General features: G+C 41.6%; 1 long non-coding RNA gene across 1 annotated transcript; it reads right to left on the bottom strand.

Moving 5' to 3' along the window:
- Window positions 1-57,838: 57,838 nt before the first annotated feature.
- LOC133272429 (uncharacterized) lies at window positions 57,839-63,605 on the bottom strand. The gene is made up of 3 exons (XR_009744415.1): window positions 63,487-63,605; window positions 58,638-58,727; window positions 57,839-57,934 (listed from the first exon to the last, which is right to left on the bottom strand). It is a non-coding gene; the product is annotated as an uncharacterized LOC133272429 (long non-coding RNA).
- Window positions 63,606-72,089: the final 8,484 nt, after the last annotated feature.

Raw genomic sequence — 72,089 nt, 5'->3', positions numbered from 1 at the left:
CTTCATTCTCTTTCTCTCCATTTCTCTTGCTCTCTCATTCTGGTGCTATAGAGGGTGGTGTTGGCTGTTACTAAACAACTTCATTAGACATTTACATGTGGATTGCAGCCTGCCATGGCAAGTACCTGATGTTTCAAGATGAAACATTTTATTTATTCTTTTCTTAGAGCATTATAACTAAATTAGGGGTCAAAGTTAGGGCCTTGTAATCAGGCTTTGAGCTTTTCATGGCTTGCATTTTTAATGAAAACAGACATTTCCATTGTAGTTGTTTCTCTGGGAAGTGCTCAGAAATCAAACCTCCCAAGCCTTTCCCTCCAGCTCAGGGAAGCTCAGAACTCACACATTTCTTCCTAATTTTACCAGTGTGACATTTGCACTCTCATTTATAAAAATACATCTCCTGCATTTCATTTGTAAGTTACCTGAGGGTTTTTTCCTGTGTTTATTATTATCATTATTTAGGTTCCTGGAGGGAGAGGGAGGAAACAAGAAGTAGCAGAGGAAAATGAAATAAACCAGATCTTTCCCCCTTCACTGTGCTCCTGCATATAGCAATGATTATCATCAAGCAACAAAGAAAAACAAACATTTCCTTTAAAGAGTTGCCACTAGCCAGGAGAAAACTTTCAATAAAGGATACTTATTCCAGACCAACCCAGATGATGTGGCAGAGCATTTTGCATTTTTCCTCCCTCTGCCTTTATTTCAGTTATCATTAACATAAAAACAAGGGCTCTGTTTCTTGGAGAGCTACTAACGCCTTATGGAAACTCCTGCGAAACGTACCATTTAAAGGTAATTTTCCTGATATAGCTTATAGATATTTTCCCCTTTCCCTTCTAAATGTTTTATAAATGGAGAGATTTCATTGAAAGAGGAGCTCTGTTCTCCAGGAGCTCTTTGAATCCTGTTGCTTATGTTTAACCTGGAGTCATGATAATCCCTTTCATTTTCCTTTAATTTGTCATTTCAGCTTTTTATATTAATAAAATCAGAGGAACGCACAGCATGCTCCACGGTGCATCCAAGTTAATGCAATAAGCAATTATAAAGCCTATAGTGGCTTGAAGCTCAACTTTTACATATTCAGCTAGCAGAAGCCCCAGCTTGGCATGCAATGTTTTGAGCTCAGGCTGAGAAAGCTGTTGGAACTCACACGCAACAAAATGCTCCTTCCAGTCATGTGTGTCACAGGCCCCTGCTGCTACTAACATACCATAGGTGGCTGCTGGGGCAAGGCATCACAGGACAAAACCAAATCAGTGAGACCAAAGGGCTTCCAAGAAACCTAATAATTCTCCCTAACAGCAGGATGAAGGCTGCTTTGCCTATGAGGGAGTGTTATCAGAAGATTGAGTCCACTTTATGTCCATATTCCTGCTACCATACTCACAAATAAGGTGCTTTTAGATCCTATTCTTTTCAATCAGAGCTCAAGTATAACCACAACCCAGAGATCCCCTTCCAATTGTCCACATGCCCTCACACAACCACAGCAGCATCACTTAGTCCCAGTTCTGCAATGAACTCCTTATGTAGAAACATCTGCTAAGGAGCTCTTTTACCAACACAAATGAACTTTCAGTGTCAAAAGCTGGACAATAACAACATAAACACAAAACCCCAACCCAAATCATACATACCATTTCCAGTATAATTTGCATACAGTAATAGTCATCAGGATCATGAAACCAAGCACCTGTTCATTTTACTGCAAAACAAAGCCAGAGAAATGTATTACTCACTGGGACCAGCTGAAGGGAGTTAATGTAGCCAAAAAGCCTATAAATAAGAGACAAGTGAAATTAGCTTGCTTTCTAGGGTAGATTTAGCTGAGGGTGAAGGTGCATTTCAGAGCACTCAGAAAGGCTGTCTGGGAAGGTTGGGGGATTTGTATTTGGGGCTGTGTCTAGACTGTGATTTCCCAATTAGAATTTTACTTGCAGAAGCCCCTTTGTTGCTTTATTTGTGTGAGCTGCAAATTTAGTAGTCTTTTTCTGTCTTTAGTGCTTGGTTTCTGTCTACAAAATGTAGGTTAAGATGAGGTTCTCAAATGCTCTGAGCACAAGTTATTCAGACAATAGCTCTGGGTCATTGGCAGTCTTTGAAGGGAGACTTATGCCTGTCAGAGCTTGTATTTTGGTTCAATTGTTGGGTCTTTTTAATCACTGCAGTTTCTATGCTGTCCAACAGGCACTCTTCCAGTCTAGATGAGAATGCAAATAATACAAAGCAGCTTCTTACCACAAGCTTTAAAGCCGAAGAGAAGAAAACATCTTTCAAAGACTTCACTGGAATATCAGTAGCTTGCAGTATGTAAGTATTAAATTGGGCCAAATGTCTGAAGTTAATCATAATGCTTGCGGTAATGCTATGTAGTTATCCCCTGATGTCCTCATGACCATTGCACTGCAGCTCTCATTTTAATTACATTTTTGACAATGAGAGCTCTGCAATTCTGATCCTAAAGTGCTGAGTTGTGATGTTAGTGTATCGGAGAATGAAACCCCTTTCTGCTTACGCACAGAAAATGGACTTCTACAAGCAGAAAAATATTTAGCACTAAAATACGTACAACAAAAAACAAACCCACAAAAACAAAAACACCACCCATCCTATCCCCCACAATGCTTTCACCTGCAGACAATGAAAAATAGCAGGTTTTGTATTTTACATAGTGTGGGGGAAATAAACGTGCTATTTTCAGCATGAAAGACTGCATACTGGAGCAAAAAGCTGACATTTCACCCCACATTAATGAATAGAAATACCATTGTAACATAAAACGTCTATAACAATGAACCAAAAGATATTTCTGTTTAGTGTTACGTGTATCAAAACACCAAAAGCAACCTAAAGCAGTAGAGTTTATTTAGAGCAGAAAGAGGTGAGAAATTGCAAGCAGATATAGGACCTGTGGTTTTGCTATGGTGGTAAAGCTCACACAAACCCTCTCTCCACCATGGCTCAGGTTTCTGTGCCCAAAGTCATGCTTCCCAGAGCCTTGGGTCACCAGTTCCTATTGACATATTGTGTAATCATTTTCTTTATGCTGTCTCTGTGTGAAATCAGTTTACCAGTTCTCATGCACATCATTTCAGCTGGTACTTGGGCACGTTGACACAATTCCAGGTGGCTGAATAGAGAATATCTGATTCTTTCCAAAGACCTAGAGCTTGCTGCCCCATGTTATGAGGAAAAATGTCTTCTCCTGCATATTGTCTCCCTCTGCTGATGCTCTCAAACAAAAGACTTCCTCTCAGAGGTGTAGAAACTGTGATCCAGTAGAAACAAACCTATCTCAAATATACCAAAATGAGCAAGTTCTGGGTATCATTTAATCAGAAAGAGAACATCATAATTCCGGGTTAGAAAAATAATGTATATGATTAAACTACTTGCAAATAGTCTGTGAAGCATAGAAAATAAGTGCTGTAGTATTGGAAATCCATTTACAAACATTGCCTAGGGTCAGGGTTGGTGAGTGCTGACAAAAAATTGGTGCTGCCTCAATAGGTAGAAGAAAAGAATGAGATGAAAGAATGCAGGTGGATCTCTGAAATAAATTAGGAGAAAGGCAAAAAAAGGCATTACATGAGCTCTTGCTCATGTGACTTATTTCATAAATCAAACATGCAATGGTTGTTTTACGTGTGAAGAGTAACAGTGTTGAAAATGCTTTTTTGGAAATCCACAGTCTGCTTTGGGCAACCTCATGTCTAGGAAGAAATAAAACTGAAAGCACCAAAGTGAGGGCAACCAGGCTGATTTCAGTTCAGAAGAATGCTCCCATTTACTTGGTTTCCAAAGCATACAAAAAGTCAGGAGGAGAGAGGGACGCTCACTCAAATAACACAGATGAGGTTCCCCCCCCGCCGCCTCAGTTTCTCAGCTCTATATTTCCTTCCCATCTGAGCTGCCTCTCTCTTGCTCTCTTGCTCTTTCCCAGAGCTGTCAAGATCCGAGCATCTCCTCTCCGTCTTCTTTTTCTGGCTTCCCTCCCTCTCTCAGCGCACAGGGAGCACAGTAAACCGAAAGGAAGCCAGACTCAAAATTCCTGAAGAGAAGCACTACTTCCTTTGCTTAAAGCTCAAATAACTTGTACAAGATACCCCTGAGGCCAGAGATCACAACAGGATGAGACATACGGATTGTAGATAGCAAAAACAAGGGAAGATTTGAATGTTTAGAGCTTCCAGGTGCAGGGCAACATTTGCTCATAAATTCACTGGTAAAAGTTCTTAGCTGGTTTTTATGAATTTTCTGCATATTTTTCTGTTGTCTCTTGGTGGGGCTTTTAAATCTCTTTTGGAAATGGGTAGAACCTCATCCCAGGCAGGGGCTAAGAAAGCTCTCAGGCAAGTCCTGTCTTTCCCTCCTAAATTATAGTGTCTTTTAGGGGACCTCACTTCTCTTCCTGAGTGTAAAGTCAGGAGGATAAAGATAAGCACAGCATTCACCATGGGTTTGAGGCAAATTCAGAATGCATGAACTATAAAGGAAAAAAAAAGTAATGCTAAGGCAGATAACACTGACAAGATGTGAGCTAATTCCTCTGCAAAGTTTCAGTCCAGGACAATAACTTGGGCAGTGAGTGTCTGTGAGCCACCAACATCACTTGAAATTATACAGGCTGAGATAAAATAATTCCTTTGTGATGCAAATTCATCTTGAACAGAGATAGTGCAGCTGGTGTATTAATACCAGTAGAGGAAATTAATCAGACGAGTTCGTTGAGACAAGAGAGTTGCATCCTGTGTTTCTATCTTGACTGATCAGCGTGGTGCAGCATGAGCCTGTGAATAACATCACGCACTGGCTCTTAACGTAAGCCTCTTAAATGTAGAGTTCCCCACACCAAAAATGTCAAAATACACTGGAAGATCCTTTTCTTCCCTTACATATCAATAAAAAAGAAAAAAAAAAATCAGTGGATTAATTCTATGATCTGTATTGCTGCTGAGGTACATGAAAGCCTCATCAAACCTATAGCTGTTGAGTATCAGCATTAGACTTCAAATAATGGAAAACAGCAATATAGACTTTCTTTTCTTAACAGCTTTCTGACCTTCTGACTGCAATTCCCACTGTGAGTAACTGCAGCTCAGGCAAATCGTGAGCTCTGAAGAGCCTGGTGGCAGCAGAGAATCTCATCAATTTTAATCTCTGAAAGGTTCACGGGGTTTGAGCTTGACAACAAAACATAGCCCAACATGGCTGAGCAGAGCAGATCTGGTCCCTCCTTATGTTAGTAATGGAGCTCAGCACCTCTCTGCCCCACGTGGCCTTTGCCTCTGGAGTCTGAGACAGGAGCAAGAGAACAATTTGTCTGAATGCAGAGATGCCCTGTGTAAAGATAGGTATCAGATATGAAATATCAAGTAGCATCTCCCAGGATGGAAGGGACAGAGCTCTGCTCTCTTTAAATGAAGGTGTAGCACTAAAAAGAATGGACTTCTGAATCTAATCCATCTCAGCAGAGAGAAGAGTAAGGCAGGGACTGACATGTTATTTTTTTCCTTTATATCCATGTATTTTTGTGGCAGTCACCCTGATGGAACGGAAACCCAGTTCTTATGCAGCTCCCCAGCGTTTTGAGGCAAAACAAAGTCCAGCCACCTGCCATTCCCTGAATGAAATGGAGTGTGGGAATGAAATGCCATCGGTAAGAAACCAAAGTCGCCTGCTTGCAAACAAGCTCAGCTTCCTCATCCACATGCATGCAAAAATCTTAGTAAAACCTGCAAGCCTTGGTACACTATGTGTGTACCCAGGAAATTTCCTCTGGCTTGTCAAGCAGTAGATCCAAGAAATAGTGAGCTCAATTAGAGTCCACCATTCACAGCTTGTTAGCAGAGTTTGGTTTTCAGCTGTGAGAACTCAAATCCTTCTTGCTTGCAAGCTTTCTTCTTGGTCCTGAGCAGATCCAGTGAGGACCAGAATCAAATTTAAAAGTGTCTCTTTTGAGCAGCCTCTTGAATCCATGCTGATAGTACAACATTTTACTTTCTCATGCTCCATAAGATTATTTTTCACACCCAAAAAATGTGAGTTAATTATATTTAAGTAGAGAGAACATGCTGTCACAAGTAAGAATAACGCACAGTACACAAATGCGCAGTACAATTCTACATCTCTATAAGCATATTCCATTCATACTTCTCCAAAACTTGCTGAAAATATTTGGCTGCACAGGGAAGACAGATTTTCTTTTGCTACTCTGACCCACAGCATTTAACACCATTTAAACCAAAACCAAATGTTTTCTGTCCTCTCTCAATAGGGATGTCACATGTTGGTCCAGGCATCCCAGTGTCCAGTACAGGATGGACAACAGTAAAGTGCCAGGTTCTGCACTCCTGCTGCCTCAAAAATCCCAGCACACGCTAAAGAGGTGCTTTATTGTGCTAGCGTCTGCTCAAAGCCAGGCTGCCTACTCCATGTTCTTGCTTCATAGCAGAGAAGCACCTGCACAGCTGCAACAGCTCTCTATTTACACCTCCACCTCTTTGCACATCACTGGAGACATCAGCATTGTCCTGAGCCAACAGTTCTTTAAAAGCTTGTGGAAGCAGCCAGATCTGTCAATTAAGAGAATCACCAAGTCCTCATTCACATCCCACAAGTAAATAAGCAAAAGTACATTGCTAAATCTTTGCTTTTATTATAGCTAGAAACAACTAAGGGAAAACAGCTGTGTGGAGAAATATTAAGCCGTGAGTAGCAACACGAGTGAGCAGGAGGAAGCCATAGATAACAGAACGGGTAATAGCCCTCCAGCAGGCTGTAGGGTAACATAGTTAGGTTGAGATATTTGCTCATATAGTAGCAGAAATTCAGATTTTATTTACTTTGTGAACCACAGGTCTCTCTTCTTTACCCAGATCACACTAGGTGGGTATAATTTAGTACACCTGCATCCTCCATTTGAATTGGCACAGTGTAGATATAACTAGCAGAGCATATTTTCTGGTGGAGAAACATTCTTCTTACCCTTCTTTAGGCAAGGCTTTCACCTTGAGTGATAAATTTTATACGCATCGCAAACATGTTGATGTCAAAGATCAGTGGCTGCAAATTTGTCCTGTGTTCTCTCGCACAATATTTTTCTGACTGAACTCTCAGAAAGTATTTTTTAAATTATAACATAGCTCCTTTATATCTCCTAAAGATGTAGTCCTTCTTCCCCAAGGAATCCCCTTTGGACAGGAGTTCAGTGGCACACATAATACATCAGATGGGAAGCCTGATGTATATCAGCAGCAGACCTAAGTGGCTACGACCATGGATCCATCAGTAAGAAACATAACATGAAATTACTTGTACATGCTGTTCCTCTACTTGCTGGAAAAGCTCTGTTCTTGTGACATGCAGGGGATTAAGCTGATGAGTGTGCTATGCAACCAGGAACTAATACTGCTTAAAACAGCCTTTCTTCAACTTTTAGTTTTTAATTCTTTTTCCCCCAGGCTGGTTACCTCTCAGGCAAAGTTCAAGCTCTTGCTGCCTCTTTAAATGTAATGTGAAAACCCAAATAACACATGTATCAGCCTGCTTCATCATGAAGAGTCATGTCTTATGGAATGGGAGAAGTAATGAGGGGGCTAATTGTTTCCAGGCTGATAAACAACAGTTGTCAAACCTCTTCTCTTACTTCTCGCTTTTCATTATTCCTGGAGACTGGCATCTTGTCTGAGCAAAGCAGGAGCAGCGATCTGGGTCTCAGACTCAAGGTTCTTCTTTGGTGTCCTTGGTCATTTCTATGATTTCTATGATTCTATGATTTCCCCTGTGGTTTCTGTTGGGACTGCTCAGAACCATCTTTCTCCAGTCCCCAGTCAAGCAAACCAAAATAAAACAAGGCCTCTTGGGGAAAAATGTTATCATTGGGTTTTTTTGGATGACTAAGTTGTCCTCAGATGAACATTCCCAGCACATCAGCTGATAATACAGCTTTGGATTGGGTCACCTACATAAAATTGTCATAGTGAAAACTGGATTTTTACCATAGTCACAAAAGATAAAAGCTTAACCTTAGATGTTCTGCTGTGTAGGCAGTGAGCACAGTTACTTTTGAAACTTCTCACAATGAACTTTTATGAGCTCCTAAAACAAAAATTCCTGGTTCTGGAACAACTACTTCTCAGAAAAAATGATCCCTACACTTGTGAATGTGCTGTATAAGGCATTCGGCATACTTATGGTTCTACAACGGGAGAGTTGAATTACTCCAGAAAGAGCATTTCTGTTGCATTGGATCAGGGACAACTGGCAGCTCCCTGAGAACTATTGATTCTGGGTTCTAGGCAGCAGCTGGCAGGTTCCCTCTGCCACCTTCCTGGCCAAACATTGAAGACCTCATCTGTAGAAGATGCCAGCCTGCCTGATTGCAACTTGTCCAGGGATTTTAAAAGTGGCAGAGGATAGGCACCCTGCAACAGGAGTAGCCTGCTTGAGCTCTGCCAGCTGGACTGGTGACCTTCCAACTTTGGAGCTGTGATTTCTGCCGCGCGCAGAAGGTACACGTGAGTCCCAGACCGCTCTTAACACTGATCTGCACAGTGCTTCTCAGTAGGATGCAGAAAACTGAATTCTGCCCCTAGAGAAAGAAATGCCTAGCAGCCAGCCGTTTCTTCTGCCACGATTTAGGGTAGGTTTGAGTTGAGCTGGGTACCCATTACTTGGCATGGAGATGCTTGGAGAGTCAGATTGCTGTTTCTATAGGTAGGTGCGAGCATAATGACTGCAACCGTTGTGTTTTCTCTGCCCGCATTTCCCCAAAACAATCACAATTTTCTTAGTCTCTTGGACAGAGAAGAGCAAGAAGCAGGTCCTTGCTGTTGTGCCACCCCTGAAGCCAGCTGCCTCACCCCCCAGCTGGCTTTGACTGAATGGGACATGTCCTTTCTTTTGCTAGTCTCAGAAAGGAAGCTTCTGAACTCTAAATACTGTGAGAGTCAGTTGTTTTTCCCCATCAAATTGCCATTTTATGGATAGTCTGAAACTTAAATACAATGAACTTTATTGCCAATCTGACATTTATTTGCAATGTGTATTTACTGCCTGGAAAGCAACGGTGAGCAGTATGTTTTCTCCTCTGTCAAACAAGGGGAAGAATACAGCAGGATTCTCCCCATTACCTCCACTAAAAAGAATCAGATTTATTTACTTTGACTTGAGAGAGTCATTCTCACTGGATATCTCTGTACTTTTACAAGCTGAGTGAGATCTACCTTGTTCTTAATAAGGTATAAATACATCCTGTCTCTTTGACTGTAATAGCTTGATATGGAGAGGAAGCGCTGAAAGAAGAGGATATTTGTTCTTTTACAAGGTTTTTACAATACCAGCCTAATGAGATAATGTATTTATTTATTATAACAATAAACACAGCTGTAAAATGGACCATAAAAAATAATAGATGACTCACAGATTTCTATACCCAACATGTCAGCTGTAATTGGGGAATAAATTAAATGATCCATCTGCTTGCCATCTACACTATTTTTCCTAGTATCCCCAATATTTAAATACAGTCAGCATTATTTATATTAATTACTCACCAACAACAGCAACAATAAAAACTCTGCAAGGAAATTGATTGGCCTCGTAATATAACTCCCCAGCCACATCACACACACACTATATTCTTTCCCTTATACTTAAATCTAATGAGTATGATGGACTTGCTTTTCTTTATTAATAGTTTTCACTTTATCATGCCAATACTATTGAGCCTTCTCTTTATTACTGTTTTGGAGACAGCACTAGCAATGATATATCATATAAAAGCTTGAGAGACAGTTCAATCCATTAAGCTGGGAAAGAAAGCTTCCTCTCCTTTCCAAGAGAAGCAGCAGCAGCTTCTGGAACACAGAACTCTGACACAGTCCTAAAACTGGAATAATATCATCTCAAGACCCAAGCAAAGGTGAAGTTTTTTGGGTAATAGACATTATACAAGCAGATCTGAAGAAATATCTCATTTCTCAAGTGTGTTTAAGTTTAGTCATATAAATACTGGCATTTATATAAACAAGACAAGAGAGAGAAATTGATACACAGCAGGATACTGACTTGGAGACAAAGAACCCAAATTTAGCCCTTGTCCTTGTCCAATGTCCTATCTGGTGCAGAAGTCCCTACCTTCATAATCCAATCTGTGTGTAAGAATTAGTTTATTTTTTTAAGTAGGAAAATTTCAGTATATTGAAAAATCCTGAAATTGTGGGATTCATTGTCCTAGGAAATATAACATTAAAAGTTTCTTAATGATCTATAGAAGCTGTGGATTAGAAAATATTAAATAGCAAAGAATACTTAACAGGATGATGGGTTTTTCCACTAGTCTAGCCATTAACTAGAGAATCCTAATCTGGATCCTGCCAGTCTGGTCTCTGGATTGTTTTTTTATTGTGAGTGCAATAATGATACAATATAATACAGAAATCATTCAAAATCATGCCATTAATCAAATGAGTACATGAATATGTTTACAAATAAAACTTATGTCAGTAATTTTTGTATATACAATCATATTCCTGCAATTTATTTCACATTTTGTCATTTCTACCTCTCTCAAGGCGGATTACAGAATACCTGTAAGATTAAGATTTCATATACCCAATAGTCAGTAAGGACATCCAGTTAGAATTGCACAGTTGTCCACTGACATAAATTCAGGGTCTTTTGAACCATTCACATTTTTTTCCTCCAACTCCCAAATACTTCCAGTTCATACCTTCTGTAGGTAAAAAGTGAATGTTGCCTGCCAGGTGTAATGGACCCTTTTGAAATGCATTCCCCATCGTTGCTCTTCATCAGACCTTTGTGTCTTCTGACAAGCTGTATTCTTCTATACAGCTGGAAGCTAAATAGTGGATGCCTGAGGTATTTTGGGGATAGGGATTTTTTTCCTTGGTGGGTAATTTGGATTCTTTGGCAGAAAATCTCTCAGACAAATAAGAGAGCAAAAGGCTTCAGCTTTCACTGAAAGTGTATGAAATGCAACACACAGAAGGTGCATCTGCAGTGAGCAGTTCTTTAACTGGCAAAAATAAAGTCTGTGATGGGAATTGTGCTTACAAGCTGTTTTGTCTAAACAAAAGAAAATAGTCAGACATATATATTTTAAAACCAGTCAACAGATTTTCCTTCTACTTTCAATTTACATTCTTCTCTAATCCTTCTCTTCCAGAGTACATGAAGTAAACTTCTGTAGACACCCTGCATGAGTATTCACAAGGACAAAGCTATTTCTTCTTGTTAGCAATTAAAAAGGTTTGAGCACCTGTGGTGGCTGGTTATAGAGGTTATTGCTAGTTAGTGCTATTATGGGATTCCACTTTCTCTATTTTCTATTTTAGTCCATTTTCTATTATTATTCCAAAGAGTTCAATAATAAAACACCACTCAGGATGAGACAGGAAATCTGAATAACACACATTATCCTATTTTCTGAAAAAGAAAAAGCAATATGGCTTATAGAAGGAGCTTAGTATGCCATTTTTATAAAAAATAATGGAAGGATGCCTGTTTCTGTTCTGTGTCCGTCATTTCACCAGTTGTAGTAATAACCCATACTTGGAGTGTTTTACTTTGGGATTAGCACGTTGCTAAACTCCCTCTCCCTCTCCTCTCCTCTCCTCTCCTCCCCTCTCCTCTCTCTCTCTCATTTCAATATTAGTAAATCTAGATATTATATTGTTTATTGGGTGTGATAGAAAGGATTTTCTAAATATATCACTGTTATCAGTGAAGGAAAACATCAGCAACTGGATAAATGCTTAACCACTAACTTGAAAGGTAATCATGTTAAGTCAAAATTCCCACGGCTCTTGGAAAACTTTACTCAAGAAGCAAATAATACAGCCATTCCAGAGAAGTTCAGCATCCAAGATTCATCAGGCAAATAAACTGGCTTATGAAAATTAAGCTAAATGAAGAACAAAAGCAACCCATGAAAGCAAGCATCACTGAGAGGGATTTACTGCAACTGTGGTTGTATCTAACTTCACATTTATCAAAGAGAGTTGTTGGTAGTCATTATAATATCCCATGTGCAAACAATCTCTTTATTGTGTATCTCTTTCACCATAAATGGAACATATTGGAGCAATAGGATGCGGGATTGACCTTGGACAGTGAGTGTCTACAACTTTCCCTTGTAAATATTCATCATGGGGAATTTTTGTACCCATTTTTCTGTCATGTAAAAATAATAAGTGAGGACATTTCTCCTTTTAGTTAAATTGGGGTTAACCAAACAGCACCCTGAAGATGTTATGCCTGCTGCTGCTTTTTGTTGTTAATTTCTTATACATGAGTTTTTAATTTTTATTGTTAGGCTTCTTAGACCTCTTTGAATTCAAAACTAGAACACCTGCTGAGTTACCATGCCAATCTGACTTTCAGAGAGGGCTGAATGTCAACATATGATGAGCTTTAGTTTATAGCCTGATGGCACTCTAGCTCCAGAGACAATATCAGTTGAATCTTACATTCAGACCTGAAACCCCGTACTGTGCTAATAAATGAAGCAATCACAATGGCTAAAAGTAGAGGGAAGAAGCATCTGAATATCAGTTTATCAGGGCTGAGTGTAGTAAAGGCAAAGAAAGCACATGGAAAGTCAGCTTCAAAACCAGTAAAATCAGTCCATCAATGGCCTAATATCATCTGGTTTTGGCCATTTTGACAGACCATAGTTTTAGGGCAACTTTTGAAGTCCACAAAATTACTTTGCCACCAGCTCCTCAGTAATCCCAATGGCTGACAGTAATGGTTCTCCAAAATGGGAAGAGAAACCCAGGAAAACTTAGGAGAAAGTGAGAATTTGAGAGACAATGAGAAGATATGTTCCTGAAAATATAAAAATAAGTCATAATGGAGGCAGTAGCAGGCAGAAAAATGTCAGATACTACGCCATGGAAGTGACTCATGCCTATTGAGTAAATGGCAAAAAGCCAGTGATGCCTGGGAATGATGGTACAGTTACAATACATGAGTTAGTCACTCTAAAACAAATGTGTTGAACAAAACTACATCTTTTGAAGGACTTAGAAAAAAGACCTCAAAAACTGAGGTGCCAGATCAGAAGAGTTTTAACCAGTAAAAGGCTATTGTTAGACACTTTAAAGTGTTTCACTCTGACAAATGGTAGGCAATACTATTAACTTGCATTTCAGACTTAGAAATAGGATTAGGAATTAATTTCAGCCTGCTAACTGGACTGAAGTCCATCTATTAAATAATTAGTCGAATGATTTGGGCCATATAATCACTTAGAAATTATGTAGTGGTGGATCAAAACCCCAGAGCAATATTTACAAGGGCCCCAGGACTGTTCTGTACATGCCTTTCATTATTTTTAGTGAGGATCCTCACCTTCCCCACACCCCAAATATTCTCCAGTGTCAGAAAGAATAGCATGATTAAGGCTTAGGAGACTCTCTAGGTTCATTTGTGTGTTTATTCACACTAGAAAAGTATCACAATACATTTTCTGAGTCATAATTGTCACTGTTGCTGTACCAGCATCTCCACAAGCACAAACCATAAGGGTTGTCTCTCCCCAGAGAAAATTGTTTTGTCAGCACATCTTGACTAGAGTTCACTGGAGTCAGCATAGATGAAAATCCAAAGGAGGTACCAGCTTCTATCTCAGCATGAGCCACACATCCTAATCCACCACAAGAGGAGAAAGGAAGGCCTAGATTACTACTGATTTATTTGTGTGGTTGCCATTTATCAAGGCCCTACTCAGATGATGACTTAACCTCCATTGCAATTAGGTTAAGAACACGGCTCCGAAATTATCATGCTGATTTTTCTTTGACGAACTGCTCACTCAGTGATTCAAACTGTCTCTGCTCACATAAGGACACTCTACCTTGCACGACATTAATAAATCTTTCATCAGTACATTTCAGATTCATTGCAGTTACAAGCAAAGTTGTTTGAACTCATGTTGTGCTGTTTGATGTATCTTTTAAGGATGCTCACAGCAGAGAGGGGCCAGAACTGGGACAGCCTCCTTAAAGATGCAGATACAAACCCTAGTTTTGTACTATCTGCTGAATCTTTGAGGATGTTGATTAGGCTGGAAGCAGAATATCAGTTCTAACATTCCTCCGCAGAATTCAGATCCAACCCCCAACTTTCCAGCATGGTTTGTTTGACTGTCTGGGGTTAGGAAAAAACCCAGAGATATAAGATATTAACATACTCAGAATTTGATGTCAGCTATATAATGAAGAAAAAGTATCTAGAAGTTGTGTAGCATTTCATCTGATTGATATCTTCTCGTGATACTGAAAAATGTCTTTTATTAGGTGATAGCTATTTTAAATTTTGTCTTTAAATGTGAACGTAAAGTGATCTAAAATGAATGACAGATTAGGTCTTCAACAATTAACAGGATGCTGACCACTCTCGAGAATCAGATTTGCTAAGCGTGATTAGGCACAACCTTCATGTCCCTGAGAAAAGCAAAGCAATCTTCCCCTGTTCAGGACTCCTTACTGACAAAAATATACAAAGAAACTGCCCTCCTACAACCCATGCTGAGAAAAAAAAGCTGTGCTGCAAATAATTCTGCTGTCATCACAGACATGGGGTCAAGTCCACAGCTTGAGACAGCTAGAAGTGTTTGTTTTCCTGTATTTAGTTAAAATTAACTGAGGAGACCATCAGAAAGAGAGCACAAATTGTAATGTCATTTTGATCTAGATGAAGGCTTTCTGCAACACCAGTCTCATCACAAACACCAATGATCCACTCCTTTATCCATTTGATTCATATTCAAGGTAATTTTAGCATCAACCAGAATTGAGAGTCTGAAGTTCTGATTAGATGTGCCCTTTATGGTGTGCTTACATCTCTCTGCTTCAGCATGGGTGTACGACATATTTATCTTGGATAAGTGCCCTGCTTTTCTTCTTTTTATGAAGTCTTTTTTCAGTTATCAATCTCTGATTTCTTTTCTATGCTGTACACCTCATGTTATCAAGATAAAACCAAAATCCTCTTTTACCTGTCAGCAAGGACCCATTGTTGAGAGATGAAGAGCTAGCTCTATTTTCTGGGAGCAGAATGCATCTCAGTGGTGACTAGAGTGTCTGAGGGGAGAACAGACAATGTTGCCATTATTTATTATTACTATTTGTTATTTTATTTATATTTTAAATATATTACATATATAATTATGCATTTATTATTATCTTTATGTAACAAATATATTTATTATCATTACTTTGAAAATGTGTTAAACTCAACTGTAGATTCAGACAGAAACTCCTTGACAAAAGGACTGAAACACTTTTGTTTAGATAAAAAATATCTGACTCTTTCTGGCTATCTGGGATAAGGGTATCACATAAAACTAGTCTTAGGAGAGTGACCTGGGAGCACAGGGAACAAATCACTTGATCCAGAGGCACTGTCCACTATGGCTAGGGGAGCCTTGAAGAACTCACATGGTTTCCCTCCTCCTCCATTTCTCAATAGCACAAAATCACTAAAGGAGTGATATCAGGTATAAGCAGGAGTATTTTTAACCTTAAACCTAGGACTTTAAGAGTATTTCCCATTTTGAGCATACGTTGTGCCTGAGGCTTAAAGTATGGATTTTACTTGACGGAACTCAAGCTTAACTAACAGCATGAACATATCCCTAGTCACTGCTGCATGTAACTTCCTGCAAAACTCTGAGTTCTTGGGAAAGCTAATGGAAATGAGAGCACAGAAATACAGTCAGATCTGATCAGCAAAAATCATTTATAATTTTATGGGGTTTGCATTTTTGTGCAAGTGACAGAGACTGATGAAGGCACAGGGAAGGCTGACTGTTGAAATCTTACTTTTCCAGCTGATGATCAGATATATTTGAGCAGCCAATAAGGTCCACATATGATCACAACTAACATAGTGGTCTTCCACTGTTTATGAAAAAGCATGCTGAAGTGGCAGCATTTTGCCTCCTCTCTTCAGAAAGCTGCCAACCCCCTTGGGAAGCATTTCACCATCGTTCAGGCTCACTCAGGCCGTGGAAGCAAAATTAAACAGTGCTGTAGCACTCCCTTAGAGGAAAGAGTAACTCCCCATGGACTATTAGAAAGCAGGGTGTCCTGGGTTCAGCAGTAGCAGTCATGTTTTTTCCTTTGTGTTAACTGGTGCAGTGCTGTGTTTTGACTTCTAGTTTTGAGAACAGCGTTGGTGAAGCCGATGTTTTCGGTTGTTGCTAAGTGATGTTTACCCTGACCAAGGACTTTGTGAGGCTCATGCTTTGCCAGGGAGGAGGGGAAGCTGTGAGGAAGCAGAGACGGGGCGCCTGACCCGGGCTAGCCGGGGAGGTATTCCATACCACAGCACGTCATGCCCGGGGTGGGGGGTAACTGGGAGTTGCCCGGAAGGACAGGGGCTTCCGGGTGGAACTCGTTTTCTTGGCCGGTGGTATCGTATTCTCTTCCCTTGTTATTTTCCCTTATCATTGTTTTAGCTGATAGTAGCGGTGGTGATTTGTTGCTGGACTGTTCTTGTCTCAACCCGTAGGAGTTGCACTCTCTCGATCCTCCTCCCCGTTCCTCCGGGAGCGGGGAAGGGGAGAGCCCCGGTGTAGGGAGTGGGGGGAGACGAACACGGACCTTGATTGTTGTCAGCTTGGCACCACTCACTGGGAGTGAGTGAACAAGTTACCTGACTGGGTTTAAACCACGACAGTTCTTTTTGGCGCCCAACTTGGGGCTCGAGGGGTTGAGATAAGAACAGATCTGACTGGATTGATAGTCACTCGTCACAATGCTGATTTATTGGCTCTCAAGGTTTTTCCTCTTGATCTCATAGTTTCAGTATACCATATCTTACGTCCATCCGGTATTGGCTGTATTAGTGTTTTTCAAGTGTGGGGCTTGGGCTAAGGTTTTTATCCCATTGTATTTTATGGTAATGACTTGTAATACAATAGAATCATTGATCATGAAACTGATCTGGTTTATGTTCCCAGTGTGGTCACCACCTTTATACTTTGGGAGGTATATGATGGAGGTGCTTAGCAATTACACATCTTTTTTCTCCTTCTCAGGTGCTCAACCTGTGAAGGAGACATCCTTTTACCCTCCTAGTCGTCCCCCCAGACCATTTACATTTGAGAGTTTTGAATTTTTTAAATGGCCTTTTAATGCTCTTGAGACTTGTTTGCTGATGGTGATGGGAATCACCATGCTAACACGCATACAGAGTGTGTTTTGCCCACTACTGATTTCAAGAGTTAAGCAGATTCAGGTTTGGGTCTTGTCTGGGGTCAAACGACGATGTAGGAGGACCGAGAGATTTTCCCAGAGGCTGGACAGCCATGAGTGGCAGGGTGTGTGGGATAGTATGGGCAAGTATCTAGGTCAGTGGGCCCCTCCAGTATTTTGGAATTTCACTACCGAACAACTGCAAAATCCAGAAGAATTAGTAAAACACTTAAATGAGGTGTGTGGTCATTCTGGCCATACCAGAGATGGGCAAATCACGGCAACGTGCTGGGGCTTGGCCTATGCTTACAGGGCCTTGTTCAACACTATTCAGCACCTTCAAAAGGAAAAGAATGTCGACGGATTTGAGGGCAAAGTGACAGTCGCTACTCAAACTTTGGCTGCAATGAACTGCGCAGCTACCCCAGTGGCAAGTACAGCAGCTGCTCAAACTTCAACTGCAACAGACAGCGCGGTTACCCCAGCTCCAAGCACGGTAGCTACACCACCCCCAGCAACAAGTACAGTCGCTACTCAAACCACAGTGATAATCACTGCAGCCAAACCAGAGGACCAATTCGTACCAATATCAGTTGCCCCTGTACGCAAGAGAACAAGCAAAAAGGAGGCAAAAAGGGTGAAGCGAGATGAAGAATCAATGAATTCACCACCCGGTCCAGAATCTGATCAGGAGTCATCCTCACATGACGAAGAAGAAGAAGAAGTAACTTCTCGACCTCGGACCTCAACCGAGCTGCGGAATATGCGAAAAGATTTTACCCGTCAACCAGGGGAGCACATCATCACCTGGTTACTCCGATGCTGGGACAATGGGGCCGATGGTCACGAACTAGAAGGTACAGAAGCCAAGCAGCTGGGATCACTTGCTAGAGAAGGGGGAATTGACAAAGCAATTGCAAGAGAGAAAAAGTCCCTCAGCCTTTGGAGGAGGCTCTTGGCAGCTGTGAAAGAAAGGTTTCCGTACAAGGACGATGTTACGAGTCGTTCGGCCAAGTGGACTACTATAGACAAAGGCATCCAGTCTCTGAGGGAATCGGCCATCGTAGAGATGATCTATCACATCAAGCCGAATAACGGGGATACACCTATAGATCCAGATGAAGTTGAATGTACACGACCCATGTGGCGAAAACTTACACGGAATGCACCGTCATCATATGCCCATTCATTGGCAACAGTGACCTGGAATGACATAGTACCACTAACAGTGGATGAAATGGTTCATAAACTCCGAGAGTTCGAAGACAATCTCACTCCTTCCATCATCTCAGCTGTGAAAAAACTGTCCCAGGACCTTGACAAATTGAGGGACGATGTATCTGATTTATCCAGCTCCTCACGTGTACCAACACGCGTCTCAGCTATTAACAAAAGACGTCCTATTGTTCAAGAGAGGAGATACAGAAGGTATACGCCACGGGGTACCCTATGGTTTTACCTGCTGGATCACGGAGAAGACATGACAAAGTGGGATGGAAAACCTACTTCAGCTTTGGAGGAACGGGTGAGTGAACTGAAGAGGGGAGCAAGGGCCAAGACTGATCGTCCCATGAGAGCTATGGCTTCAGTCTCTGGTGAGCAGTTTCCCAGATGGAGTGGAAGAGCTGATTTTACTCCAGCTCCTGTGATAACGAAGAATAATCCCTTTCAACACGACTTAAGTGTCCAATGCTGTGACGACCATTAGAGGGGCCCTGCCTCCAGCCAGGTGGAGGTAGGGGACAATCGGATTTACTGGACTGTGTGGATCAGATGGCCTGGCACATCAGTCCCACAGAAGTATAAGGCTCTAGTAGATACCGGTGCACAGTGTACCCTGATGCCATCAAGCTGTCAAGGGGTGGAACCCATCTATATTTCTGGAGTAACAGGAGGATCCCAAGAGTTGACTGTGCTGGAGGCTGAAATCAGCCTGACTGGGAGGGAGTGGCAAAAGCACCCTATTGTGACTGGTCCAGAGGCTCCATGCATCCTCGGCATAGACTACCTCAAGAGAGGGTACTTCAAAGACCCAAAAGGGTACCGGTGGGCTTTTGGTATTGCTGCTTTGGAGACTGAGGAAATTGAGCAGCTGTCCACCTTGCCTGGTCTCTCAGAAGATCCCTCTGCTGTGGGGTTGCTGAAAGTTGAAGAACAACAAGTGCCAATTGCGACCACAACAGTGCACCGGCGGCAATATCGCACCAACCGAGACTCCCTGATTCCCATCCATCAGCTGATCCGTAGACTGGAGAGTCAGGGGGTGATCAGCAGGACCCGCTCACCCTTCAATAGCCCCATATGGCCAGTGCGAAAGTCTAATGGAGAATGGAGACTAACAGTAGACTATCGTGGCCTGAATGAAGTCACACCACCATTGAGTGCTGCCGTACCGGACATGCTAGAACTTCAGTATGAACTAGAGTCAAAGGCAGCCAAGTGGTATGCCACGATTGATATTGCCAATGCATTTTTCTCCATTCCTTTGGCAGCAGAGTGCAGGCCCCAGTTTGCTTTTACTTGGAGGGGTGTCCAGTTCACTTGGAACCGACTGCCCCAGGGGTGGAAACACAGCCCTACCATTTGCCATGGACTGATCCAGACTGCACTGGAACAGGGGCAAGCTCCAGAACACCTGCAATACATTGATGACATTATTGTGTGGGGCGATACAGCGGAAGAAGTCTTTGAGAAAGGGAGGAAAATAATCCAAATCCTGCTGAAAGCCGGTTTTGCCATAAAACGGAGTAAGGTCAAGGGACCTGCACAGGAGATTCAATTTTTGGGAATAAAATGGCAAGATGGACGTAGACAGATCCCCACAGATGTGATCAACAAGATAACAGCAATGTCTCCACCAACTAATAAGAAAGAAACGCAAGCTTTCTTGGGTGCAGTGGGGTTCTGGAGAATGCACATCCCAAATTACAGTTCGATTGTAAGCCCTCTCTATCATGTGACCCGGAAGAAGAATGATTTTAAATGGGGCCCTGAGCAGCAACAAGCCTTTGAGCAAATTAAACGCGAGATAGTTCATGCAGTAGCCCTTGGACCAGTCCGAACCGGACCAGATGTAAAAAATGTGCTGTACACTGCAGCTGGGGAGAACGGTCCTACCTGGAGCCTCTGGCAGAAAGCTCCAGGGGAGACTCGAGGTCGACCCCTCGGCTTTTGGAGTCGGGGATACAAAGGATCTGAGGCCAGCTATACCCCAACTGAGAAAGAGATACTGGCAGCCTATGAAGGGGTTCGAGCTGCTTCGGAAGTGATTGGCACTGAAGCACAGCTCCTCCTGGCACCCCGGCTGCCCGTGCTGGGCTGGATGTTCAAAGGCAGGGTCTCCTCTACACATCATGCAACTGATGCTACATGGAGTAAATGGGCTGCACTAATTACACAACGAACTCGAATAGGAAATCCCAGTCGTCCAGGCATTCTAGAAGTCATCATGAACTGGCCAGAGGGCAAAGATTTCGGAATGTCACCAGAGGAGGAGGTGGTGCGTGCTGAAGAGGCCCCACCATATAATAAACTGTCAGAAAGTGAAAAGCAGTATGCCTTGTTTACTGATGGCTCTTGCCGTATTGTGGGAAAGCATCGGAGATGGAAGGCAGCTGTATGGAGTCCTGGACGACAAGTTGCAGAAACTGCTGGAGGAGAGGGTGAATCGAGTCAATTTGCCGAGGTGAAAGCCATCCAGCTGGCCCTGGACATTGCTGAACGAGAAAAGTGGCCAGTACTTTATCTCTATACTGACTCATGGATGGTGGCAAATGCCCTGTGGGGGTGGTTGAAGCAATGGAAGCAGAGCAACTGGCAACGCAGAGGTAAACCCATCTGGGCTGCTGCACTGTGGAAAGATATTGCTGCCCGGGTGCAGAATCTGGTGGTGAAGGTACGTCATGTAGATGCCCATGTACCCAAGAGTCGGGCCACTGAGGAACACCAGAACAACCAACAAGTGGATAAAGCGGCTAAGATTGAAGTGGCTCAGATGGACTTAGATTGGCAACATAAAGGTGAATTATTTTTGGCCCGGTGGGCCCATGACACTTCAGGCCATCAGGGCAGAGATGCAACATATAGATGGGCCCGTGACCGAGGGGTGGACTTAACAATGGACACTATTGCCCAGGTTATTCATGAGTGTGAAACATGTGCTGCAATTAAACAAGCCAAGCGGTTAAAGCCTCTTTGGTATGGAGGACGATGGTTGAAGTATAAATATGGGGAGGCCTGGCAGATTGACTATATCACACTGCCACCAACCCGCCAAGGCAAGCGCCATGTGCTTACCATGGTGGAAGCAACCACCGGGTGGCTGGAAACATACGCTGTGCCCCATGCCACTGCCCGGAACACCATCCTGGGCCTTGAGAAACAGATTTTGTGGCGACACGGCACCCCAGAGAGAATTGAGTCAGACAATGGGACTCATTTCCGAAATAACCTTATAGATATTTGGGCCAAAGAGCATGGCATTGAGTGGGTATATCACATCCCCTACCATGCACCAGCCTCTGGGAAAATCGAACGGTACAATGGGCTGTTAAAAACTACACTGAGAGCGATGGGTGGGGGAACTTTCAAGCATTGGGATACACATTTACCAAAGGCCACCTGGTTGGTCAACACCAGAGGATCTGCCAACAGGGCTGGCCCAGCCCAGTCAGAACTTTTACATATTGTAGAGGGGGACAGAGTTCCCGTGGTGCATATGAAGAATTTGCTGGGGAAGACAGTCTGGGTTATTCCTGCTTCAGGTAAAGGCAAACCCACTCGTGGGATTGCTTTTGCTCAGGGACCTGGATATACTTGGTGGGTAATGCGGGAAGATGGGGAAGTCCGATGTATACCTCAAGGGGATTTGATATTAGGGGAAAACAGCCAGTGAACTCAATTGTATGCTGTTGCCTGCTGTGTAATGCTTTTATAGCCCATCAACTAGATGTCTCCAGGTCACCAGCGACTGGCCCTGACTTCCCTCCAGCCATCATCCCAACAGAGAATGAACTTGGAACATCATGGACCGAATGGACTCGGCAGCATTATAGGGATTGGTCCATGCACTAAGAAAATGATTTTTTTCCTCTTGGTCTGTATGTATATGGATGTATATATGTGGGAGAGCGATGGTGTATTGAAAATGTGGGATCTGAGCACGACGTGAATGGTATGGAATAAGGGGTGGATAATGTCCTGGGTTCAGCAGTAGCAGTCATGTTTTTTCCTTTGTGTTAACTGGTGCAGTGCTGTGTTTTGACTTCTAGTTTTGAGAACAGCGTTGGTGAAGCCGATGTTTTCGGTTGTTGCTAAGTGATGTTTACCCTGACCAAGGACTTTGTGAGGCTCATGCTTTGCCAGGGAGGAGGGGAAGCTGTGAGGAAGCAGAGACGGGGCGCCTGACCCGGGCTAGCCGGGGAGGTATTCCATACCACAGCACGTCATGCCCGGGGTGGGGGGTAACTGGGAGTTGCCCGGAAGGACAGGGGCTTCCGGGTGGAACTCGTTTTCTTGGCCGGTGGTATCGTATTCTCTTCCCTTGTTATTTTCCCTTATCATTGTTTTAGCTGATAGTAGCGGTGGTGATTTGTTGCTGGACTGTTCTTGTCTCAACCCGTAGGAGTTGCACTCTCTCGATCCTCCTCCCCGTTCCTCCGGGAGCGGGGAAGGGGAGAGCCCCGGTGTAGGGAGGGGGGGGAGACGAACACGGACCTTGATTGTTGTCAGCTTGGCACCACTCACTGGGAGTGAGTGAACAAGTTACCTGACTGGGTTTAAACCACGACACAGGGGCAACCCTGGCACTGTTACAAGTGTGCACAAGCATCATTTTGTGAGGACTGGGAGTGACAGTGATTGCTGTCAACAGTGGGGTTTTTTTCTGGTATTTGGATCACTTTCACTTGTTTGTAAGGCATTTGTTCTACTTTCATTCACAGCCTTTGATGGAATCTATATAGGCTGGACAGACACCCTGTTAAGGATTAGTAAAGATCTCTGCCTGAGGTCAGCTACTGGTCCTGTCCCTAAACCGAAGGCATGTCTTCCACAGCAGATGTGCCTCTGTCCTGGAGTCATTGGCATTTGTCTCCAGCAAAGGCTCTCACCCCTCACTCACCACCAGCAGCTTGCTGACCACCTGGGAAGAGGCTATGAAAAAACAGCTGCAGCCAGCAGCCTGCAGCAGCAGGAGTGAAAAGAGAAGCGGGTTTGGCTGTGGTAACTAAGATGAAGATACCAACTCATGTACCAGCAGCTGTATTGGAGCTGCATGCAACAGTTCACAGGCCACAACAGGGAGCAGGACAGCACAAATCTGCTTTTCACCCTACACTGGGAACACTTTTCCTGGAAAGAGCTAGGTATTTTGCTGGATGACTATTTGTAAAGCCAAGCACATACAAGACATTTTCCCAGACATGTGAACATCTCTCGGGGTTTTTCACTCCAAGGAACGTGGCATGTCTCTTGGAAGCAATACTCGCTCATGCTGGTTAATCTTGCTCAATAGCTTGTTTATGCCTTCACCATATGCTCAAAGTCTGCTTGCAGAAACTCTCTGGCTCTTTGTAATCTCCAACACCCTTTCTTTTTCCCAAAAGCTGTTTATTGCCTTTTAAATATTGAAGTTTATTCTCCCTTGCACCTGGGGCACTGCTCCCCTCTGCTTCCCCAGGACGGCTCAAGCTCCACAAGTTTTCTGTCACCAAACCTGTGCATTGATTACTGAGTCTCAGCTGCTTGCCTGCACCTTTTCACCAAATATCTTAAATTTGACCACCCCCACCAGCTCTCTTGCAGATTAAAATGATACCTGTTTTTATGTTGTTCTACTTCCTTATATTTTATACACTTATTCAATTCTCTCCTTCCCCTTTACCTTGCTTGATTGTCTACTATTAACTTACTGGGTTTCTCCTTTCCTTATCCAACAGTTTCCTTTCTTCTCATTGACCAAAAGTTAGTCTGTTCTGCTCCACCTTCGCTTTCTCATTTTGGTCGGTGGCTAGCACCACATGGCACAAATTATGTGCCATAATTTCTCTTTTACTTTTGCTCCAGATCTCTTGGATATTCACTCATCTTTTAACAGTGACGTGTTTGTCTCCTTAGTGTCTATACATCTGTGGTAGGATTCACATTTGTTTTCCCATTTACTTCACATTAGCCAAAACCACTTCTAGGTTTAATGATTCTATATTACATGTTTCCTAAAAATCATTTGTCCTCAAAATTTTCAATATGATTACAAGCCTAACTGCTTGTAGTAATTATAGCTGAAACAAATGTGCATTTTATATTCCTTCCTGACAAAAAAATGTCCACAGCTGCTCCATTATTCTACCAACCACCACAGAAAGACCTCACTTTACTAAGATTAGGTGGCAACTTTGCTCTAAGCTATTCACCTGCCTTCCCCAGAATTATTACTTCAAATGCTGTACATTGATTCCCTCAGCAAGAGTCCCCAGTAAATATTATCAAAACAACTATCTTTCTACATGTAGAGCCCTGTGCTGGGAAAGAGGTGAAATATCTTCAACATAAGAAGAACATGGGACTGTTGGAAAAAGTCCAGAGGAGGGCCACGAGGATGATCAGGGGGCTGGAGCACCTCCTGTATGAAGATAGGCTGAGGAAGTTGGGGCTGTTCCGCCTGGAGAAGAGAAGGCTGCATGGAGACCTCATAGCAGCCTTCCAGTATCTGAAAGGGGCCTATAGAGATGCTGGGGAGGGACTCTTCATTAGGGACTGTAGTGATAGGACAAGGGGTAATGGGCTCAAACTTAAACAGGGGAAGTTTAGATTGGATATAAGGCAGACGTTCTTTACAGTAAGGTTGGTGAGGCACTGGAATGGGTTGCCCAAGGAAGTTGTGAATGCTCCATCCCTGGCAGTGTTCAAGGCCAGGTTGGACAAAGCCTTGGGTGAGATGGTTTAGTGTGAGGTGTCCCTGCCCATGGCAGGGGGGTTGGAACTTGATGATCTTAAGGTCCTTTCAAACCCAAACCATTCTATGATTCGATGTTTCGGCTTTCTGCAGGAAAACCGCAGAGGGGCAGCAGGACCCTGGAGAGCAGCTGGGGACATGCCACTAAGGCAGCGAGTGAATCTTTTAATGAGATTAACACACAGAGGGGAAAAGAGGCAAGCAAGGTCTAGAATTCCAGACAAATCCCTGCACTAAGAAAAACACTCACCAGGATGTTGCTGAGGACAACAAAAAAGTACAGGAGAGCAGTGTTTTGCAGGTGAACAGGCTAGTTTAGGCCAGCACAAAGCATAATCAATCAATTTTTGTGCTAGCAGCAGTGCTACAAAAGTGCAGAGCGTAACTGAACTTGGTTTACTTGTTTTATAGACTTTTAATAGGCTTTTCAGAGCATCTGGCAGAAAGGAATACAGCAAATTTTAACACTATTTATCATTCTTAAGGAACTGATCAAGCTTATAGCAAGCTGATGTGTGGGCAATGAGAGTGAGGGAGTTACTTCGTGATAACACATTGCACACAACCGTTTTTCCTCGTTATCTTTTAAATATACACTAAGTATCTGAAATGTAAATACTCTAAATAACTGAGGACACAAGGAACCTAGTTCTAAGAACAGGACTGGGTCATGGTTCTTCTGGATCCACTAAAGGCAGTAGAGGTGATGTGATGCTATGAGAGATGAAGATGAGCTCTGACTAGTGTCAATATTGACTGTGGGACGCATAGTCATAGAATCATAGAATGGCTAGGGTTGGAAGGGACCTTAAGGATCATCTTGTCAACCTCTTTGTTTTACACCAACAGAGAGCAGAAACCATTACATTGTATACTTTCTATAGTAAAGGATAAGTAGGGGAAAATTCAGCATACATGTATGGTATTAAGAAGAAAGCTAAGACTTTTCTGAAGACAAATAAGAAGCATAATGGGAGCACAACTGCAGTTTCTATTGCATAAACACACTCATTTATGCTATGTAAAGCTAATATAAATAGGTTGCCAGATGCCACAGATAATATAAATGAGTAGAAATATCTGACCTAATGTTTTTTTATACCTACACTGCACTTTGTGTTGCTGTAAATGACAACACAAGACACCAAGCAAGTGGAAAACTGAGAACAATATTTTAGGTTGGAGTATAAAGCTGTGATGTGTGCTGCCACAGCACTGCTCCTTTCATTCCCATGGGAATTTTGCTGCTTACATTGATGGGGATGGGATTAGCCCATTTCAAAATCCTGCTCTTGCTTTTTGCTAATAAGAAAATTTCCCACAATGCAAAGTCTTCAATACATGAATAACTGTGCATTCTTCGCCTTGTCTTCAGTCCTAATATGCATCCACTGAAATTATTTTTATTACCTCTATTCAAACATAACTGCTCCTTTGTAAAGTCCCATTTTGTGACTTAAATGTCCATTAATATGCACCTCATTTTTGAAAAACGGAAGTGTAAAATCTGACAAATTAGTTTCAAAGAAGCACAGGGAGTACTTCCGGATAATAAAGAAACTTTTTTTTGTCAGCCAGAGGACAGCATAGCAAGGGGTAATAGCAAGAAGTTTAAAATCAGATCGGTTAAAGATAGGAGTTAGACATTAAGCGGAGATCTGCTAGCTAGGAGAAACAACTGGTTCCTAGCTAGTTTATGTCTTATGAAGTTTTTCAAAACAAAACCAGCCCTTTACTGGAAATGAATTGGAATGAAATGCATGTTACTCATTTCAATATAACAGTAAATGGGTGAAACTCTGCAAGAGGAGTCACGCAGCAACCAACCCACAGATTCACAAGAGTAAGGTCAAAAGAGATCTCTGTTTTCTTAATGAAATATCTTAGGCCACCCAATTATCCAGCCCTGAGTCCAATAACTTGTGTTTAACTAAAGCATTCTTTGTCTTAGATTAAAGCTTGTCTCCTAAAAAAAAGCTTTCAGACTTTGCTGCAAAATCTGAAGAGACTTTGTTTCTGTCCCTTTCCTTGTACTTTGTTCTGGTGGTTAATCATCATTATCATGTATTCTGAAAAGCTTCTTTTGAGTCTTAATTCAGCTTCAGCCTTTGCTTCTTTTGGTGCATCTCTCCTCCAGGCAAAGAGGTTCTTAATACTTCCCATTTTTTCCTCTTTACGATGCAGTCTATAAAAAGCACAGCCAAATTTCCAAACCCCTTTCCCCTCCACACACAGACACACACACACAAATGAGCAGAAATAGCTTTTAGTCAGCCACAGCTTGTATCCATCTTGCTTGAATTCTTGCAGCACCTAAACCTGGAGTTTTCAGATCTGTTTTTGGAAAACAATTCACTGCAGATTTACGAATGAAGATGCTCGTGCACTTATCACAGCCTTTAGTATTTGTAATCATTAAAATCCTTGACTAAATGAAATATGCTTTGCCTTATTCTCTAATTATTTTTCAAACTTCTCAACTTCAGTTGTTGCTTAACCTTTGTCTATGATGACGAAGTGGCCTCTCTGTTACCAGACTTCCCTTCCTCTTGCAAATACCTTTGTTCCGCCCACTTGCAAATGAGAATGTTGGATTTTGTCCCATGATTCTTTCACTAGATAATGATTTCCATATAGTCATTAATACCCTAAAATTTAGCAAATAACTTCTTTAATTGTGGGCAATTACATTCCTGTCTTTTCAGGGTTTATTGCCTGAAAATCTAGTTTATCTCTTCCACCAGTGTACCTGGAAACAATATGAGGTTAACTAAGCAGGCTAGTAACTCTAGGTGCTACTTCATGTACCAGTAGTTATCAGTTCATCGTATTTGTATTTTTCTTTTCAGTGTCAGTCCAACATTAGCACTGCCTTTGCCTTCTGCAGTTTCCCTAGCCAGTTACAGTTAATTACACACTAAGATCAGGTGGACAGATGCTCCTCTGTTATCTTTTCTTCTAAAAGAAATTGCCTAACTTCCTAATTTTCTTCATGGATTGGAAAGTTCTTCATCTTTGTGTGATAATTCCAGTGCCTGCATCTTTCCAACTACAGGACAAAAGTAGTCTTTGAAAAAATTCTGCTTTCTCTGCACCAAAAAGAGTTTCATTATCTTTCTCTACCAATGAAACGAATATCTTTTGCAGAGATTTTTTGGTTCCTAATATAACTGACAGGGAAGAAGTCTGTATGACTTACAAGCATGGATTTTTATCTAATATTTGTAGCCTCCTGTTATTTTTGTCTGCACATCACAGTTTCCCGGGGTTATTGATTGCCATCTGTTTCCCTTTTCAATGTTACCTATAAATTGCTTTGAAAAAAATTAACTGCTTCCCTTGCACATTAAACTAGAACCAGGTTTTAGCCAAAGTCATTGTTTTTCCTGATTTGTCAATTCCTAAAATTAAAAAAGCATTCTATTTTCTTTCTCATTCTTCTTTCTATTCCTTCTCCTTCAAACGGTTCAGCTAATGATTTTCCTTTTGCTGAGCGAAGCTCTGCTTTCTTTTGCAGCACTGTGTATCTGTGTGCCTTTTGCAAGAGTAATCATTGCTTCTACCTTCTGTTTGCTCATGTGGGTGTAAAAGGGTCAAGGGAACTGGTCTGTAGTCAACCAGCAGCTTCCAGTCCAATGAGTAACTCACCTTCATCCATCACACTGAAGCCTGGAATAAAATAATTTTGTTCCTTGCAACAGTTCTGATACTAGAAAATTGTTCTGACTTTTTTGTCAAATGATGTCGTGGCAGGAGGATGTGAGGTTCCTGTGTGCAACTCCCAGGTGAACACATGATGTTTCCTTCCACCCAAGCACAGATTTGTGTCCATTTACTGAGTGGCTCCTCCAGACTTGACTTACGCTGGGGCAAACCTATGATCTCCTAGTACTGGATCTTGGATATGTGGTTAGAAAGCAACTGAGAAGCATTTATTTGTGCCTCCAGGCTGTAGAAAAAGATGACTGCCAAAGACTCAGTAAAAAAAAAAAAAAAAAAGTGTTAAAAAAATAATGTGGAAACTTCGAAAGATACATGCTGGCTATGCTCTGCTTAATGACACACAGGGCTGTTTGGTATTAAACTTTCACTGTCATTTGCAATTGACAACCTAAAATCAAGCTGCACCTTGTTATCTGCTCAGTTTTCTGTATTTAAATTGATTTTCTTTTACCGCTTTAATTATGGTTCACTTTGATCAAATCCCAATAAAATCAAACTCATGAAGTGAGAATTACACAGGCTTTTGGGTTTGTTTTTTCTTCTTTACTAAAATCTTTAATTACTGTTTTTTAACATCTTCCCTGAAAGAAAAGATGCCTAGCACACAATGTATAATAAATTCAGAATAACATACATTGATTTCCACGTCTCGATGTCACCAATTTGCCCATGCAGGACATAGATGAAATCTTAGTTCCATTAAGGATCATTAGTTTCTTGAATGCATTCATTATTCAAAACTACTTGCTAGTTGTTTTCTGCAAATAATTCCACCTCTGGATCTTGGGGTGGAGGTGTCTTCTTTACTCACTTCACATTAAAATGTCCTTCCTGCCTTTAATGAGTCAAAGCTTCCATTGATTTGAGCAGAGATTAATTTTCTCTTCTGAATACCTGCTCTCAGACTAGCATCTCTGCAGCTTTACGACACTTAAAATGAGTAGTGAGTTAATCTGCACTATCCCATTTTAGGACTTACACTGATTAACAAGAGATTAGTTTTGTTTCATTAATCAATCAGTTCTTTGATAAACCCAGAAAATCTCTACCACCATCACTCACATCTTAAGTGTGAGGTATTCTTTCAAAATACTTCCTTTTTAATCAATCACAAATATATTCTCAAACAGGAAATATTATAGTTGTATTATTTCAGAAGCTTCTGTAGCTGAGAATTCCAGTAGCTGCATTTCTGACCTTTACAGAAAAATTATCTCTGCCATGTAGCTATATTTTTTCAAATTAATTCCCTTTAATCATAAAGGAAATGTCAATATTTTTCCATTTAGCTAGTAGGACGTACTCTGTTCTGATTTATAAAAGTACCAATGAACTTTGTTAATCTGTAGCTGCAATCAGCATTGAAGCCGGCGTAAAAGAGAGCAGAATTGAGATAGGTGAATGTTTTTGGAAAAATAGTTATTGCACTTTGCAGCTTGTTGGTGTTCAACACTTATTGGTTTCTTGAAATTGGTTGTTTCTACTTTAAAAAAATCCACCACAAAACAGTGAGACTTTATATTAAAAATAAGAAAAAGAATAACATCGCATGTGTCGTGTCATGTGGATGCAATTTAAATGAACAGACAGATGCTTACAAAACATCAAACATTTTCTTCCTAGATTAGACATACAAAAAGAATCAGAAGATGGATTTGTTCCTTGATTAATGCTCTGGGAGATAAACCAGTGTAAATTTTGCATTTCTATCTTATCTGAAAATAAAAACTTCATAAATTTCTGCTGAATGTACACTGACAAAGCATGACTTACAAAAGGTAAAATAGTCTAAACTTGTTATTTGAATTTCTTCTGTCTATGAGGGTGCTGTACAAGGCCAACAGCATAAAACTGGAGCTGAGAAAGCTCTCACTTCCACAAGCTGTGATTAACCTTTAGTCTTCCATGGAGCCATGGGCCACAGATAAAGAGGAGCCTTTACAAGTTATCGCATAGTTAACCTTCAAGCTCCACCAACCTGCCTTACCCAGACGGGGCTGTATTTAATGGCAGGTAGTCCTAGAAATTTAATGTGAAGAGAAACATATATTTCGACACAACTTGAGCTCAAATGTAATCTCTTTTGTTTAACAAGGCACTACATTTATCAAGACTGGATCTGGATGACTAATGCCTTTTCAGATCACTAGTGAAAATAAAAATGTTTCCTCACGCCCAAACTATTTGGCTTTTGGTGCTTGTTTATTTGTACCTTGGGGCAGGCAAGAGGTTGATTACTTTGTTTCATTTTAATTTTCTAAAATGTTAAGAAATGGGAATGGAGGAGAAGTGAGTCTTACAAACTATTTTTGAAAGCTCCCACTATGAAACATTCTCTTTTTACTTTGAAGAATTGAAATGATTTGGTTCTGGTTTTTTTCCAAGTAAAAGCTAAGCTATGGCACTTTTATTTCAGTGATCTGGAAGGTTTGAAAGGAAAAAAACCCAAACAACACCTTTTGGTTCATTTTCCTTTAAAAAAAAAATTAATAATTCTGGAAAGTGGGGAGATGTTTTAAACCAAACCACTCATGAGCACTGGTGTGGAATTGCACACAAAAAAGGGAGCAGTGTTCCTGAGCCGATGTTTTCGTCCAAAAATGAGGGGAAAGCGTTGCTTGGCAAGACTGGCTCAGTTGCAGTTAGAGGCTCTTTAGAGGACACACAGTCCTCTAGTGGATAAATACTGCAGAGCCAAGAGGTTTGGAGGGCCAAAGCTGAGACACGTTGAGCACCCTGTCCCCATGGCATGGCCCAAGTTGGTTCCCCACAAACCCCCCTACACCCTTATTGCCATCAAGCTGAAAGCCAGCCCAAGCCACATCAATAGGTCTGTCCACACAGGAAGAGTAACTGCCATGCCTAGAGAATGTCCTGTCTCCCCTTCCCCAGGGCTTGCTTACTGACAACCTTCCAATCCATGGACATGTGGTGAGAACCCACATGAAATCCCTTGATAAACTTCTTTTAATTAGGAAGCTTATCGTGACCTTGCAGAAGGTTTTGAAGTTCCTCTGGTACTGATTATCGAGACCCAAAATGAAGCTCCCTTTGTACATATTTGCCCAAAGTCAGGTTGTTTAAAGGAAAGAGATGTTTATATAGAAATGATAGCAAGAAACAAAGTAAAATTCAGCTCAAGACTGCAGACATTTCAGTTCTGCCATACATTTAGGAACTGTTTAGACAAATTCAACAAATAAAGAATAAATGCCAGCTAGGACTCTCTAAAAAGAAAATGCTGGAGCAATGCTGTTTTTCGCACTGCCCCATCTTACCTTCTGAAATATGAATTTAAAGCGAAATTGGGAGGGAAGAGGAGAATTTTTCACGAAAGACTTCCTCATTGAAAACTGAGTTGGAATAACTTCCTCTGCTTTACTCTCTTTCATCTCGAAGCTTTAGGAACATTTAGACCTAGCAAAACTTTTCATAACCTTGAACTTAACACTGCAAGAAATAAAACTCTAGTAAAATATCCCAAACAAACGCAACCAATTCTTTGACATGCAAAATGGATTTCAGTTTTACCCTACTGTGTTCTTATGTTCCATTATTATTAAAAATGTCAGCAGCATTTTGCCTGCTGGGAAGATATTTTTTCTCTTTTTCAATCTTACTTGAAGTCTATTACTGTGTATTTTACTGTTCAAATCAGCAGAGGCTGGAAGGGAGGTGGGGGATGAGGTGTTTTCGACAAACGTTTTTTGCTGGATGTTTCAATACAGGTAGACGGGTAGGAGTCCCAGGGGGGTTTGCATTGAGATGAGCACCTGCCACTTCCAAAGAGTTGCTTTGAATGAGATCTTCCAGTATAATAGATATACATAAGTACAAGTAAGTTTAAATGGCTAGAATGCAGCATGATTCCTCCTAAATCCACATCCTTAGCATTTTCAAAGGCCCAAATCCTAATTCCTTTGAAGTCCATGAGAGTTTCTCCATTGACATTAGCAATAGACGAACGAAGGACAATTTTTTTCTGATGCTGGGGATCCAGACAGAGGTGACCATAATACAGAAATGGTAGGTGACTTTTGCTTCTGGAAAGAAAAAGACAATTCATTTGATATTTATCTAGAAGTCACAGACATTTTTTGGCTCTCAAAGAGGCCTCTCTTTCCTTACTTTGTTTTTCCTAAATGAAAGACTCAAGAAGAATGTGTTATCCTAAAAGAGGGAGGTTGCCTTTACACAACCTGTGACTGAAAAAGAAGAAATACTTTGCTATCTTAATGTTAGCAAACTGCATCATTTGACACACATGCTTTGTGACAAATTGCATTGAATTGTCACCCTTCCCTGTGACTACAAGTAAAGTCCTTCCTAGGTTTCAATTTCATGTATTTCAAAAGTAAGACATTAAGGGACATATATTATTTGATCTTTGTTTAAAATTCATTAATTTAATACATGTTCTGACCTCAGAGTCATTTATTTGAAAACAAACACAAAAAAGCATGAGCAAAACAAAACACAGGGTTTTATAGTCTAGAAAATGTTTACTAGGAAAACAGTTGAACTGTTTACACGGCTTTAGAGTCAAACACCACCAGCTTGGCTCTGTTATTCCACAGTCCAAGCAATATCTATTCTAAGCAAAAATGACCTTCAGTGGAGTCACATAACTAAGCCTCCCAATTAAGCCACCTGCTATATCAGTTACAATCCTAAGCTATGAAATGCAAATTCGTGTACCAGTAGCATGTTTCCTCTTATCTCTGTGAGTTATTGTACTGTAGGCAATGTTCGTTCTAACATAATAAATCCCCACTGAGTTGGAATTTAATGCACTCCACTGCCTCGACATACTGTAGGTATAAATATCCTGGAGTCTTTGTGGTACAACCTGCAGAAAGCACAGTGTAGGTGTTACGCAGCTATGATACTAAACAAGGTTTTAATGCAGAAATAATATCCCAAATTAACTGTGGTGTGAACATTATGAAACGTGAAGAACTGAATTAACCAGTAACACCTTTTCATTGGCTAAATATATTTAACTTGTTGTTTTCTGTACACGGGGCCTCATTCAGCAGCTGTCATGGTTTTTATGAGCGTTACTATTGGCAGAGGAAAGGAGTGTGTTTTGGGCTTTGACTGCGAAGAGCTTGGATGTGTTCCCAGCCACTCCAGTATCCTGGCAGTCCCACCAGGTCAGTAAGAGCTGTCTCCTTGGCAGCCTCAGAGCATATGACCTAAAGTTTACATGACTTTTGTTCTTCCACTGTGATTAAGAAACAGCCTCTTCCTACTCAGCAACAGAAACATCCCAGCTGGCCACCTTTAGTCTCTCCAGCCCAAAAGATCAGATCTCTTCTTAGAACTTTCTAAGTGGATTGGTGTTTGGTCCAAGTCTAGGTCAAGGCATGAACTCCATTTTGGACCCAGAGGTGGATTCTACTTTAGCCCTTCTGCCACGATTCACCTATGAATGCTACACTGGTAGGATTAATGAAGGGAGTCTGAAATCAGGTGGAATTTGTTTGAATTTCTGTATCACTGGAAACATTCTGAGACCAGAATTCTTTGAATCTTCTATGATTCTAAGGAAATGGAATCAGTTGTGTGAACAGAGATAGTGAACCATATCAGTGAGATGCACCCAACAGTATGATTCCATAATTCCCTCTAACTTAGGAGTAGAATTCCCTTTTTACACTCATGTGGAAACTTTCACAGAAACATAGATGAGACCAGAGCAATCAATCAGTGATGTTGGCCTTGGGCCAAAGGACACTGCCACCACTGCAAGATCTACTGGTTCAAACAGAAAGAAATAAAATACTGAGATAAAGAGACTCATTTCACACTGGTCACTAAACTTACCTTGAAGGGATGGGAAAATCATTTTTCTGGAGCTGAAAATGGGAGTTGTTACATTTCCTCTCAAATAAAGGAGATTTTTAAAATTACACTTTAACTTTACGGTTGAATTTTCCTGCATAACAAGTACCACTGGGATTCCCCTGCACTGACATTGAAAGATGCTCCATTCATTCATAATCAAAATAGAATGATTCAACTTTGTACAGTTTGAATGTCAGAACTCCTTGTGCAGATGCAATTCATTTTAGCAAAAGAACCCATTTGTCAGTAGGGTTTATGTCACTTAGGGAAGTATTTTTACTACCAGGAAAAGAATTCTTTTGGCTACACAAGTTGTATCTTCACTACCAGAACTTTGCAACTATAAATGTACTCACAAGACTTTTGTAGTGAAGAGTGGTCCTCAGTGAGAAAGACTCATTCATGAGAGGGAGAGACTTTAGAGACGAATAAGCTTACAAAACTGATCAGTGACCACCAACAGAATGAGTGCATAGATCTGCCTGTTTTCCATATCCATCCATTAGCTACATTAATTATATTATCCTTGATCTTGCAACTGAATATCAGAGGCAGAAAACACTCTAGAACAATTAAGTTTAATTTTTCCCTTTATTTGTCAGCCTATAAAGAAGATAAATTCCTTTGCGTCATAAGGAAATAGAGGCTGCACTTAGAATTGGACGTGAGTTTACGTAGTCATGGGTTGAATGAGGCATGGTTTGGGGAGAAATCTGTCTTGTGAAGGGTTGCTGTGAATCAGTCTCTGGAATTTCCCGCATCTAAGAAGTGCCTTTGGATGAGATACAGTTTGGTCACACATGGGTGGCATAATAGAGCGGGTTGTTCTGCCTTGTACAGCCTTGTGTATAAACCCACTCTTACACATTTTCCACCTCTCAGTTTACCCATTTTAAATGTGAGACACAACATTATCTATTTAAAAACTGAGAAACCAGGGGGATAAAATCTCCATTCAGGACAGGAACTTAAATTGCCATGGGGTCCTTTCTGCTAAGGAAAGCAGCTATTCTGGTAAACTGGAGCTGATGATTCAGCAATTGCTGGGGAAATGGCCTTTCTGCAGTGAAAACTGTGTGATGCAAAGGTTATTTTGAGCAGGGCTGCCTGTGGGTAGCACTGACGGGTAATGGTCCTATTTTCTGTGGGTCTGTGAAACAGTCCAACAAGCACACTCAGCGTTCCTTAGCCCAGGAGATGGCTTCTGGTCTACAAGATATCCCCAGGCCCTGGGACTGAGAAGGGAACCTTTTTTTTCTCCATCTTTGAGCCCAAAGTATCTTTTTGGCAAGCTGCATCTCTCAGAGTAATCCACAGTTCACTTCAGCTCATGTTCCTTCTATCCATACCCTGATTTGTATGCAAACCAGACAAACTGGAGTTGTATAAACCCCATCACATATCTGTTTTCCATGAAATTAGTAGTAAGCAGCCTTTTGCAAATTAAAGGAAACCTCAGACTCCCTCCTTTTGAACTCCAGAAATTTGGCACTGTGCCTCACACCTTAAAATGACATGAGTAAGATGCATTACAAAGTAGAAGCACGGGAAGAAGAAATAAACTCCCTCCACCCTGCTATTAATCAAGAACAGGTAATATTTCCAGGTCTGACAGTGACAGGACTTGGATATCTCCATGACAGAGGCAGTTTCAGTTCTTCGGTTCTCATGAAAATCCCTAAACCTATTCAGTTCAAGACAACAAAGTCGTTAAAATCCATGCTTTAAAGCTGTGCATGTCTCATCTTTTATAGAAAGGTATGTGGATGTGTCTTGAAAAGGAAATGCAGGAATCTGTGGAAGATCAGTCTGCATATTAAAGAGAAACATGATCCCTGTCAAGAAAAGTGAGGGATACCTCCTGAACTGTTTCGTCAAGTGCAGGAACTTTTTCTTCCTTGTCAGACTTTTAGCCAAGCTGCTCATGTTGTTATTCAGATGCTTTACATCCAATGCAATAAAAAGCTGAGAGACCTTGTCTATCGAGATTATAACATTGCTTGCTAACATGATGCCTGGATACTCTTGAGGTCTGGGTCATTGCAACTATGAGTTGAAAACAAATCCAGAAACCTCCCCCACACATCTGTAGATAGTGTCTGGTTGCCTACCTGAATTCCAAGTAGTTGTACTGTCTGTTTATATTCCCTATTCATTTTAGCAGGAAGCATTTCTGCTCAGTTGCTTAATATGTTACAGACTGCTGCTATGGGCTGCTGACCACTGACTGCTTTCCATTCCAGCAGTCAGTTAAGAGAGACACTAATTTTTCTATGAGCCTGCTTTGGAAGACATTGACCTTCCTCTTCTCTTGACAGTCCAGAAAGAGGTGACAGTGAACGATCTTTTAAACTATGGGTTCTTTATTCTTAACACTTTTTACCCTGTAAGCACTTCCTTTGTTTTTATCCCATGCGTTAATTTTCACTTTATTAGCTGTTCATAGTCCATCTATACATTTGCAAGCCCTCAGAAAGCTGAGTTCTGCATCTCTCACTGACAGCCTTATCTACCCTGCAGATCCTGTCATGGACAGTGTAGCATTGGGTAACAAGAGACTATGTGGCCCTGAATCTAGGCTCTCCTGTCAATTGTGTTCCATGTTTTGGAGTCAGAAGGACACATCTTTTGTCAGCTGGCATCAACTGTCATAGCAATTCACAGGCAGACTGTAAAAGTGAAGTCCTCTTTGTGACCTTACTTCGGCATAGACACTGAAAGCATCTGTTTTCTTAAGACCTTTCCATGCTTTCACTCAGGAACAAAAACCCCAAAAGTGTCCCTGAGTCATAACACTTGTAGAGGAAAGCCAAACAAAGCAAACCCACAAGTTTAAGCCTTACTTGATGCATGCAGTTTGGATTTCAGGTATGACTGACATTCCTCAGCTTCAGCTGCTGCAAATAAACAACTTGCAGAGAGAACAGGGAAATCAGAAATATCTCAGGTCACTCAACCAAACTGAGCAGCCCTTTCTGGAATGGCCACCAGTAGAATCATAGAATCATAGAATAGTTAGAGTTGGAAAGTACCTTAAGATCATTAAGTTCCAACCCCGCTCCCATGGGCAGGGTCACCTCACAATAAACCATATCACCCAAGGCCTCATCCAACCTGGTCTTGAACACCGCCAGGGATGGAGCATTCACAACTTCCTTGGGCAACCCATTCCAGTGCCTCACCACCCTTACAGTAAAGAACTTCTTCCTTATATCCAATCTAAACTTGCCTTGTTTTAACCCATTACCCCTTGTCCTATCACTACAGTCTCTAATGAAGAGCCCCTCCCCAGCATCCCTATAGGCCCCCTCCAGATACTGGAAGGCTGCTATGAGGTCTCCACGCAGCCTTCTCTTCTCCAGGCTGAACAGCCCCAACTTTCTCAGCCTGTCTTCATACGGGAGGTGCTCCAGTCCCCTGATCATCCTCGTGGCCCTCCTCTGGGCTGGTTCCAACAGTTCCGTCCTTTTTATGTTGAGGACACCAGAACTGCACACAATACTCCAGGTGAGGTCTCAGGAGAGCAGAGTAGAGGGGCAGGATCACCTCCTTCGACCTGTTGGTCACGCTCCTTTTGATGCAGCCCAGGATTCAGTTGGCTTTCTGGGCTGCATGCGCACACTGAAGCCAGCTCATGTTCAGCTTCTCATCGACCAACACCCCCAAGTCTTTCTCCACAGGGCTGCTCTGAATCTCTTCTCTGCCCAACCTGTAGCTGTGCCTGGGATTGCTCCGACCAAGGTGTAGGACCTTGCACTTGGCATGGTTAAACTTCATGAGGTTGGCATCAGCCCACCTCACAAGCGTGTCGAGGTTCCTCTGAATCATAGAATCAATTAGGTTGGAAGAAACAATAAAGATCAAGTCCAACGTTTACCCCTTGACTGCCACCATTAAACCATGTCATTAAAGTCCTTGTCTACACAGTTTCTGAACACTACCAGGGATGGTGATTCTACCACATTCCTGGGCAGGCTGCTCCAGTGCCTGATCACCCTTTCAGTGAAGAAATTGTTCCTAATATTCAGTCTAAACCTCCCGTGGTGCAACTTGAAGCTGTTTCATCTTGTCCTGTCACTTTTTACTTGGGAGAAGAGACTGACCCACACCTTAATACAGCCTCCTTTCAGGTAGTTGTAGAGAGCAATAAGGTCCCTCCTCAGCCTTCTTTTCTCCAGACTAAACCCCAGTTCCCTCAGCTGTTCCTCATCACATTTGTGCTTCAGACCCATCACCAGCTTCCTTGTCCTTCTCTGGAACCACTCCAGCAACTCAATTAGTGAGGGGCCCAGAACCGAACACAGGATTCAAGGTACAGCCTTACCAGTGACAAGTACAGGGGGATGATCACTTCCCTGGCCCTGTTGGCCATACTATTGCTGATACAGGCCAGGATGCTGTTGGCAATTCTTGACCAGTGTCAGGACTTTGATATGTTAAACCAGGAATTCAGTCCACAACACGATTACATTCAGTTCACAACTGATGGCTACAAACCAAAAACAGCTTTATACAGAAAAAAAATTAAAAAGTGTGTATGTAGCAAAAGCAATTTAAAGAAACTCAGATAAATAATAGGCTAACATATTCTTTCACTGCTTGTTTAAATATTGCAGGTACCTATGCACCAGAACTGCCCTAGGTCGTGTTTAGTAATAGACGGTAGACTGGCTCGTGCTGAAAATGCAGTATTTAGATAACAAATTCAGTCCCTATGACTTCCAGCTGTTTGTGCCCAGGAGAAGAGACCTGAGGAAACCCATACCTGTAGCAGCTTCTGAGGACATGAAGAAATGCACATCTTTTTCCAAAAGATTCAGTGAAGGGTATACAGCTGCTTTGCAGCTTGGCAGGCTGAAGTATTGTATTTCACAGTGCGCTGTGCACAGTTCTTTGGGCCCACAGGCAGCCTGTGTCTCTGTATTTGATGACTGTGAAGACAAGTTAAGTGAAAGCCTGACTCTACTTTCTCATGGCTGAACTCACCAAGTGCAAATGCACAGAACCTCAGCAGTTTCCTAGTTGCTGCCTCACTGCATACAGATTGCAGTTTCCACAAGATGTTCATTATATTGACTTGATAGATAATATATATCAGGTAAGGTTCATTTATGACAGGTTTACTGTGAACTTCATCAGCCCCAAATGCTACAGCTCTAAAAAGAGAAATTAAGGTCCTGCTGCGATCTGTTTCCCCCAGATCATTGTTAAAATGAAAGGGTGGACTGCTGCAGTTCAATAGTGATTTCTGCCTGAACTTAAACGTTGGTACTTGTCAAAATGGTAATGTTGGGATAAAAAAGAATGGGCAACGCTGTAAGAAAAATATGGATAGAAAGAGAAAAAAATAGCAGATATACAGGAGTAATTTGTCAGATGCAAAAATCAAAATGACTTTTCGAGGAATTTACGCCTGCTCAAACAAGAAGCTAGTAAAAGACTGAAATGTAGCCCAGTACATAAATTCAATAACCAAATCAGTCTCCTTAGGGACCTCACAGACTGCCCATTAACCTCTGCTGCACCAGACTTTGTACAATTTTCACTCTACAAGCAAGAATTGCAGTTTTCTTGTTCTCTCCCACAGAGCTTAGGCTCAGTGCATTAAAACCTGTATGACTTTGGTTGCAGTCCTGTGGCAGGTAGAATGTCTCCCAGGAAGTACTGGATGCCCCTGAACTCTTCTTAAAATGTCAGCACCTCATAACAAAGTCCTGGCCAGAGTGAAAAGTATCAATCCTTTCATACACATCTATCAGATCCAGTGGGAAGAATGTAATCACCCAAACTGAAAGGGACCTACGGCACAGAGGTGTCTCTTCAATATTTGAGAGTGTGACTATCATTTTCAGACACCACAGTAGACCTGATCCCCCTGGAATAGCAAAACTGTAAGGGTGGAAATCGCATTCCCCAATATTTCATGCCTTTCTTTTACTGAAAATCAGATTTGGGTCAAACTCACAACATCTACAGGATTGGCATGGTGGAGGTTAACAGTCAGACTGATTTCAGATAAACTTATTATCCACATAAATGGCCAATCTCTTTTCTGAATCTTACTAACCTCTTGGTCTTAACTGCTTCCTGTGTGACTTGGGTTGATTCTGTTATTATCAGAATCAATTTGCTCATTGCCAAAAGATCATCTTATTGAACTAAGTACATTAAGGGCCAGATTCTTAGCTGGTATGAATTAATCTTCCTTCAAGCCAACAAGACTGCAATTTTACACCCCTACTAAGTGAATGTAAACTGCTACTAAATCAGAATGTTTGCAATTTGCAGACTAATAGAAAATCAGGCCCAGTAGCTATGTAATTTCTTTCACATTATCTCTCCGTAATTGGTGATCTAGCCTGAGTAACACCAGAACCAATACAATGATTAGGAGTTTGGCAGGACTGAAGGATTTGCTTTGGTACTGATCATAATGGTTTCCAAGCTTTATTTTTTTGTTCCTCAAACATTTTACCAAATATCACTCATCTTTTACATATGTTTTGTGGGGGAAAGAGGAGTTCAGAGCTGTAAAAACATTTAATAACCCAAAAGTCGGCAAATAAGAAATTTTTTGTTGCTCAAGATTATATAGAAATAAGCAGGAATGACAAAATTGTGCAGTCTGTTTTGCTGGTTGTGACTTCAGTTTAAGTGGAAAATCACTGCGAGGGCAACGACTCTTACTGTGTTACTTGGGACAAATATCAATTGCCCTGCATTTTACTCTGCATACTGTAAAACTGAGCCTGGAGACAGAGTGTGGTAGTGTTTCCAGAGCATACATCTTCTCAGGGATTTTGGAACTGTAGAGAAATTTCTTAAGGAAAGGTCAGTTAAAAATTATTCATGCAAGCAAAAACGAAAGAATTCCAGAGAACTATCAAATCAAAAAACCTGAAGATGACCAAAATGATGAGTTTTCCCATTTCTAAATCTCAGTTTGAAGGCAATATAAGATTTTTGAATGTCTCTCATAAAGAGCATAGTTCATTGGAATATATTATTGCTCCTTGAAGCACTTCAGGGAGGCGTCTCCTCTCCCCATAGCTGGATGGGGCTTGGATTAGAAAATCCTTGATTCACTCATCTTTGCAGCCTGAGAGATGGCTCAACCCAGCCGAGAGTATTTCCACTGCATATCATGAATATCAAGGAGGCTGAAACTTTCTCTTTGATTTATTTGTTCTGATTCCTAAAAACGCTAAGTAAATGTGTGTATCTTGGAGTGCCCGTGTACATGCAGGATTAGGTCAGTGTGTAAAAATGTGGACAGAAGACTGTATAGCAATTATTCAGCATTAAATAGCACATTTTTCTCACCATGGTGCTTTCTTGACAATAAGTTATTTTTAAAGTGTGTGGGTAAAAATGAAAGCTCCCATGGTGAAGCTAGCAAAATGCCTTGCTATGAAGTCTGTGACTGTCCCATTGAACAACCCAAACGATTGACATGATGTGTAAAATTCTAGATAAAGGACAGAAAAAAGGCTGCGATGCTCCTGCTACAATTCTGCTGGAAGTTGAATATATGCCATGTAGTCAATGTAATAACTAAAAATAATCAGCAGAGAAGGTCATACTACTTGAAAGAAGTTCAAAAGAGATTAAATTAAGTTTTTAACCCTTTAAAATTGCTTTATGCCTCAGCCAAATGAAAGCTGAGAAAGGTCCAGAAATGTCAACTGTATTAAGGAGACAATTATTTCAGACTTGCAGCCTTGAAATCAGTGGATTTCTTGTTAAGTTGTAAGTACAGATGTCATAACATGTAAATAGATTTTTATGACTTACCTGGAAGATATGCAGTGTATTTTCAGAGCTAGTATAGATCTCTAAGATGAGTTCCATGTATAGTGGAAGTCCTCATGTTTTTAAAATGGTAGCAGATCTTCAAACCCAGCAGTTAGAAACCATGTGTTACAAATCCCATGCCAGTTAATGGGAAGTGAAAGTACAACACCTACACCATCAAATATTTTATATATAGACTCCAAACTCTTGCACTACAGCTTTATTGGAAAGTAAAGTAAAATTTATTCTTTACCTCCAGGCAAAAAATATCCTGTTGTGTTTCCCTGCATGCAGGACTATCTTCTTTGCCTCATGTCCTAGTCCTGCTGTTAAGGAAGAAGAAAGGCATTTTGATTTGAGTGTAGAAAGCCCTCTTCAGCAAGCAGAGATGTGGAGGACAATGCCTTGTGGAGGATGAAGGAAGCAAGCATCTTACTGCTTGCTTCAGGAGGAAAACAGCTCCTATTATTATGCATCTATGGAGATTCTGGAGAACGAGGGTGGAGTGGCTCAGTAGATTCCTGAGGACTATATTTCCCTAACTCTCTTCATGCTAAAATTTAGGAGCCTAAACAAAGCCCTGGCAGGAGGACACCTCTCTGCCCGTATTCATACAGCCTCGGTTAAGCCCTGTACAATGGGGCATGAAGACAGGAAAGAGGAATTCCTTCAGAGGTTTCCTTCTCTCCATCTAAGCAAAGAGGATGAGTTGTTGTGCCATATCCATCTGGGTCTCAGGGGCAATAGCAAAGTAAACTCAAATTAGAGGAAGGAAAATGAGGCACAAAAAAAAGAAAACATCTGGTTCTTTGAAAGAAGACACACACGCTCCTATCCAAACCAAGGAAATTGCCCTGGATATACACAAGTAGTTATTCCTTTTACCTCCTATGTGTCCTCATAAGCAAAACATCTGTGTCTTCTTTGGCACAAATAACTTCCAATATAACTCGCATTTGTCCTCTTTTCACATACAATATCTAACTGGCTTTTTTGCTAGGGTTTCCATAAATTTTCATCAGTGAGTTGTCTTTATCCACAATTAACTTCTTTTATTGGTTCTCTCTTCTTACACCCCATCCCCCCCCCCCTTCTTTTTGTATGCAGAGGATTTCTTTGAAGTCTTAGTATTAAAAAGCCCTATGCTTTCTTTGTACTTATGGACTCAACTCTCAGATTCCTCTCCTTTTTATTGGCATTGTCTGCACATCCTCAGAGAGTGGGATGTTTTTATCTGCCTTTGCTATTGAATCTCAGTAGCAATTGCAGAGTGAAAGTGAAGAGGAATTGAATCTTCTTGCTCACACATGTGCCCTCACACACATGCACATCTAGATGGTGTAATCCTCAGCAGCCTACTGGTAGTATGGTCAAGGTATCAATCATTGCAATAGCCCTCATATTGTAATATCTCTATGAAGCTTATTACGTGTAGCTAGAATACATGCACTAATGGTTTCATTCCCAGCCAAATGTGAAAGTCTGACTCCCTTTTCTAATGTCTAAAATCTTTCCTCACAGTCTTAGTTTTTAGTAAGTCTAGTCCTCATCCAATAATCATCAGGGCTATACTTTTGAATAGTCTAAACAAAGGAAATGCTTTCTGGGATGAAGAGGAGAGGGAAAGGAACATCCAGGGATGAATCACTGAGATGTGCTCTATGCAACACGCACAGATCCACTTTCCAGCATCTAAAACTTCATGAATGCAAATCATCTTTAAAAAAATCTGTGAAGAAAAGAGCATGTAAAACTGCCCTTGTTCTCGCTCCTTCTTTCCTTTCACTTTATCCTGTCAGCACTGCATATATCAAACTGGAGCTCTGGGTTTTAACTAGGCTTTACTGTTTCATTCTGCTTCATGAATTTTTCAGTGTTTACACTTATGCTTAATATAATAAGATTGATAATGCAGCTGCCTGATAGATTCTCATCCAGGCTTCTCAGCTACAGAAATGTTTATTCTTTGTCCCTAATTCCTGTAATATCCAAAAGTTCATTTTCCCCTTTTGCATCTTGATGCAGTTTTTCATCTTTCAGATTTCCATCTCCTGAAATAATGTGTTCAAGGTAACAACATTTACCCAGTGGATTTATATGATGGGGTTTCAGCATGCTGCCTACACTGCTGCAGCTGGGTAGCTTCTTCCCACCCATAGATAGGTTGGTGGAGCAGGCGCAGAACCTCACTATGAAGAGCTCTGTGAGCCGCAGTGCCGCTGCAGTGTGCCAGCTGTGCTGTTCCAACAGAGGGGGATGGCGTCATCCACATACTCAAAGTCCCACTAACTTTCACTAGTGAGAAAAAAAAATCAACCTAACAAAGAGAAAAAAAGTTAAGAAGAGGCAGAAAAGAGGGCGATAAGTAAATAAATAAGTGATTTACAACTGAGAAGATTGAACGCTTTGCCTCTCTCAGCCTTGCAATCCAAAAGCAGTGGTCAATGAATATGACTGGCAGCAAAATTAAAACAATATATAAAAGGGAATAAGTATTTTATGCAGCATGTGTTGACTTTGCTGCCATGGGAAATCAATGAGACGCACAGTTTAGTGGCATTAGAGAGAGGAACAGGATGTTCTCATAATCAAAGTGCAGAATAAGCAGGAGGAAGATGTTAGATGCAGTATTTTAGGGCTCAGCATCCTTTCAGATGCACACCATCATCATAACACCCCCCCCTTCCTTCCCTTCTTTCTTTTTCTTGTCGCTCCCTCTCTTCCTCTCTCTCTCTTCTTTTTTCTTTCTTTCTTTGTCTCTTTCTTTACTTCTATTCCTTTCTTCCTTTCTTCCTTTCTTTCCTCTCCAGCTGGACTGAAGTGAGCAAAATATCGTTTAGATTGTAATTAAAAACTTTGTGTAATGAGACAGTACAAAGGGGAATTCTGTCTCAATAGGAAATTTCCCCAGATATTTTTGTTGAAATATGCAATTTTTTTCTGGAAGAATTGGAGGTTTTGCACCTTGGGCTCGTATAATTAGTGGGGAGAAAGCAAAACCAACCAACCAAACATTTAAAATTTTGTATTATGGTCAAACACAATATTCCAAATGTTATACTTAGATCTCATTTCTTGTCATTTCTTACAGGTTCATGATTAGAGAAACCCTACCTGGTTCTTGAAAAAAAAAGCAACCCAAAAAATCAATAAAATCAATTCAAATCGTAGCTCACTGCTGAGGTATTCTTTAAAGACCCAGCTCTGGAACTGGCAAAGTATTTGCACACTTGTCCAGATTTGAGTATCTCTGGAATCTGCTATATGTCAGCATGACAAGTCATTCACTGAATGTTAAATACGTGCTTACGTGAAACACTGCCCAAAAGCATTTCAAGTAAGGAGACTGCAGCTGTCTTTTTTCAAGGAAGCTCATGACTTTTGCATGGTCACTATTCCTGTAAGACATCCTAATTAAAAATAACACAGATGGAGCACTTGGATCTGGGATCCTTTCAATCATTCATGGATCAAACACAGCATTTCTTTTTCTTGCCAGCACCACACCTGTCACAGCAATACTCTTGGTGTCTAAGAACCAATTGTTTTAACTTTAACTTTAACTTTTAGCTGGGTCAAAAAAATGTCGTGGTATTTATTGCCCTGACTTAGTTGTTATCACCTCAAGATGCACGTTGTTCGTTGGTTTAAATGGTCCGATGGAGACCAAGGTTATAAAAAAACAACACTAAACTTACTTTAATAATGTCATTAAAGCCTTCAGAACTTTTCAGGGAAAGACAGAGATGTGGATTCATTAACTGTAAGGAACCAGTAGGAAAAATCCTAGATAAAGAATTATTAGTTTCAAGATCTGATATGACACTGGATGCACTTTTCCCTTGGCTTGTCATCTTGGTCATGTTTTCTGGCCCCACGGTATAAAGCTGAGGGCACTGAAAAACATATGTTGTGGCCCTTGGCACCTGCACTACATGTCTTGTGTTGCATGGCACTACAAGGTTTGTCAGCATCAAGGAGACAAATATCTCCTGAATCTTTTTCTAAGCCAAATCCACAGCCACTAAACTCACATGTCTCTTCCTGGGGTGTGAACAACTGTTCTTCCTTTGGAGAAAAGTAATCACTGTTTGCAAACAACAAACAGAAAAAAAGACAAATGCACAACACAACCAAAAGATGGGAAGAAATTAAACATATGGAGACACAAAGCTTGGTTTCTATTTGGTTACAAAGGAAAGCCTGTGGCTCAGATGTGTGAGATACCTTATGTTTTTACTGAATCTAACTTAGAGATTGGGAGGTTTTATTTTTGCTCTTCAAAAAAGCCTGATGGGCTGTATATCATTAACACAGTGTCAGATGACTTTGCTTCTCAATGTCATGCCTGTGTCAGAGGCTGAATTAAAGAACTCAGGAAAACTGCAGACACAATGTTTGGTGATCCTCAGATAATTGTTGATGTTACATAAACATTTGTCTCTATGCTGCTTACAAAACAAAAACAAAAAAACCCAACCCTGATTAAAATAAGTAAATGGCTTAATTCCAAATTTTATCTCTGTATTTATTCTTGTCACAGAGAGCTTGTAAAAGCAGCTTAAGATGTGCTTTTAAAGATTGTATCTGTGGGCTGATATTTTCTAATATGTTTGAGGATAATTGAAGCTGTCACCTATTATTACTAATCATACCCTTGGGTAAATGTTGGGACAACACAATTGCAGGGCCAATTAAAAACCATAGAAAGTTGTAACTCTGACACTTTCCTGTCACTGCTGCGAATGACAGCATCACCACTAATCTAGTCATTTGGGTCTCCAAATATTTCTGTGTTTGCTTAAGACTCTGCAACAAGAAAGCTTACTCTCCTACTGAGGTGAAAAATGTTGAAAGAAAGAAAAAGAACATTTTAAAGCTGTCTTGATGTATAAAAGTTTGTTACTGGGAAGTTTTTTTAATGCCTCCCATCTCAAATTCCCATTGTTTCAATTTTTCCCTGGTAGGTTATTTGCTATGTATCAGGTTCCTAAGGGAGAAGACTAAACTTTTTCTTAATATTCAGAGTTTTCCTTAGCTCCTAACTTTATATCTTCTTTATTTTCATAATTTAGCCCTTTTTTTAAAGACGTGCCAGTTGCATGAGTCAATTGACACCCTCTGGCAGACTGCTTAGATTAAAACTACTTCAGGCAGGAGCAGAGGTTACCTGTACTCTGAGTACAGCAGTAAGAAATGAGCCTTTTTGTCATAAAGAATTAAAGGCTGCAAATATAATTCCTATACCAGATCAAGATAAAAAAAGCAAAATCTTGGGAGTCTGTTTTTATTGGTGGTTTTTGTTTTTGTCTAATAGACATTCACAGGAAAGAATCAATTCTGAGAATTTTGTAGTACCTGTAATATATTTCATAGTATTTTTACTTATGAAAACACCAGAGTTTGTGATAACTGAGCTAGAACATCAAAAGAAGTTCACCCTGACATAACAACGTTGTTTGCAAGATTGGAAAAGGACATGTTGGCAAATAAAAATATGTATGGTCCAAAAATTCCTCTGGGAGGAATTCACCTGAACTACTGCTTTTAACACAACCTTTCATCGAAGCAGCTTCAAGTTGGAGCGTAGGTTTCCTAGCAAAAAGTGAATGCTCCAAACCCTCCTCATCATCCCTGTCTGCACATTTACACCTCATTTAATTCATGTGACTCCTGCCTGGGGACTCCCACTAGCAGCACCCTGGCAGACACAGTGACACAGCCTGGGCTGATAGGAAGAAACAAGCTCAGCTTTCAGATCCATAGCCAAGCTGGACATCAGACTTTGTTCATCATACAGGGCTACCTTCTAAAGGAAGCAGTGGCTGTGCTCTTCTTTCCCCTAGCTGGGGTATGCTGGGGACCCCTGCATGCATCAAGTCAGAGCTGAGTGAACAGTGATGCAACCCTGCTGCTCCTCAGTGGAAAGATTACACCCCACTAATACTCTGCCTAGTCCTCACAGCTCCAGTTGCACATTGTTCCAACCCACCTTGGCCCCAGAGACTGAGGCCAGGCACCTGCCATGGAAATGCAGACCTGGGGTGAGAGAAGGGGATGCATCCAGTGCATTGCTAGTGGGCATTCTCTTCCCCTGGTCTGGGCAGACAAAGACCTCCAAGCTCCTTTCTCTACTCTGCTGCCACTTCTTTCCTTTCCTATTCTTTTCTTTCTTGTTTCCTTCCTTTCTTATTGTCCTTCCTTTTCCCTTGCTCTGATTTATTTCCTTGTTTCCTTTTTTGTTCTTTTCTCTCTGATTCTATATCTCTTGTTTCTGGTTTCCACATAGACCCTACTGGCACTCTTAGGAGTGCTCGAGGATGCATCAGCAGAGTTTGGCTGTTAACTGTTGAGTAGGACAAGCAGCTCTGCATGGTCAAAAAAGCACTCTGGCAGCCACTGAGGCTAGAAGGGCAAGTGACTGCCCTTTCTCCTAAACCCTCTTGCTGCCCTCCACAGAGCAACGGGAATATGCTCCTTTCAGGACAAGGCAGAAGTGAGCCGCATATGGAGCTCTCCTCACTCTCTTCTGCCTCAGAGCTTCACCACCACTGGAGAAGTTCAAATCGCATTGAGTCAATTTTACAAGGAGCATTTGCAGCCAATTCAGAAGGGCTTTTATTCTCACCTCGCACGGGTGGAACTGACTTCTGTTTCGAGGATGAAGGTTAGGGATGACCCAGTGAAGATCAACTGTAGGAGACTGCTCATTGTTGGTCATGGCTTAACCTCACAGTTCTCAAGGCAAAGCCATCCCTAGCATTGTTTTATACTGCTCAGGAACACTGTTGGCTTCTTCAGTGCAAGACCTGGCCCAGCCCACGGTGGACCATGCTAATCCAAAAACACTTTCCTTCAGCTAGCAGCTCTCAGGTGTCAGCTCTTCAGCTCTCAGAGGCAGAGGTGACGCCATAACCTCCTCAGCCATGGCTTACCCCACCCAGCACTCTCTTGAACGCTCTACAGCAATTCCCCCATTGTCAACACCCAGGTATAAATGTGCAAAATTCAGTCCAGGCAGATCTACTGTTTTCATTGGAAATGTTTTCTTACCCCTGTGCCTCTGTTCGCTAAAAGCAGGCAGGTTTCCAACCTGCCCTGATTTCTGTACCACTTCACCCTCCGTCATCTCTCCCCCTTTCCAATATTAAAGAAGACTACAGCATTTTATTTTGTAGGAAGCTGTAGTTAAAAGTTACAGTTGCTTTCTCAGTGTGTGTTTCTGCTAGAAAGACTTAACTGCTCTCTGGGGCCAGTTTTTTGCACTGGTGCATATGTATTACTTGTAGCACCAGCAGACCTGGCCAAGCATAGTCCTCCCTGCTGTTAGCTTTCTGTTTGCATTATCACTTCATTTACTGCTGAAATTAAACCTGTGTTTGCATGTATGTGCATGAGTTGTGATGTCCCTGGGAATAGTAGCAGGGGCTGAAATTCAAGTGTAAGTGTGGAAAGCATTAATGATTCAGTCCTGTCTCATAACTCCTTTTTCCTTTTCCTTCCCATCCCCTTATTGAGTTCAAATAGTAATCACAGGCAGCATGTTTTCCTTCCCCCACACTGTGCTAGTCCCAATTCACTTCAGGCCTGCTCCAAAGTCAGTTGAAAGACAGCCAAGGACATGCACATCTTCTCATTTAGGACTGCCTATGAAAGATGGAAACTTGGAAACTGAGATTAATACATGCTGCTGCTGCTATTACACTTAAAGGAGAGATGGTTGCAGCCAGCTTTGGGGGTGGGAGGAAGGCATGATGCAAGTGCAAGCTCAGAGAGCATCAGAGATGGTACACATCCTGCAAGTTTACAGTCTGCAAGAGGCAAAGCTTAGTGAGTGGGAGTAACAGAGACGGTACATGGAGCTGGTGAGATGTGAAGAAGCAGTTGTGATTCCTACTGCTTAAAAGCAGCAGAAAGAAAATACAAAGCAAAAGATGAATAATAATAGGGAATCCTGAGGATTAATCCAAAACGTTTAAGCCAAAACTCAGCTATGTAGAAGCTGTTCCTCACCTCCACAATGTTAGCTTTGCATACCTTTCTCTGGAGCTACTGAGCCTTGCTGCCATCAAATCCTCACTTGCTGCAGCAGTGGGGCTTCAGGTCAGCTCTTTCCTTCCTAAGACTGTCCCCTCTTGCGATGGCAAAAAAGCAGTTATAGAATCACAGAATGGTTTGGGTTGGAAGGGACCTTTAAAGGTCATCTTTAACCCAGCACCTCTGCAATGATCAGGGACATCTTCAACTAGATCAGGTTACCCATTACTCTAGATATGGATGGTTGGATACATGGTCTGATTGTCAGTCCTCCACATCAGACTCCAGAAAACATATTCTTGGAAGGTCTTTAAGTTAACAGCAGAAATGGATTTGGCTGATACACAGCATGGTACAAATTTAAAATCCTCTATTGCAAAAGACCCTGCAGAATTCAATGTTAGAGTGAAGATCAGCTTACCCTTTTCCCTCCAGGTGATGCTGGTCCTTGCAACACCCTGGAACTCATTTTGTTGCAGGTTCCCTCACTGCCTGACCCAGGGACTGTGAAGCCCAGTCTGGATTTGAAGCACCTAAAAACTAAAGGCTCAGAAACTTTTGCTCTGCAGTCTCTTCAAGCAGGAATGAAATTACTTCCCTCCCCCTCTCTATTGAAAGGAACTAATGATATTTTCTATCCTGCCTATCTAGAAAGAGCAAATAATTGGAAGAGAATTGATCTTTTGAAGTAACAACGTCAGCACAGTCTTCTTTTTCCCCCACCCTTGTGCCCAATTCCTACTTCGGCAGAAGGAAGGTTTATGAAGGAAATTAGTTTCACCATTTGCATACACCAATATATTTAGCTGGTGGCTGTGCAGGTCCAATTAACTCAACTAACAATATGGGTGAAATGAGGTTATTGGATTATGCTTGTAGCCAATTAGACTTGCCACGGTTGAATTACTCCTTCTCTTAACCTTATTTAAAGTTAAGAAAACATGTTGATGGTGAGACTAGATGGTCTTGCTCCCTCTGGCTCCAAGAATAAAATATTCCTGTTTCCACCAGATGCCTTCAATCAAAGATTGTCTGCATATTTGGACAAGTGAGTTTTATGGTCAGGCACAGCTAAATTTATGGATTTGGTCAAATCAGGACTGATGTTGAAAGGCAAACTGACCCCATGTGTTGTGTTTCCCTGGACTTCTTCCAGGGAAAACAAACGTGGAGGGTGCACCTACTGCATCCCAGTCCCAGATGAGCTCTTCCTGTGAGAGACCTGAAGCTGAATTTCAGCTCCTAGCATCAAAGGGTCAGTGGATCCCCTCCCAGTGCAATGTAAACATGGCTTAATGTTTTCTTTAAAAAGTACTTTTTACTTCTTTTTCATTCCTGCAAATGGTAAAGGCCATCTGGGTTCACAAACCCATTTCTCTCTTGCAAGGAGACTCTCCTGATAAAAAAAGTCCATCCTATTTTCAAGTGCTTGCAAACAAGAACTAAAGACAAACTCTTTATGAAGTCCTGGGTATATTTGTCCCATCTGTCTGACAAAGACTTCATATTGCTTCATGAAATCTCCCCAACATCAGAGCAGTATTTCATGGGTTGTGCTTAGAAAAAGCCACATTAGGTGAGAGCCACAGAAGAAAACTCTTTCCTGAGAGAAGCAGAAAACATGCTGGCTCTCTCACTCCCAGTGCTGTGCCCGTCCTGACCAGCCAGAACCTGAGGACAGGAGCACATGGGGTTGAGCCTGCAGAGGGAATTTGCACCATTTGCCACTGTTTCCCTTAGACAAGCGTTCCCTCATTTGCCCACCAGTGAAAAGGACAGACTTTGGGCTGGGCTGCGGCACAGCCAGAGGTCAGAAAGGTACTCAACATCCCAGATCAGCCCAGGGGTGACAACCCTGCCATGGTCTCTGCTTGTCAGCAGGACAGTAGGTCAGCTTGCCCGTGAATCAGCCCATTCAGGCTCCATCCCACAGTAGCAGTGCTGCCAGTGATGGACAGGGGCCACCAGCAAGGCCACGTTTTCCTTATCTCCACCACACACAGCCATTGTCCTCCACAGATGCTAATGGACTTGGAAGCTTCCTGAGCTACAAGCCCTTTCATTGTCCCTGGGAAGTACTTTTGCTTCTCTTTCTCTTTCAGCTGGAGCTGGCTACACACTTCCCAGACATAATGCTGCCCTTTGTGACTGTCTCCAACACAGTTCAGGGAATGCTGTAATGAGGACAAGCCTAAAGCATGAAAGGAAGGGATTGTGTTAGCCAAAGTGCCTGGCTTTCTGGAGAAGGCGAGGGGGCCAAGAGGCGCCCGTCCTTAATGAGCTTCACTGGTTGCCTCCTCTCACTTCGCTCCCCCTTGGAATCCCTACCCTCTTCTTCCAAACCCCAGTTTAAATACAACGGGGATTTTAATCCTGTACCTAATAGATCTCCTGCATGCTTCTGAGCTTCAGAGTAAGTGAATCTTGTATGTCCAAACTATGGACACACTATGATCTCTATTGTAAACTGAGTGGCCTATTAGACCACCAATGCTCTGAGCAAAAAACATGGCTTTCAGTAGAGAGCTTCTGCATTGATGAGGGGACCAAAAGATCTCTCTTCCTAATGTTTGAAGTTCTCATTGCTCCTAGGGATGCCTGAACCACTCCTATGAGGGGACTGATTTGTCTATCAAGCTGATGGAGTCCTTCTTCTGTCCTCCAAGCAAGATGTTACCACAATGCATGCTGACCTCCCAGTGGATCCAAACAGACCCTGCTGTGAAAACAGGCCTCCGTACACAAATCATGAACAAGGATGTTGTTTGCAGGGAGCAGTTCTGCTCCCTTGATAAGCAAAATATCTCCAATGTGATTCAGAGCAGGGAAGAGCACAATCAACCATCCATCTGCAGTACTGACACACAGCACATTAACTAGCTAATTTCTCACTGCATTTTCCTAGGTGTTATCTAAAAAGAGCAGCAATGTCACCAGAGAACCCCTTTATAAACTGTTATTTATAAACAACAGTTTATGAATCACTATGGTAATGGTTTCTGCAGGAGAAACCTAAAACCTAACTTGATTCAACACAGCTTCATGGGCACATGATATGGTAGAGTGTCCAAGTTCAAGTATATTTCATGAAGGTGTCCCTTTTTTGCAAAACACAGCAATAACAAACCTTGCACTTCGCATGTTAAACTGATTGTTATCTACAGAGGTAAAGAGGACGTCATCCTGCAGTGAAGCAGTACTAGTGTCTTTCTCTGCACTGCACTGGCAACCAGCATGAAGAGGGCACTGCACTCAACTCTGAACTGCACAGTTTCCATAACAAAAACAGGAGTCTTTAGCAGGACTGGCAGTTAATACCTGGGCTCTCGGTCTAGAATCACATTCTCCCTGGCCTAAAGCAGAAATAGATCTTGTCATCTGCCCTGAGTTTTCTTCTGGTCTTTTCTTTAACTTTCCAGAGTTAGAAAGCTGACTGCCTCTGATGGGTCCTTCTTTATTGCCCACTCCAAGTATCTTTAAGCCAAGCCATTCAAACCACAGTTCTGAATTGCCACCTTCTCCTCAGTTCCACTTGGTGCAAGCTAACATTTGTTTTCTTTGCTATGTCAGTGTATGAGTGAAGTGCCACTCACAAATATCTCTGTGCTGGAGTAAACAACATCTCAGACCGTGTTCATAACAGTTTAGGACAACCCCAGAGCATCTTAGTAATCTGCTGGCCTGTTTGCATTTGTCTGGTCATCTAATTTTTAAAAGGTTGCTTTTTAAATAGGAATGTTTTCCCTCTTCTCCATGTAAGCAGACAACAATTCATGAATGATTGCTCTGGGAGTCCATTCCCAGGCAGGTTTTGCAATGCTGCACCTTAAATAGCTTTGCTTATTCTTCCTTCCTGCTACGAGCCATGCCATCAACATTGAAATCTCCAGTAGGCATGATCAGCTCCTGCCCTTCAAGAGAAGGCCAAGGAGGCATTCCTCACCCTTTACAGACTATTTTTGATACTGAAGTGCTTGCTGAATGATGGTTTAGCCCAGGGCTCCTCTGCTTATTTGCTGCCACCACCTTGGGTTTTGTTTCAAGTAGCTTAGTTTAATGATCCAAGTGACCTAAGCCTCTTGCTAAAAGAGATTATGATGTCTGGAGACACCAAGTTACAAATGCAAGGAAAATGCAGACTTGATGATTTGGGAATGCTGTATTTTTCCCTTCACTCATATAGAAAAAGACCATTCCAGGCATCAGAATTCATTGTGGAAGTAATAAATTTGAACCCATCTGAATAATTCTTTCATCCTCAGGAAGGAACATGTACAATGAGACTTAGAGTAGTGCACTACTCCCCATCTACAGCTTCCCATCTGCTGCTGTAAAGGCTGTGAGCCTGAAGGTCATCCTTTTAGACACTACAACTAAGGAAAGGAAAGTAAAAGGAATTTCATTCCTCTGTCTTCCTCATGTTTCCAGCCTGAATCCTTAAAAGGAAGCCTAAAGGAGGTAGTATGCTCTTCCAGCTGTCCCTGGGGAGATCTGCTCAAGAAGCCTGGTGTGGTGTCTCCTGCCTTTACACTGTCCCAAAGCAATTCTTGCTTTGAGCTTCTTAAAAGCACGGAGACTGACTCTGTTTTTAATCTCTGCCCAGAGGGAAATGCAGTATGAAAGCAGGAGAGTTGGAAGTGTCTGTGAGAGAGTAGAGGATGTCAGGTCTCCTGTGACTGCTCTTGCTCAGCACATGGTACAGGATGCTGTGTGCTGTCTCTAAACTCACCTGATGGCCATGAAGGTCCTTTTAATTACAATGGCACATATGTATGTTCTTTTATTTGATAATTCAAAAGAGGAGCACCTCACACTTGAACTACCACCTGGTTTTTGAGTGGCATCAGAAAGACCTGGCAAAAATCAGACACAAGAGTGACTAGAAGTGGGCACATACATACAAAATAGGCATCTAGGCCTGACTTTCTAAGCACAGTCTGCTGTGATTTGGGTCCCATTTTAGTCCTGCACAGCATCAAACTACTGAAATATTCAATAGGTTGATGATGGGATAATCGGAAGTTAGAGGCGGTGAAAATTTAATATCCCTCTGCAAGATTAAATGGGAGTATTTATTTCTCACTGTGATTTATAATGCTCCCTTATGTTGGCACTTGCACATCATAGGAAAAAAAAAAGAGAAATGATAAAAAGAGAAATTAATATCAAGAGAAGATTAAGAAATAACACATTTGAGTGGACTTTCAAATGCACCTTTTATATTAAGTTGCGTTATCCAAGGAGTGACATGCTGAACAGAAATTTATTAGCTTTACATACCCTTTGTTTTGGATGTGTGACGCTATGCTCAAGAGTGTTATCCAAACTGATTTTCATGCAATAACAAGTGTGATGAAGAGCTGGAATCTGATATCTCTTGCTCCCTGGACCCTGCGTGAGGATAACATTTATTAGTGTTTTGCTGGTCTTCCCAGAATCTGAACTGACTTTGCATATGAGAAATAGTCTGCACCAAGATGCAGGCCAGAACCTTTCTTCACCATCACATCCCAATGAGCTGCTACAAGTAAATGTTCGTATACTAAGATGAGTCTGGGCTCAAGAGATGCAACTCCACTCACATCTATGAAGCTGTTACATGTTTGTCCTCAAGACACCAAGATAGCATTCCCAGCCAAAATACATGGTTCTTAATCTTTGTGTGGGAAAATGACATATGGACAAATGTGTTCAAAATCATAACGAACTTCTATGTAAACTGAAGGAAAATTGAAGCTGTGATGTCAGGAATGCTAAAGGAGATCATACCTGAGCTTTGTTTTTCCTTCAGTATGTACAGAGCACATGTCCCTCCCTCGGTTTTGAAATGTTTTAACACGAAATTAAAATCATGATCCTCAGGAGTTAAGTACTGCAAAATTGTAATCCTTTCCATTAAAATCTAAGAATCTGCAAGGCAAAATGACCTGCCTGAGGTTACTTGTGAGCCAATTGCATCAACAAAAATGATTCTCTGCAGTCCTAAACCACCTTCTTTCTCAAAATGCACATGGACTAATTTATGTGCTTTTTGAAACATTCAGCCCACTTCAGCTTCAGGTCTTTTTTCTGTTGGATTGTTCAAAATGATGGGAATTTGCAAACTATAATGTAGTAATAATAGCAAATAGAGGGGAAGGAAATAATACTTTTTATGCCAACTATCAGTTCAGTAGGATTTTCACTTTATCAAGTACCAGGTGGTTTTTATTTAGATGGCGTAGTATGTGGCTGTTTGGTGGGCAGATGGGCATTCCATGTGTTTGAATCTGAGGGTAGGCAGCATATGTCTGTCTGCTCTTTGAATATTTCCTTCTTTGGAAAATAGGGTGACAATTTAAAGGAAATCATGACTTTCTGAAAAGAGCCACAGGGCAGATTTAACTCCCACAGGACTCAAAGAGATCAGAGGAATTGGAGGAGGGAAATGGCGTTTCTGGCACTTCCCACAGCAGATCTCTGTTTTGAGGCTTCTTATTCCCACACAGGTGTTCAAGAGCCAGGTTGCTATTTGCACAACACTGCCATTGACATAACAAATTCTGCCAGACCCAGTCACACCAGAACATAACGTGCAATTTGTCAGCTTCTTAGCAGCCAGCGTTCTCAGTGGTCAGATAATGCTGCTGCATTGCACACACCCAGCCCCTCATCCCCCTGGTGTAAAGAAAGGACTGGAAATGTTTAAAGTATTTTAAATGGGAATAAGTAAGGAGAAAAGTGGATAAAATTTAGGGCATGGTTATGTTGCAGCCATGATGAGAATCACTGTAATATGGACATACCTGAGGCAGCTTTAAATTGCTAGGCATCTGTAACTGACAGGCCAGAGCTCAACAAGGACTGTGAAGCCTTTCATAAAAACAGAGCAGTATCTATGTGCTATAGCTTGAAAACTAATGCTGGTATGACTAGAGTAAGCACAGAAAAAGATCAAGTCTGAACGAGGAAAAGGTCTGTGTCTGAAAGAGGAAGATGCAATATGCTGAAGTGCACACAGTGCATATCAGGCAGGCTGCAATGCATTCCAAGTGATGTGCATTCCAGAAAGAGTTATTTGGGAAGTGGTTAGAGCTAAGGTGTAGAGAACAGACCATGGAGAGAAGTCTTGTAATGTGTGAGGGGTATACGAAGTGACTCAGGACAGCCTCCACATTGAGCTGAATATCATCTCTAGCCAACTTCTATTGATCCAGCCTCTGTGTTGCTTACCTCCTCCACGATGAACTGCAATTACTTAAAGGGGATCATTTACAGCATCAGAAGCTGAGAGGTAAAAAGGCATCAGAATCTGACTCTGGTATTCACATCATAATTAGGAAAATATTGTCCAACCCTGAAAGGAATAAAACCATCAAAATTTCGTTGGGAAAGGGAGAATGCACTCATGTACAGCTCATCAGCAAGCTCATATACTTCGCAGTTCACAATGCCAAGGCATGGAAAGTAAATGCCCTGAAGTTTGCTGCTGATAGATTATTGTGCTCCTGAAATGGTAATACAAATGCACTGAATCGTGAAATGCAGCTAATATAATTAATCTTGCAATATTGTAAATCTGTTGGAGACAGATAACATGAGAATTTTGTTCTACTGTTTCATACTGCAGCAAAACCAATAAAGTGGTGTTTAGAAGGAAGCCTGGAGCCTAAATATTTCCAGGTGAATTTGGTGATTTAAGAAAAAAAACCTGTTTACATAACCTTCCATAAAACCATACATTATGCATAACACCAGCTTGTTCCACCCTAGAACTGCTGCAAGAACTGCCTGAAGAATAAAGATATACTCTATATTATGTTCATTTTTAAAAGAAAAGTTAAGCAGTTGTATGAACATCTGAGGACTTGGAAGTTTTGGCGTTTGGGAGCTAGACTGTTTCAGTTTCAGACCACTGCAGTTAGAACATTCGTAACAGTAAGAATTCTCCAGTTATGGATCTCAAAATCGATGCCAGCTCTTTACAGAAACTGGATTTAGGAATATCTCAATCTATTTCACAGTCAGTAAGTTCCTTTATTTATTGCATTGCAAATTACCTTTCTGCAATCTTGCTGATACCCATGAGGAACATCCAGCTACCAACACAAACACTGGCCAACTTTCACCTTCCCAGGCTTTGAGAAAACCTGCTCAGATCAGAGGCAAACCAGTATGAAGGAACATTAATACTGGCATCACAAAGGAAGTGAGCTTGAGAAGCTTTTTGCAAAGTCATCTTTAAGCTTAAGTCAGCCACAATATGGAAACGAACTATGAAAAATGAGCGCAGGTGCTTAATTTCGAAAGACACATGCGCCTTGGCTATGAGGGGACTAGGCAGGTCCATGCCAGGTATGTAGAGTTCTGAGTAGCACAGAAGGCAGCCAACTTCTGGTATTGGCTTGGGGGTGCCCTGCCAGGCTTGATTTGGGGCTGTGAGTATAAAGCTCTTCTCTGAACCAAGGTCTTGCCCCACTTGGGATAATTCTCAACCCCTATGGACCATTCCTGATTCCCAGTGCCTTCTTCTTTGCATTACAGAGCAGGTGCAGGTTCACTGTTTGGCATATCTGGATTTCATCTTCTAAAATGCATTTGGTGTCAGTGGGGAAGATGACAAAATGGTAATTGTGCAAGCTGTATGAGGCTGGACATGACAGACTAATTAGCAGCTTTGAAATGTCTAACAGCAGGTTGACCACACTAATGTCATATAAAAATGTTGGCTGAAGCACAGAACTATTTACAAATATTTTTGCTTGAAAAGCTTAGAGTTAATTGGAGCCAGTCAATTCTTCTGACTGAGAACCATTCAAACAGCATGGTGCCAAGTAAGGGATTGTCACTAATTGGACTGCATGAGCCATGTTACTGATGAGCTACTACACCTTATCAGCCCCAGACGCAAAGAAACTAAGAATCTCTCCCATAAAGCATCACTTTGCTGGACTCCACAAAATGAGAGGAAAGCCTTTATTATGGTCCATAGCCACTCACAGCTTAGACTTGCAAACCCCTTTTTTTAAGCAGCAAAACACACTGTGTGAAATGGGAACACCGTTGCTATTGGCATAACTTTTACATGACCATCACAGAAAATTCAAGGCCTTGATCCAGACTGTTCCTTGTTCTTACTTGAAAACTCAGGACTAATTATCTGCACAAGTTGGTTATTTATGAAGTAGCATGAAACTGGGTGGGCACTGCTCTCCTTTACACTGACTATATGCATTAGAAACAGGATTGCAAGGAGAAACAAGAAAAAGGGAATAGGATTTCAGGTCGGATCCATGCAACTTCAGGTTTTGCCTCTTGTTTTACATCTTTCTGAGGCTGGCAAAAGCTGAGCAGACTTGTCTGGGGATGGACCACAGAACTCAGAGCACTGCCAAAATGAGCTGCATTACCAATTCCAACTTATGTTATCTTCATGCCTGCTGGAATGAATACAGCCTTTTCTTAGCACCGTGGCTGGTACTCATCAGTAGAGTGAAGGGGAGGTAACTCATCTGGAAAATTCACCATGGAATCATTCTGCAAGAGAAGCAGTGTGGAATTTCCCCATTCTTTTTCTTTTTCTTTTTTGTTTTTTCTTTTTTTAATTTATGTGGCCATATGTCAGCCAAACTTGAGAAAGGCTAGTGTACACTGAGTCTGGATTGGGTCAATCTCCCCCTCAACGCCTCTGCATCCTCAGTGGTCAGTTCTCACCTCTTTGCCTGGGATGCTCTCGAAATGCTATGTCCTAATTAACTTCAGCAAGAGGATCCAATGCATAGGATGCTTTTACTAACAACTGTCAAAAAGTGTATGAGAAGCTCTCCATTTTCACCTTGCCTGCATTGCTGTAAAATGATGAGAAATATTCCCAGCTGATGCTGAAGCATTTTGAGCCTTTCTTGAACAGCAGCTGAGATGCAGTTCACCACAGAAAGAGCTGAATCATAGAATCATAGAACAGTTAGGGTTGGAAAGGACCCTAAGATCAAATACTCAACAGCTCACCTTTGCTTTTCATCTGAACAGTCTCCACAAAAGTGATTGCAGTGTCAGTGCTGTCTGTGGTGCACAGGTCTTGGATGGTGGCTATTGCAAGCAACAAACATTTGTTTTCTAACTTCCTTTCTCTAACTACAACTAATCTGTGATACAGAGGTGCTTCCTCAGATACAAAAACTGAGGAAGCAAGATCCCTGAGAGAGATTACAGCTGCCTGCTTTTTGTATTCACCTTGCATTTAGGACTTCAAAGTTCATGCAGCTATAACAAGGGAAGCTACTAAAATACCATGGCTCCAGGTCACTCCCTTTCTTCTGTGACAAGAAACCAACCTGAAGGGCCTCAGTGTGAGCTGCAATTCAGCAGCAGGGCTGCAAAATAGTTTTGCAGAAAAAGTGCCTGTTCATTTTCCTAAGAATTGTTGGAACAATTTCTTCTTCTGTTATGAAAGCTGACAGGGATCTTCTTTTAAGCTGTCATTCAGTCAAAAACTGTAGCTGCAAGATGTGGTTATTTATCTTCATTGGAAAGTTGAGAATTCTGGGGGAGAAAGATCCCCAAAAGCATCCCCAGCAGCAGAGTCTGTAGATGAATTTTCAGTTCATGACAGCAGGAATTGCTTCACCAGGAGCTTATTGAGAAGAGAGGGGGAAAAAAAAAAGGGGGGGGGGGTGGAAACAAAAACTAAAAAGCAAGCCTCATTATGAATCTGGTCCAGAGAGGGAGCAATCATGCTGAAAGCAGAAGCTGCAATTTAATATATGCAGAAGATGGGACTTTATTCCGCACTCAGAAAAGAGAATGTGCTGCTAATGAAAGTATATTAAAAAAAGAGCTAAAAAAGGTACCACAAAAGGACCCTTTTTACATATGAGTAGAATGTGCCTTATATCTATTGAAGCTCCCTGTTCAGAGAAGCAGCAGTCCTCTCCTTCGTTGTCTGCTCTGACCTGCCAGTGCTTCAGAATGGTCCATTCTTTTGGTGAAGAGCCAGCCTGGTTAATGAAGGCAGTGATTTCCCATTTTCGGAACAGCTGTTCGTTGGGTGACACCTAGGAAGCTAAGCATGCAGCATGCTTCACAACTATTTCAGTCCAACCCCAATCTTGTATTTAGATCTAGAACTTCTGAGGAAAACTGATGGTTTAACGATGGGATCATTTGCACTGTGGGGTACCTTGCCATCCCTGTGGGGATCTGAAGCACTTCAACACATCCTTAGAGCCAACAACTGCAGCCATGGCACAGAGGCCATCAGTCCTGAAGCTTCAGCACTGAGAAAGAATGCAAGATGCAATAATAGCTTCTTTGTCAAAAATATGCAAACATGCCCTGACACTGCAGGACAACCCTCCCATGTACACTGATACTCCTTCCCTAGGATATGCTGGATGTGGAAAAGCCAGGAAGTTACACATGATACCCAGAACCTTTAGGGGCTAAGCAACATACCCAAGGGCAGCTCAAATGGAACCAGACACTTGAAATACACCTTTCTGATGGGAACTGGTACAAATTAAATAGTAACAATCAACACTTTCAGTTTCAATGATCAATGCAATGTGTCATGTTCAGATGGTACGGTAAGAGATTCACACATTTCAAAAATAATTGCTATGTTTATTACTTATTAGCTGAAAAGTAGGTGAGAGCTGAGGAGCTGCTAAGGTTTCAAAGTCTGGATCCAGAAAGATATGTTCAGGCCCTGATTTGCACCCATGGTAATGGCTGCCTTGAACATCGTTACACTAAATGTGACCCCAGTAACTCAAGGTGCAGAAGGAAGTGTATCCTGGTCACATCACTTCAACTATACCATAGGATATCATATATATACCATAGGCAATTGGTGTTACCATGCCACACTTAACAGACCATCTGGGCTGGATAACACGACTCTAAAAAGCTATGTTATCCATGCTCATAACAAAATTCAGCAAAAGCTTTCAAAATATTATGATCTAGACTGAATATACCAATGGTTTGGAGAGAGAAGAAGCTAACACCTCCTAGGAGAACGATGAACAAAAAGTAGGTAAAAAGCACAGAAACTAGGATCACAGGGTTACAGAAAAAAACAGGGTGGGAATTGAACTTTGACATTCTGTTTAGAAATGGACCAAGAATGAATTTGTAATTTTTGAAAGCTGTAGAATAATTTCACTTGAGGATTAATCAAACCGTTTGTCCTGAGCCGATAAATATTTCATTTTAGTATTGATAATTTAAAAGAAAATATGAAAACAAACAAGCTCCTTACCAAAATTTCCGAATATTTCATGGAAAAAATGTTGGCAAAAAGCTACTAATTTAAATGGATTTCAGGATTTGTGTGCTCTCCTCCAATCATAAACAGCTGTGGGAAAGCAACATAAGTATGTTCATTGCACTTATGCCATAAAATCTGCATTCTCTGCTCTGTTCCTAAATTCTAAGTGTAAAAAATAAGCTTCATTTTATAGGTCCACCAAGAAAGACTGCTGCCTTGCGAAGGCCAGAATTACATTTTAAGATATACACACAAACAGCTTCAGCTGCTTGTTTTGCTTTGTGTTTGCTGTCAATGCTTTTGTTGCTATAGATTATTTATAAAAGATATATAAAAATCTTCCAATTGAAGATTAGTTAGATTCAAATTGTGTCAGAAGAGGAGGAATTTCAGCTGGGAGAGAACACAAGGCAGAAAATTATTATAATTCGAAACAGAAGAAAGAATGGAACAGCGAGGCTTTCAACTTAAGAGAAAAGTCTGCCTACTGCAAGCAAATCTTTTTAGAAATAATTGCCTATGATTAGTGTTTTAAAATCTGCAAAATCGCTGTCTTGCTATTGAGCAGAGACAATGCTGAGTTGAAACAGCAATGGAAGAAAAGGAAAGAAAAGCATTTGCATTATTTCTATACTTACACCTGGACGCATTGAAGCTGTGCTTGTCTCCTGGACAGCGCTGCCAGCTGAAGGGCTTTGTCCACTGCAGAGGTGTCTATTGGTCTAGCAGATCGCTGAAGAGAGTTTGGAGCTGCTGGACAGCTTTTCTGGCATGGAATCTATTGGTGATTGTGTGAATCTCCTCTTCACCTGCCTCACTGAGTCACAGGTGTTGATTGCAGTGGCAGCAGTCAGAGATCCCCACCACACTTTCACGACTGACTTGTCTGCAGGGCGAGTGTACATGGGGCACAGGAAACAGGGTTTTACCAGGAGTGTCGCAACCCAGTAACCTGCCTCTGACATTGGCAGGTGGCAGATATTCAGGGAACTGGTCTGTCAAATAAGTTAGAAGGTGTCATTTCCTGAGATTCCTTTCCAGCTTCAGGAAATCCACATTTTTGAGATTTTCTGAGCAGGAATTTGCCTCAAGATTCTGATGAATTAATGATGAGCTGATCTTTATCATATTCTAGAAATAATCCTTCTGTGGATCTTCCCACTGCTAAAACAAACCCTACACTTTGTCACATTTTCCACCATCATTTCAGCACTTCCTTCACCTGACATCCACCACAGACCAACATCACAGCCTTCTCCAGATGAGTTTTCAGATGTACCACCATGGCTTACACTGATGGGTTAAAGCGGTCTCACTCTTTTCTATTCAGTGATATCCATTCACTATCAAATTAATATGTCTGGAAAAAAAATGATAGACTACTGGAATCCTGCAGAGTTCTTTAGTGGCATTTGAATGCCATGAATTTTGATAGCACAATCTGAAGTTGAAGCTACCACGTGAAGAAAAAGCAGCCTGATTCCATATGTCTGCATGCATACACCGCAGAAGGCAGTGTCCACTCAACCCAACTGATGCAAGAATTACTTTGCAAAAGCCCTGAGCAGTTCTTAGTTATTATTCTGACACAGAAGAAGCTGTGTATAATATGGTAAGGGATAAAGAGAGAAAATAAGCCAAAGCGAGCCTGTTGATTTCATAAATTCATCCAAACATCAAGGCAGTGAAAGAGAGAAAGTGACAGCTATAACAGCTACAGTATAGCTGTGCCTGTGTAATGCACTTCCATCAAACTAGTTATTGAACAAACACATACCCAGAAACATGTAACAAGATTTTGACAAGTTAGCAAGTACTTCTACTTTCGACAGTTAATAAATAGTTTATGCTGTCCCAAACACACACAAAAACTGTACTTAGCAGTGGAAATTTTATGGTTTTCTGTATCTCTAACAAACATGAAGGTAAGAGTGCAAAATTGTATGTTTTATTTATGCTTCTATATATAACTATGGGATTGTTAGTAATCCCCTCTTTTCCTACTACCTATGGAGTGCTGTCCAGTTGATTAGCTGAGATTTATTCACCTCACTCATGTGTTTTATTGTTATTTTTAGTTCAGGATAAAAGCTGGAATAGTTAATTCCACCAAAGGAGTGCCAGCATTTATCTGACCATGACAACACTTGTTTTTATCCAAACAGCTCCTGAAAGGGAAAACTATTTTGTTTACAAAGGCAAACCTTGCACAGTATGTGTTTATTCAGGAGTCATGCAGTGAGCAATGGAGCCCTATTTCCATGGTTTTCACAACTAATGAAGAAAATAGACAGCAATTGGCTTATGTGGAAGGTTTTGGTAGTAGAGGGGGGCTGCAGGAGTGACTTCTGTGAGAAGCTGCTAGAAGCTTCCCTATGTCCAACAAAGCCAATGCCAGCTCCAAGATGAACCTGCCACTGGCCAAGACTGAGCTCATCAGCAACAGTGGCAGCACCTCAGGGATAACATATTTAAAAAGCAGCTTAAGTTACTGCACAGGAGCAATTGCAGACAGAGAGAAGAGTGAGAATATGTGAGAAAAACAGCTCTACAGACACCAAAGTCAGTGCAGAAGGAAGGGGGAGATGCTCCAGGCACCAGAGCAGAGGTCCTCGTGCAGCCATGGTGAGGCAGGCTGTGCCCCTGCAGCCCATGGAGATCTATGGTGGAGCAGGAGGATGTGCCCCTGCAGCCCAGGGAGAACCCCATGCTGGAGCAGGAGGATGCCTGAGAGAGGCTGTGAACCTGTGGGAAGCGCATGCTGGAACAGGTTTGCTGGCTGTACTTGTGACCCCACAGGGACCCATGCTGGAGCAGTCTCCTGAAAGACTGCACCCAATGGAAGTGATCCACACTGGATAAGTTCATGATGAACTGCAACCTGTGGGAAGGACTCACTTTGGAGAAGTTCACTGAGGACAGTCTGCTGTGGGAGGGACCCCATGCTGGAGCAGGGGAAGAGTGTGAGGAGTCCTTCCCAGGAGGAGGAGGTAGTAGCAGAGTCAACGTGTAGTGAACTCTCTGTATGCCCCATTCTCCGTCTCCTTGCTGCTGAAGGGGAAGAGGTAGAGAATTTGGTAGTGAAATTAAGCCTGGGTAAACAGGAGGGATGGGGATAAGGTGTTCTTCTGATTTGGTTTCTTTTCTCATTATCCTGATCTTATTTGATTGGTAACAAATTAAGCCAATTTCCTCAGGTTGAGTCTATTTTGCCTGTGATGGTAATTAGTGAGTGATCTCTTCCTATCCATATCTCAACCCAGGAGTCTTCCATTATATTTTCTCTCTCATGTCCAGATGAGGAGGAGAGCTATAGGCCAGCTTTGGTGGTCACCTGGCATGCATCCAGGTTCAATCCACCACAGTAATGCCTGCCTAGAAGCAGATCTGCTCAGCAAAACAGCTGAGAAGTTACATTTCCAAGTCCTGAAGTGCTGAGTTGCCCTCCCAGTTTAAGTACGCAGATAGATAGCCAAACAGGTGTCAGCAGGGCTCAGAGACACTTTCATCTCCCCCCCCAAACTGCAAGCAGGGCTGCAGGCAGATAGCAAAAGCATGAAAATTGAGAAACAGGTTCCCCAGCATCTTTCACAAAAGCAATTTAAGGGATTGTAAACTTCCTCTCCCAAGATAAACACAGGTTTTCATAGCCTGATCTTCAGATACAAGGCATTTTGAAGTAATTGATAGCAATCAGGCAGGAAAATACTGTTTCAGGGATCTTTAAGTCTAAAAGAGACTATATCCCTCAGCTGAGACAAGTGAGCAAGGGTCCAGCCCATCTAAGCAAGAGATGTGTTGGGATGGGGTATACCATACCACCCCATCCCCATGGACACTGGTACTTAAACTGCACCTCTCTGAGCCAAAGAGAGAAGCCCTTACACCCTTAAAAAGAAGCCCTCAGTTTGGTCCCTACTGTTTTCCAGTGCTCAGGATACTGGAGGGAAATGTGCGACCTGCAGTAAAAATAAAACAAGAAGTGGTGTCTTCTTTGCAGTAAGAGGCATGAAGATCATTAAAAGCAAACGTGAGTGGTGAGACTCTCTTCTTTCCCACAGCCATATCATGATTCTTGCACAGGTAATACTGAAAGCTGTTAAAAATATAAGAAAGAAAAAAGCCAGCAGAACAAGACAGGAATATCTTCTTTATAAACTTCTCAGAGACAAGGATTCCCTTGCAAACCAGGTGGTTTTGGTTCTGCCTTTCAGCTATTTGCAAAACCCATTCTATCATTATTGTATGGTATCTGCACATACCGTGTCAGAGGTTGGGATTTCTAAGGGTGTGCAGAGTCATCTGTTTTCCCGGTATTGCTCTTGTAGCAATTTGAGGGGAAGACCATTTTTTAGAAAGAAATTGAAATGGCTGACTAAAAGGTTTTCTTGAAAAAGGAAGAGATTTGGAAGCTTAGGAAGGATTTGTAGTTGGAGGGGGAAAAAAACCTTGCCATGAGTGGAAAGGCCCCTGCAGGTTTCACCAGAGCAAAGCAATAGGAAGGAATGAGACTTTGCAAGCTCTCATCAATAGTGTCTTCTCCCTTGTCTGGGTACTTTCCCTGTGTTTTGTTTGGGAATCAAATAAGAGATGTGTACTCATATAGGGCACCACATATTTAAAACTTTCCCTCTCATTGTCCCCTTCCTCAGTGTCATTTTAACCAAGATGGACTTGCTGTTTTCACATCGCCCGTCCTTTGAAGCATGGCCATCAGCAGCATGGGCCCAAGGGACTTGTGAAGACCAGAGAAGAGGCGGCAGGTTTGTTGTGGGCTGTGAAGGCTGTATTCTACTTTGAGCTCATAATCGAGCAAATCCAACAGCAAGGGGAAGGCAGGACCCGTTATATTGGACCATCCCTGGTCTGGCAGAGCCTCTTGGCAGTCCTGAGGCTCTTGGGCAGCTTCTGCCCTGTGCAAGTTCCACCAGTTTACCAACACTGAGAAAGGCATGACTTGTTTTGTATACTATCAGGTGTCATGGGCTGTTGTCCACAGCTACACTAATAAATCTAGAGATTATTCCTTCCTAGGTCTTACTTACAAAAGGTTGTGCTTGGGTCATGCTTCAGCCCTGAGGTCATGGGACAGCACTCTGCATCCGCTTAATCGGAAGGGAAGCGGAAATTGTAGTGGAAAAACAGTTCCCTCGAATGTAATACTGACATCTCTAAACACAGAAAGCATCAGAAAAAATCTAGAATTTATTATATTTAAAACTCATGTATTTAAGTTATAGCTGTTGATTTTGATGGGACCTGACATTATTTTTTTAATATCTTGCATGAGTGGTGTCATAAAACCCACTTTCATAAAAAGAACTTGAAAAATATCAGAAGCACAAAGACAAGCCGCATCTGAAATTGAACCAAGAAATCTGTCTTCATCAGGCTTGCAGTATTTTAGATCCACAACATTTCTGAATGGCTGAAAAGAACTGAATGGCTGTAGATAAATTACCCTGAAAGCACTCTAAAATGTCAACACCCACCACTGAAGAAACTAAATTCAATCTAATAACATCATCTGAACTAGCAATGCAGGTTAATGACCTTCTACTTCACCATCTAATGGGCCACACAGCTTACAAGAATAAATGGATTGTAGAACATAACTACATATACTGGAATTTGATAAATAAATTAGTATAACACTAATTTAGACTAAATTGCCATCTTTTAAAGTCATATAGCAATTAAACTTTCTAGTGGCACAGTGCCTAGTTCTTTTATGCTGTGGAAAAATATTTTCTCTGATTACAGTACTGATGAAACATTACTGACATAATTTCTGTATAACTGTTTTGATCCCCAAAACAAATACCCTCCAAATCCATTACCTTACATTGAAAAATATCTAGAGGTTTAAAGAAAGAGATTGAATACCACTCTAAGTCTTCATAGGGAGAGATGAATTACCCTGTTTTAATGCAGCACTAAGATGTCCATTGTAACAGCATTCTTTCAAGCACTTACCCTGTGTGGAATTTAAAATATGAAATTTGGTCCTATTCCTCACACAGCACTATAGCAGAACAGCTGATGGCATGGGAGCATCAGGGATTGTGTGGGAAGGTGGAGAGTAGGTGTTTGGGATCTGGTGTCCTGCTCCACTCTTCATTCACATTGTTAAGTCCTGGCCAGCTCTGTTTTCTCCCACAGTTCAGGAGCGCTCACATCCAGGAACTGCTCTTTGTACAAGAGCAGCTGTGAGGCCTAGTGTTAACGTCTGCATATTATAACAGATTTGGTTACTTTGGTTATTTAGGTGATATCTGCTGGATGTTTTACTCTTTAGAGACCACATGAAAAAGGCCGCTATGCAAAGCAGGACATACAGCTCAGCCTGAAACCTGATGCTTTCTACCAACAGTTTTATCTGTTTAATCAACAGAAAAAGAATTTGGGTTTTATAAAATGAAGCATTAGCAAAACTTAAGCCACATCAAAATATTACTCCTTGTGACACCTAGATTATCCCCACATATCCTCAGCGGGGGTGCAGAGGAGTGCTGTTCACATTGGGGCAGACCTGACACTGCTTGCACTCCAAGGGCTTTCCAGAGAGCTGTGTTTTCAGTGCCAGAGCCTCTGCTGAAGCTGTGCATGCAGCAATGTGCTCCAGGGACAGTCCCCTCTGCTTTGTGAAAGCAAACATGACAAGCCTAAAGAAAGCACAAGAGCAATTTTTTTGTAAATCTTTTGTTCCTAATCTTTTGCTCCTAAATAAAGCACAAGCACGTAAAGGAGAGTCAGCCTTCACGTACAAAGGGAAGGAGTCAGGAGGAAAATATCTCACTCCCAAAGGGCCTTGGTGGGGTCACAGCTTCATTTGGATACATGCAAAGAGACGAGGCAAAGGCTGTGTGATTATTGACACTTTGCAGGGGCAGATGTAAGCCTAGAGGACTGATTAATCAGTTGCACAACAGAGCTGCCATCAGACTATTTATCTTTCAATTAAACCAGGCTACCTCCAAGTGTAAACTTCATTAGTTTTGCTCATAGTCCCTTCTGAATATAGGGCAATAAATGAGCTACTATTTTTTGAAGCCTGAGTTGTTTCCAGGGCTGCCTTTCCCTTAGCGGCAGCCCCCTTGTCTCCTGCAGCAGTGCCGTGTGCCAGAGTAGCTCACACCCTGGATCTACTTCCCCTGTACCCAGCCTCAGGAATGACAGCTGACTAACAGTAATGAGATGTAATCTTCAAAACCCACACTGAGTATATCACAGGTCTGTGGTTCTGCGGGTCAACTGACGTGTTTACCCCGAACTGCCCACTAACATGCCTCAAGCAAGCCTTTTCTTCTTTATTTCATTGCCACATTTTCTCTCACCTCAATTCCTGAGTCTTTAGGCAAGTGGGAATAGATCAGAAAAGCATCAAATACCACAAAGATTTATCTTATCGGTTTTCTCTTAAGTGTTTAGTACCTCGTGAAGGTACAAGCTCGATAAATGTCAGAGGGCTTATTTGGTAAAAGCATCCAGACGCTTGGAGTCTTATCTGGATTTCTGGAGTATGCAAAATTGGATTGCTGGTCTTAAGAGAGTAATCTCAGATGGGATTTTTTAATCCTTCTGTTGGCAACTCCAGCCTGCAAATGAATAGGAGTGGAAAGCTGTTCACCCAAAGCTATTGAAAACTTGAAAGCTTTAGCCTTTACCAGTGTGGTTATCTCTGAGAACAAACTCCTGCTGGAACCACAAAGCATACACAGCACCTCATGCACGAATACAGCTGTTTCAAAACCATGATTGCATCTGGCTCCTTGCCCACCTCCACACATGTGTATCTGCTTCTCTAGTGGTATATAAGGGGTTTCTGGGAACAGGGCACTGGGAAGGATGCTTTGCTTTTCATGGAAAGCTTTTCCAGGAGCATGGTGCTCTGATTATTACTGACCCCATATTTATTCATACCCAATTGTTCTGGAAATAAGACTTTTTCCTTGAGCTCAGATGACACCTTTTCTTTGCCAGTGAATAAGCAGAAGTTTTGCAGAAATCCTGTAAGGCAAAAGGCAGCATTAGGCATCCATTTATTAGTCATTAGTCGTTTGGTGTTGAATGGCTAAAAATCTCCTCATTCCTTGCCAGAATAATTCAACTCTTGAAATAATTAGCAAAGTGTTAGCTTCAAAGAGGTGTAATTCTGATTAAGTTAGGCTATTTTTCTCCTACACTGTACTAATCACTGCCTTTCACTCACAGATACAGCCACCTTGGATATCTAAGCCGTACTGAAGCATCAGGCCCCAAATAGTGCAAGCAGGAAAAGCATTCATGTGATTATCTTAATTTTTCCTGCATAGCTCCCTACTAAGTGGAAACTGTCAAGCTCTTCCTCTCCTCCTTCCCCCACCCAGGGACAAAAGCTTGCAAATCAATAGCCATTCCAGACATTGTAGTTTTAGTTAACAACCTATTTTATTAAATTCAGGAATCTAGCATTGCAGCTGCTCTTTTTTTAAATATAAATTATGAAAGCATTTTCTTTTTGGCTCAGGTTTTCAAATTAAAATGGAGATGCTTCACATTACAGCTTCTGCTTCTGTCAAGCTGCTTGGGTGAGTCAGCAGAGTGGAGGAGAGAGCTTCCCCAAGCATACCAGAGAGGGACTGGAGTCGCAGGGGGTATGGGAAGCTTTCTCTAAAGCCCTACAGTTCTGAATTTGGAATATGAATATGAAACCATTCAGGGCGGTATTTCAGTAATTTGTAGGAAATTAGTAATTCTGAAAGAATAGCCCACAGAAATCCAAAGAGCTAAAAATAAGAGTCTGAGGATGTGCAGCACCATGTAATGAATGAGGAGACCTCCACATAATCCTGTGGCAGTGTACTGGGGTTTTACTGTTTGTGTCCTCAAGATGGTGAATCTCTAGTGTCAGATTTGGCATTGCTATAAGCCATAGTTAGGATGATCAAAGGGCAAGAGTTGCTTAAGAGAGATCTCTCTCTCAGCCTTTTCTATCTCCTGTTCTTCCTACCATAAGAAGGCATCAGGTAACTGAGTAATTCAGGTAGCTGGATAATTTAGCTACCTGGATTTCGCCAAATAAATAGCATTTAAACTTCTGTCAGCACTCCCTGCAATGAGCTCCCTTAATCTATGTTCACTCATAACTGTTACACAGCATCTTTTGTATAGTCATGGTAGCATTTTAATCTGAAGAAGGAAGCAAAATTTTAATCTTTAGTTCCTGAAGATGAAATAAGGCAGCTCTCATACTACTGAA

Source organism: Pezoporus flaviventris, unplaced genomic scaffold (genome assembly GCF_033815535.1).
Source record: "Pezoporus flaviventris isolate CSIRO_AGI_PZ_B2104156 unplaced genomic scaffold, CSIRO_AGI_Pfla_v1 ptg000029l, whole genome shotgun sequence".
Classification (NCBI taxonomy): domain Eukaryota; kingdom Metazoa; phylum Chordata; class Aves; order Psittaciformes; family Psittacidae; genus Pezoporus; species Pezoporus flaviventris.
The sequence above is the reverse complement of the archived record's forward strand: the minus strand, read 5'-3'. Positions and strand labels throughout refer to the sequence as shown.